This window comes from Metopolophium dirhodum, chromosome 1, assembly GCF_019925205.1.
Source record: "Metopolophium dirhodum isolate CAU chromosome 1, ASM1992520v1, whole genome shotgun sequence".
Classification (NCBI taxonomy): Eukaryota; Metazoa; Arthropoda; class Insecta; order Hemiptera; family Aphididae; genus Metopolophium; species Metopolophium dirhodum.
In genome coordinates, this window is record NC_083560.1 from 11059523 (window position 1) to 11120470 (window position 60948).

General features: G+C 28.9%; 1 protein-coding gene, 2 long non-coding RNA genes and 3 pseudogenes across 3 annotated transcripts; 4 read left to right on the forward strand and 2 right to left on the reverse strand.

Annotated features, from left to right (window-relative positions):
* LOC132952098 (cholesterol 7-desaturase nvd-like) overlaps positions 1 to 1085 on the forward strand; it is an 18853-nt pseudogene extending 17768 nt beyond the window's left edge.
* A 19553-nt stretch (positions 1086 to 20638) lies between these two features.
* On the forward strand, positions 20639 to 21316 carry LOC132937103 (uncharacterized; annotated as a pseudogene).
* A 3189-nt stretch (positions 21317 to 24505) lies between these two features.
* On the forward strand, positions 24506 to 37222 carry LOC132952172 (cholesterol 7-desaturase nvd-like). Its single transcript, XM_061024403.1, has 5 exons — positions 24506 to 24670; positions 25893 to 25980; positions 28531 to 28961; positions 36801 to 36971; positions 37061 to 37222. The coding sequence occupies exons 1-5, from the start codon at positions 24506 to 24508 to the stop codon at positions 37220 to 37222; spliced, it is 1017 nt and encodes a 338-aa protein (XP_060880386.1).
* Positions 37223 to 39041: 1819 nt separating this feature from the next.
* Positions 39042 to 41040, reverse strand: LOC132933478 (uncharacterized). Its single transcript, XR_009662890.1, has 5 exons — positions 40960 to 41040; positions 40707 to 40883; positions 40117 to 40248; positions 39206 to 39442; positions 39042 to 39138 (listed from the first exon to the last, which is right to left on the reverse strand). It is a non-coding gene; the product is annotated as an uncharacterized LOC132933478 (long non-coding RNA).
* A 3068-nt stretch (positions 41041 to 44108) lies between these two features.
* LOC132933644 (uncharacterized) lies at positions 44109 to 45285 on the reverse strand. Its single transcript, XR_009662916.1, has 3 exons — positions 45096 to 45285; positions 44543 to 44722; positions 44109 to 44235 (listed from the first exon to the last, which is right to left on the reverse strand). It is a non-coding gene; the product is annotated as an uncharacterized LOC132933644 (long non-coding RNA).
* A 14404-nt stretch (positions 45286 to 59689) lies between these two features.
* Positions 59690 to 60368, forward strand: LOC132934097 (uncharacterized; annotated as a pseudogene).
* Positions 60369 to 60948: the final 580 nt, after the last annotated feature.

Below are 60948 nucleotides of genomic sequence, written 5' to 3' on the forward strand. Positions count from 1 at the left end.
TGGTTGTATATTCTGTACAAAAATAAAATATTATGATAGTATAATTATTATTGTACACGTCGTATATACCTAACACTATGAATTGTTTATTGCATTGTTATACAATTATATTCATATTTTAATTACATTGTAAAACAATTACATTTAATGCTGAAAATTGCAATGAAAATTTTAAAATAAACTAGTGATAAATTAGTTAAAAAAAGCTATGCACTACATGTAATAAAAGTACATTCCCTATAACTTTAAAGTTCTATTTGGATATAATATAAAAAATTCAACTAATGTAGGTGTCAATAAAATTAGGGCTAATTCAATAAATGGTATATTTTTCCAAGCAATTAATAACCAATTTATATATTGACCATTATGTAGGTAAGTATCTAATTATTAGGTAATCAATAAAAATTATGAATCCTTATATTTTTAAAAATTCATCATAAAGATGGTTAGGGAAAAGTATTTTTCATCCAATGAGCAACTTATTTGCGAGCGTGCCTGACCAGTTATGGTATTATATTAATATGTTTATTACATATGTACATCTATAATACACAACATGTTTATTGTTTATTTATTTCAGTAATACACACATTTGTTTTGCGCTTGAAAAAAAATGTACAATGGCAATACCAAAATATTGAAGTATAAATTGTTATTGCCCTATAGATTGGTCCTGGATTAGTGATTTTAAATTTTAAAACCAGTTTTGGGCCCATGAAATTGGTACAAGTTGTCACACCAGTCCATTAATTCAAAAAGTTGTACATCGTATCTACTGTCCAGTGTATTTGTCACTGTATGCTTCAATAGTTTTATTTATGAAAGCTCCGATGGTTGGTTTAGTCAGTTTAGTGTTAATTACTATTGTTTTATAATTTTCACTAATGAATACTAAATTATTATGTATTTTATGTTGTTACAGTGCGAGACATGTAGTCATTTGGAACCACAAGAGTTACATTGAAAAGCTTTTAGTTTCAGAACAAGAATCAACACTCTTGGCACATAGAAAACGGTACAAACAATTTTATAGTGCCAATAGTATACAATTTAGTAACAGAAAGGAAACAATAGATTGGTAAATTAATATATTAATTTTGATTTAACATAACTGAAAAGTATTACTAAATACATATTATATAATATAGTATTATAGGTATGTAAAATTATAATATTAAATTTCACTTTAAAAATTTTGTCAAAAGAAAAAAAAAATTATTATATAATGGAAATATTCAAATATACATATAATATTTATCACTTGAATGGTTGTGTTACCTTTTTCAGCCGTGTTAATACTCTCATTGTCATCTAATATGTCAATCTAATAAGTATGAAAACTATGACGGTATAACTAATAAAGAATTATTAGAATAAGACACGGACAAAATATGTGTGTAAGCTCTAAAATCATTATAATAATTAAGTATGTGATACAATGTATTTAGTAGGTTTTTTTGGAATAACCATTTAAAATTGGATACTAGACTGATATACTTAAATAAGTGGTATAGATATTATTAAGTTTCTAAGGCTTTACGGATGAATTAAAATCATCAGCTTGTAAGGCCTCAAAATCCTTTATTTGTCTGTTTATTTTCTTCTCATCGTCGGAGAAACACAATATTCTGAAAATGTCAAGTCGTAAAAAATATACAAATACCTAATTCATGAATTATGTTAAATGAGAAAATAATTGTGAAATAATCCGTTGTTCTCAGAGTAGTACCAATGTTTCTGTGAATTACTATAATGGATTTCAATTCTCTAGAAATTAGCTATCTATGCTGCAGCTGAATTAAAATCTGGAAACCGCCTCTATGCACAACAATCAGATCACTAGTGAGGAATTCCAAAATAATTTAAATAACAATTAAACTATAAATACAACAAGTATTAATTTAAAAATAAAGTTTTCTTATAATTATAAATAAGTCTTAGACATATAGTTTTATTCAAAAAAATGATTCAGAGTGCAATTGAAGGTAATTGGTGTTTGCTTAGCCTTCTTCCAAAGAAGTTTGTATTTTCTTGTTGAGAAGTAAATTCCATGAATGGGAACGAGTTTGACGACCAGTAAACCTATAATTTACATATTCAATAAAATTTGAAAGTTAATATTACTATGATCAATAAATGTACATACTTTGTATGTATGCATATGTAGGACACCCCAAATTTATTAACAGCGTATCAGCTACATCTTCAATATAATATATCTTTTCACAGCTCATGCCAACCATTCTGAAAGGTGAAGCCAGGTTTGTCAAAAAATTTTGTACAATAGTTACAATATCACAAATTTAAAAATTGGATACTTGAGTGATAAACTTACATAAGTGTGTGTGAATTAGACATTATTAAGTATCTAAGGCTTGTCTGGGTGAATTAAAATCATCAACTGTAAGGTCTCCATATCCTATATTCGTCTGTTCATTTTCTTCTCACTCATCGTCGGAAAAACACAATATTCTGAAAATGTCAAGTAATAAAAAATATATAAACACAACAGAAATGCATGAATAATGTTAAATTAATTTTACTTCTTAGATAAGATTTACTAGTCGTGCTCAGAGCAGTACTACCAGTGTTGCTGTAGAAATGATTACCACCATTATTTCCTTCTATTTTCGTTTTTTGGAAATCTATATTTGTGAACAAATTAGCAAATTAGACTGACCCTATATTATTAAGAAATATAAACAGTACAACTAAAAATGAAAATGAAAATGAAGGTAATGTGGCAAAGCGATATATTGGATGTTTTACTAAAAAGAATACACTTATGAATATACTCCATGATATAGATCAAATATACTCCATGTTAGCTCTAATATTAGAGTGATAAGACATGATATTATAATCAAACTTAAAAGCAAAATAATTTTTTAAGCATCAGAAAAGTACCAATGACGCTGTAAATTACTAAAATTTATTTTACTACCGTATCCCAGACAAATGGTTAGGATTAAGTTTTGAGAGCATTGTTTACAATCACTTATTGTGAAATAATCCGCAGATTGATGATTTTGTTCTAAGACATATGATTACAACTCTATACGAATGTAGTCTGTATTTCTGTTCAAATTTTAAATATCTAATCAAACGATTCAAAAGTTGGTAAACAATAAAATAATATTATGTTGTTGTGGTTAAGTTAGGTTATCACCACAATACAGGGAGTATATATCTACGGTCCCCTTGCTGCGGTTGGCGATACCAAATTCTAACGAGCAACATGCAAATATGAGTACAGACAGTACAGTAGATCAAATTTTCTTCATGTTAGCTCTAATATTAGAGTGATAAGATATAATATTATAATCAAACTTAAAAGCAAAATTATTTTTTAAGCATAACATCTAAAATTGGATACTTGAGTGATATACTTACCTAAGTGTATGTGAATTAGACATTATTAGATTTCTAAGGATTTTCTGGTTGAATTAAAATCATCAACTGTAAGGTCTCCATATCCTTTATTCGTCTGTTCATTTTCTTCTAACTCATCGTTGAAGAAACACAATTTTCTGAAAATGTCAAGTTGTATTAAATATATAAATACAACTGAAATCATGAATTATGTTAAATTAATTTTAAATCTAATAAATATAATTTATTAGTCGTGCTCAGAGTAGTACCAATGTGTCTGTGAATTACTAAAATGTATTTTACTTCACTAGAAATTAGCCATCTATGCTGCATCTGAAGTAAAATCTGGGGACCGCCTATGCACAAAATCAGTTCACCAGTGAGGAATTCTAAAATATTTTAAATTACAGTTAAACTATAAATACGAAAAATATTAAAACTATGATAGTATAATTAATAAAGATTTTAAATACTTTTTTCTCTTATTATAATATTTAAAAATAAAATTTTCTTATGATTATAAATAAGTCATTGGCAAATAATTTTATTCACAAACATGATTTAGAGTGCAATTGAAGATAATTGGTGTTCACTTAGTCGTGCAAAATATGCAAAATATGTGTGTAAACTCTAAAAACATTATGATAATAAAATATGAGAGACAATGTTAATAGTAGGTATTTGGGAAGTAAATATTTAAATTTTTGAACAGAATATTTTTAATTAAGATTTAATTTTACTATTAACGTTGAAATCTAGTAATAATAATTGCATGAAAACAACTGTTAAGTGTAAGTCATCTGCTAAACAACTAAACATAAACTATAGACCTGAAAGATATAAGTTATAAATAAATGTGATATTATATATAAAATAAACAATTCATATTAACCTGTATCAATAATTAAGGTGTACAACTTATTAGTTTGTATCTATATGAAAGTTTAGATGTTCATAATGTTAACATGATTTTACACTTCAATAGAACTTTATTTTGTAGCAAGTTGCCACTTACTCGCAATGTCGCAAAATACAGATTAATTGTCATAACAATCAGATCAATAGTGACAAGTTCTAAAATAATTTTTTATTTCTAAAAATAAATGCAGTTGATAACTGTATATTATCAACAATCTTATCAATTAGGTATGGAATTTGTTAAAATGACAGTAAACAAAGAAGACTTATATTTTTAATGTGATTCCATTAAAATGTCTTATCCCCTATAGTTAGCTCAAAAGAATAAAATTGTTTTAAAAATTGTATGGTGTATAGAAAATTCTAAAAGAACTGATTTATACCCAATGTATTTGAAAACATCTATGAATTTTCAATTTTTACCTGTCATCCAACTATATATATTTCCTTTATTTCAGAAAAGATACTGAAGTCCAAACTAAATACGTGTTTCTTTGCAATTTAGATATGTTGAGGCCCTCATCTGTGTTATTGAAATTGGGTTCTTGCTCAGCAAAATTGTATTGCCTAAATAATTAAAACTTTGTTAAAAAAATATGTCAGTGCATCATTTGTTTTCTCTCTTTGAATAACGAGCAACATGCAAATGTGAGTACGGTAGATCTAGTTTTGTATTGTTAGTTTTAATATTAGAGGTGATATGACATGATATTATAATCAAACTTAAAGACAAAAATATATTTTAAGGAACCTTATAGAGAAGCACTAAGCACTTATTTGTATTTTATTTTTGAAACAAGTTATGATTATATTAAGATATTAATAAATAATTATTTATTTATCAATTTATTTTGACTAAACAGGCTGAGGCCTTTCTATATCCAAATATATGTCCACTCACACAGTTATTGATAATATACAATGTGTCTCGTGAACTGGTAGGTATGAGAGTTTAAAGCACACTAAAATAGCTTTAAAATAAAAACCTATTAACAATATTCTCACCCTTAAGTTTCATAATTCGCTCCAATATTGTATGGCTTCATCTAAGTCGGTAGAATTATCTTCATGAAAGTCAACGTCTGAAAAATTGTCAGGATATTTGATCGACTTCCTAGTTGCTTGTAAGTGGTACATCGTATATTTCAGTTTGGAAAATATAAGTATAATCCACTGAATGAACTAAAAAAAAAAAACCTCTAAGTAACTTTCGGTTTTGGCAAACATTTAAAATTGGATTTTTGAGTGATATACTTACATAAGTGTATGTGAATAAGACATTATTAAGTTTCTAAGGATTTTCTGGGTAAATTAAATTCATCAACTATAACGTCTCCAAATCCTTTATTCGTCTGTTAATTTTCTTCAACCTCGTCATTGGAGATATACAATATTCTGAAAATGTAAGAAAATATAATCAGTACAACTAAAAATGAAAATGAAGGCAATTGGGCAATGCGATAGTTTGGATGTTATACTAAAAAGAATACACTTATGCATGGTAATTTTTTACTAAAATGTATGAATACAACTCTGTACGACTAAAGTCTGAATTTTTGTTCAAAATTTCAAATAATTATAATTAACTAGTGATTCAAATGTCGGTAAACAAAAAAATAATAATATTATAGTGGTGAGCCATCACCCTGTATACTCTTTTTCGTGACGACTTTCCTGACGAACACACTTACCTGGCCGTCATGCACGTCTCGAGCATTTGTGCAATTTTTTGTCAGCTAACGACCGGCAACATCACGCTCCATCCTCGCCGACATTGTTCATTTCTGGAGACAACAAAAACCTTATAGAGCTCATGTTCATGCCAATCATTCTGACAGGTGAAGCATTAATCAAAAAATCTTTACAATAGTTACGATTTCACCAAAGATATATGTGATAACAGCTGGAGGTTGCTTGTGATCCAATTGTTTAGAATAAGACACAGGCAGAATATGTGTGTAAACTCTAAAATCATTATAATAATAAAATATGTTTTTAGTAGGTAATTTTGAGCAGAATATTTTTAAACTAAGATTTAATTTTATAAATGATTTTGCAATAACCATTGCTTGAAAAAAAATTTAAATTTAAAATTGGATACTTGACTGATATACTTACATAAGTGTGTATAGACATTATTAAGCTTCTAAGGCTTTTCTGGATGAATTAAAATCATCAGCTTGTAAGGCCTCGAAATTATTTATTTGTCTGTTCATTTTCTTCAACCTCATCGTTGGAGATACACAATATTCTGAAAAAGTCAAGTTATAAAAATACATAAACACAACAGAAATTCATGAATTATGTTAAATTAATTTTATCTCTTAGATAAGAATTACTAGTCGTGCTCAGAGTAGTAGCAGTGTTGCTGTAAATTATTGAAATTCTCTATCCCAGACATGTGGTTTGGATTATGTTTTGTGACAGCCTCTGACTATAATATCAACTATTTACTGTGCCTTGTTTATAATCACTGATTGTAAAATGATTACCGCCTATTCTGCTCCAGATAGAAAATTTGTAATCGTTTAGTTCGAAGATTTTAAGCAATTATTTTCTTCTATTTCCATTTTTTGAAAATTTATATTTTTGAAAAAATTAGCAAATTAGACTATATTAGACCCATATTATTAAGAAATATAATCAGTACAACTAAAAATGAAAATGAAGGCAATTGGGCAATGCGATAGTTTGGATGTTATACTAAAAAGAATACACTTATGCATGGTAATTTTTTACTAAAATGTTTGAATACAACTCTGTACGACTGTAGTCTGTATTTTTGTTCAAATTTCAAATAATCATGATTCACTAGTGAATCAAATGTTAGTAAACAAAAAAATAATAATATTATCTGTATACTCTCTCCTGTGAAGACTCTCCTGACGGACACACTTACCTGGCTTTCATGCACGTCTCGAGCATTTGTGCAATTTTTTGTCTGCTAACGACAGGCAACGAGTAGCAACGTCACGCTCCACCCTCGCTGACATTGTTCGGTTCTGGAGACAACATCGTCGTCTACCACTGCAGGGGCACAGCGCAACACGACCGACACCTTCATTCAAAACAGAATTTTCTGAAAATGTCAACTTGGTAAAAAACATATAAATACCTAATTCATGAATTATGTTAAATGATTTTACATAGAAGCTATTAGTCATGCTCAGAGTAGTACCAATGTCACTGTAAATTACTAAAATTTATTTTTCTTCTCTATCCCAGACAAACGGTTTGGATTATGTTTTGAATGCATTGTTTACAATCAGTAATTGTGAAATTATCCGCAGATACTATGTCAGGTAGAAATTGGGATAATCATTTAATTCGAAAATGTTTAGCCATTATTTACTTCTATTTTCATTGTTTGGAATATATAGGTGTGAACAAATTAGCTAATTAGACCGACTGCATATTATTAAGAAATATAATCAGGACAACTGGAAAATAATACTTACAAATTAAAACTAATTTAATGTGGCTAGGCGATACTTCGGATGTTTTACTAAAAACAATACACTTATGCATGGCGATTATGTAAAAATATGTATGAATTGAACTATTAGAACTCTGCACGACTGTGGTCTGTATTTTTTTGTTCGAATTTCAAATAATTGCAATTCGCTAGTGCTTCAAACGTCGGCAAACGAAAAAATAATAATATTATGTTTTTTTTTTATTTGATAACAATTATTACTATCATAGTTCGTGGTACATAGTGATAGGGCACAATGATTATCAATCGGAGGTACTTCTTGCCGGTCGGTGGCGGGCATTACATTTTACCGAAGACCGAAACTTCGTGAACGCAGGTTACTGCCTGCTCCACGACCCGCGATTTAAGAGGTAACACGGGCGTTTTATCGTCTCAGTCTTATATAGCAAATTTACGCTCTGTGTGATACTTTTTTATTTTTTGTGTCTTTGTGCACGATACGTAGTCGAGATAACGCTTCGCTTTTCATCTTTTTCGGAATGATTACGTGAAATCGGTTTTGGTTTTTCGTGTAAGTGACAGTCAGATCCGTACTGAGCCATTTTTTTATCCTGAAGCAGAACTTAAGCAATGCGCCCCCTGAGTTTTGGGATTGACACACTCACAGCTTTTAATATTATTAATACGATTCGGAATAATCTGAAAAGTTGCAATTAGGTTTCGAGGAACAAGAAATAACATTTTTAGCCACAAGTATATAATTTTTAATTATTTAATTACTATCTTCTTATACTATGGTAAACAAATAAATTTGATATTTGCAAATTATTAGAATTATTCAAAATAATAGTTAATATGCTAGCGATGTATGTTTCTATAGAAAGTATGGCCATGCTTGACAATCTCTCCTGAACCATTGTAGATCTTAAGTATGTTTTTATCAATTTAAGTTTACTGAAACTCCTTTCACATGTTACGTCCCAACTGACTTCGATATACAATTTGAAGTACAACGCAGAAATGAAATAAGTGATGTACTAGGTATGATAAATGTTTATTATCGTAGTACAAAATTACAATGTTATAATATATGGTGTAAAAGAGTGGTGTCACGACTCTTTAAGATAGAATTTAAACTGTGAGTGTTGTTACGACCTGACTCTGAATGTCCCTAACCGTCTGAAGAGCTCTTGTCCTGGGCTTCTATATATATATATGATTGTGTCCTTTGGAGTGGGTGGTTGTAGTAGTGGTTAAGCTCAGTCATGAGACAGAGTCCGGCTCTCGAATTTGGTATGCTGGGTGACTCGCAATTGAATATAGTCCACAATTTAATATTTATGGTCCATACATTATTATTTATTTGTATAGATATAATCATATAAAATAAGTAATAATTATTATAATAATATTAATAATAACAAAAAATTCAAATTTTATTTGATCAAACACTTCACAATATTATAGCCAATAGTCATACTATAACACATTATTGTTATGTTTACTTAAGAAACAATATCAATATCTGTAAAAATAATTAACTGACAATCAATAACTTATTTGAAGCTAGACGAACAACAATATACCAATATGTATTTTCCCACATGGCGATAAAATTTAATACATTACATTCTATCTAGTTATCTTTATTACCTATTGGCTATAATAGTGTGGACAGTCCATTTTATTGATTTCAGTACTCGTTCATTACTTACAGAGTTAACATAGAGTAATCTATTACAAATTATAAAAATGGACGTAATTATTTATTATATGTTAAATGAAAAGCGAAATATTCTTTTAGTCCATAATAATTATAAATTTTATAAGAAACACACTGCGACAACAAATATATGGATGTGTGTTAACACTAAGTGCTGTTCTAAATAATACACCGATAATGTATAATTAGTTGAAAATAAAAATACGTGTTTTGTACCCACGAGGAAGAAACTACCTACTCTAAATCAGGAAAAAATAAGTAATTTTTGTAAAAGAAAAGCAGTAGATAGGGTTGTTGAAAAACCATTAAAAATTATCAGACGAGAACTTACACAACATACAAATGCAGGTAACTTTTTAATGTCTGATATGGAGCTAATTTCCAGAAATGTACAAAATGCTATAGCCAGTTGTTATTCCTTAAATATCAAAGTCAAGAAAAGAAGTTCATAATACTTTGAGTTATATTGATGTAAAAACAAATAGAGGTGAACATTTTATTTTTGAAAATTACGATTTAAATGAGATTATTATATTACGATATCACAAATGATATGTGTGATAAAAGCTGGATGTGGCTTTTGATCCAATTGTTTAGAACATGACACATGCAAAATATGTGTGTTAACTCTAAAAACATTATGATAATAAAATATGTTATTAGTAGGTATTTGGAAAGTAAATATTTAAATTTTTGAGCAGAGTATTTTTTATTAAGTTTTAATTTTATTATTAACGTTGAAATGTAGTAATAACAATTGCATGAAAACTACCGTTAAGTGTAAGTCATCTACTAAACAACAACACATAGAATATTGACCTGAGAGATATAAGTAATATGATATTATGTATAAAATAAGCAGTTCATCTTAACCAGTACCAATAATTAAGGTGTAGAACTTATTATTTTGTATCTATATGAAAGTTTAGATGTTCACATGATTGCACACTTCAATAGAACTTTATTTTGTATCAAGTTGCCACTTAATCGCAAAGTCCCAAAACCGTTCAATTACCAGTACAACCTAACCGTATATTATCAACATTATTATCAATTAGGTATGGGATTTGTTAAAATGACGGTAAATAAAGAAAACTTATAATTTTAATGTAATTCCACCAAAATGTCTTAAACTCTATAATTAGTTGAAAAAGAATAAAATTGTTTTAAAAATTGTATGGTGTATAGAAAATGCTAAGAGAACTGTTTTGCCCGATGTATTTGAAAACACCTATGAAGTTTCAATTTTTACCTATCATCCAACTATATTTACGTTCCTTTCAAAAAGATACTGAAGGCCAAAGAAAAGCACTAAGCATTTAATTTTATTTTAGTTTTAAAACAAGTTATGGATATTTTGAAATATTAACATATAATTATTTATTTATCAATTTATTTTGACAAAAACAGGCATTTTTATATTCAAATATATGTTCAATCACACAATTATAGATATTATACAATGTGTCCCGTGAACTGGTGAGTATAAGAGTTAAAAGCACGGTAAAATAGCTTTAAAATAAAAACCTATTAACAATATTCTTACCCTTAAGTTTCATAATTCGCTCCAATATTGTATGGCTTCATCTAAGTTGGCAGAATTACCTTCATGAAAGTCAACATCTGAAAAATTGTCAGGATATTTGATCGACTTCCTAGTTGCTTGTAAGTGGTACATTGTATATTTCAGTTTTGAAAATATAAGTATAATCCACTGAATGAACTAAAAACGATAAACTATTAAGTAACTTTTGGTTTTGGCAGACAGTAATATGTAATATACTTACATAAGTGTATGTGAATTAGGCATTATTAAGTTTTTAAGGATTTTCTGGGTGAATTAAATTAATCAACTGTAACGTCTCCAAATCCTTTATTTGTCTGTTCATTTTCTTCAAACACATCGTTGGAGAAATATAATTTTCTGAAAATGTCAAGTTGTATAAAATATCTAAATACCTAATTCATGAAATATATTAAAAAACCTTACCTCTTAGATGCGATTTACTAGTCGTGCAATTTAAATATGTTGAGGCCCTCTGTGTTATAGAAATTAGATTCTTGCTTAGCAAAATTGTATCGAACTAAAAAATGAAAACTTTGTTAAAAATATGTCAGTGCACCATTTGTTTTCTCTCTTTGAATAACGAGCAACATGCAAATATGAGTACAGACAGTACAGTAGATCAAATTTTCTTCACGTTAGCTCTAATATTAGAGTGATAAGACATAATATTATAATCAAACTTAAAAGCAATATTATTTTTTAAGCATAACATCTAAAATTGGATACTTGAGTGATATACTTACTTAAGTATATGCAAATTAGACATTATTAAGTTTTTAAGGATTTTCTGGTTGAATTAAAATCATAAACTGTAAGATCTCCATATCCTTTATTCGTCTGTTCATTTTCTTCTCACTCATCGTCGGAAAAACACAATATTCTGAAAATGTCAAGTCATAAAAAATATATAAATACAACAGAAATGCATGAATAATGTTATATGAATTTTACTTCTTAGATAAGATCTACTAGTCGTTCTCAGAGTAAAAGCAGTTTGCTGTAAATTATTAAAATTTATTTTATATTTTTACTTTACTTCTATATCCCATACAAGTGGTTTGGATTATGTTTCGTGACAGCCTCTAATAATAATCACCCTGTTGTCTTGTGAATAAGACATTATTAAGTTTTTAAGGATTTTCTGGGTAAATTAAATTCATCAACTATAACGTCTCCAAATCCTTTATTCGTCTGTTCATTTTCTTCAACCTCGTCATTGGAGATATACAATATTCTGAAAATGTAAGAAAATATAATCAGTACAACTAAAAATGAAAATGAAGGCAATTGGGCAATGCGATAGTTTGGATGTTATACTAAAAAGAATACACTTATGCATGGTAATTTTTTACTAAAATGTATGAATACAACTCTGTACGACTAAAGTCTGAATTTTTGTTCAAAATTTCAAATAATTATAATTAACTAGTGATTCAAATGTCGGTAAACAAAAAAATAATAATATTATAGTGGTGAGCCATCACCCTGTATACTCTCTCCCGTAACGAATCTCCTGACTGAAACACTTACCTGGCCGTCATGCATGTCTCGAGCATTTGTGCAATTTTTTGTCTGCTAACGACCGGTAACGAGTAGCAACATCATGCTCCACCCTCGCAGACATTGTTCGGTTCTGGAGACAACACAGTCGTCTACCACCGCAGCGGCACAGCACAGCACGACCGACACCTTCATTCGAAACACAATTTTCTGAAAATGTCAACTTGGTAAAAAACATATAAATACCTAATTCATGAATTATGTTAAATGATTTTACATAGAAGCTATTAGTCATGCTCAGAGTAGTACCAATGTCACTGTACATTACTAAAATTTAGTTTACTTCTCTAATCAGACAAATGGTTTGGATTAAGTTTTAAGCATTGTTTACAATCAGTAATTGTGAAATAATCCGCAGATACTATGCCAGATAGAAATTGGGATAACCATTTAATTTGAAGATGTTTAGCCATTATTTCCTTCTATTTTCATTGTTTGGAATATATAGGTGTGAACAAATTAGCTAATTAGACCGACTGCATATTATTAAGAAATATAATCAGGACAACTATAAAATAATACTTATAAATAAAAACTAACATAATGTGGCTAGGCGATAATTCGGATGTTTTACTAAAAACAATACACTTATGCATGGCGATTATGTAATAATATGTATGAATAGAACTATTAGAACTCTGTACGACTGTGTTCTGTATTTTTGTTCAAATTTCAAATAATCGCAATTCGCGAGTGCTTCAAACGTCGGCAAACGAAAAAATAATAATATTATGTTTTTTTTTTTTATTTGATAACAATTATTACTATCATAGTTCGTGGTACATAGTGATAGGACACAATGATTATCAATTGTTGGTTACTTCTCACCGGTCATTGGCTTCACGACCCACGATTTAAGAGGTAACACGGGCGTTTTATCGTTTCAGTCTTATATAGCAAATTTACGATCTGAGTAATACGTTTTTATTTTTTGTGTCTTAGTGCACGATACGTAGTCGAGATAACGCTTCGCTTTTCATCTTTTCCGGAATTATTACGTAAAATCGGTTTCGGTTTTTTGTGTAAGTGACTGCCACTAACAGAGCCCTAAGCAATGCGCCCCCTGGGTTTTGAGATTTACACACTCATAGCTTTTAATATATTTAATACGATTCGGAAAAATCATAGTTAATAATAATAAAATTAATATACAATAAATTATTATTTACAAATTAATTTTCCTTGCTTTTGTGTCAGCAAATTTGTTAATAACTTCATTATAATCTAATTTACTAGCGGTTTATGTTCCTATAGAAAGTATGGCCATGCTTGACAATCTCTCCTGAACCATTGTACATTTTAAGTATATGTTTTTATCAATTTAAGTTTACTGAAGCTCCTTTCACATGATGCTGTTGTGTTGGGCATTGAGAGAAAAATCCTTATAGCAATTATTTCAATATTTGGATACGATTCTTTTAGTTAATAATCGTGAATCATTTGTAATAAATCCAAAAACGTTACTGATTCGGTACTTGGCAAAATATTGATAAAGCTGCTTGTTTAAAATCTTTCATTTCTTCAACTATTTCCGCAGTATTTATATCTTCATTATATTTTAATCCTAGATCAGCAGCTGCTTTTTGCAAATCGAAAGTACACAAAATGTGTTCACTATTTATAAATAAATGATGTATTGTTCGTACATTACCTGATATGATGTAGATATTAAGCAGGTACCGACCGGGCGAAATGGAAAATAAAGTCATAACTCATAAATATAACATAATAAATACTACCAACACAAATTAGAAAACTATAATAATAATAATAATTCAATAATTGTAATGTAATAAAGGAGAAATGTGTAATCAATGAAGAAATACATTTATATTGAAAATATAATATAACGTTTACGTATCAGTATTATACAAAAATTAATAATTTTTCTTAAATTAATCAATTAATATTATTGCGCCCCCCAGTATCAAGCATCCAAGGCAAGTACCTCGCTCGCCTCACCCTAGTTCGCCTCTGGTGACAGTACTCTTAAATAAATTGCTGTACCTAGATACTTGCAATTTTCGTTGATTGTTTATAAAAGAATTTAAAACCATAACATTTTCAAGAAATTTTGATTCATGTTGAGCTGTTTATATAGGCATATTTTTCTGAATTGTCGATAAAATTTTTTTCGCTCTGAAGAAAAATTGAGGAAAAACGGGAAGTTTTACGCAAAATCTGTTTTCGAGAAAATCGATTTTGGTTTTTGGAGCAACTCATACATGACATTTTAACTGAATGTTTATATTAACATTTTCTATACACCATAACATTTTCCAAATATTTTGATTTTTTTTTATGTGTTTACGGACATTTACAGTTTCCATTTTTTTTAGTTTTTTTTTCTATAAATATCAATAAAATTTTATTTGTTGGGTAAAAAAGCGTGAAATTTTAATATAAGGCTCCTGATATATCGTTCTAATAGCAGTTGAAAAATATTAAAAATACATCGCCACAATTTTTTTTTATAAGCATTAATTTAAAGTTCAAATTTTGACAAATTTTATCAAATTTAAAATTTAAGAATTATTTTGTTGTTAAAAATTTATAAAATGTTCAACTTTTATGGCTAAAGATTGAAAATTTAAAACAAGATTCCACGTAAATAGGTTAAATATAAATTACATTATTCACAATAATATCATCAATAATAATTAGTAAATAATATGCTGTCTGACCAAGCTCAGAATCGTTTTTCTTACACAATGATATTATGAACTTACTAAACACCCATTATACAGTGACCCACTTGTAACCTACTGTACAGCAGAGCGACATCCACTTACCCACCTTTTTTTATTACTATTTCACAATAAATATTATATACAAAATTTAAATGCACAACTCAAGTAAATGCAAAAAACCAATAAAAATTTGATTTATTTAGGTTGTTATCTTGGTTGTTTAATCTGTAATTTCCTCCAAATTTGGGCATAAAATAACATAGAATATATAAAAAGAAACTGATTAATATTTTTTGATTTTTTGGTTAGAGAATAACCTACTTACCTATAACCTTGTTTTAAGTTTTAAATCCATAGCTATAAATTTGAAAATTTTATGCATTTTTAACAACAAAATCATTTTTAATCTTACATTTGATGTATGTCAAAATTCGAACTTTAAATGCTTATATAAGAAAAACTGTGACTATGGATTTTCAATATCTTTCAAATGTTATTGTAACAATACATTAAGATCCTAGTATAAAATTTTTTAGAGATTTTTTACCTAACTAATAACATTTTATCAACATTTATAAAATAAAAACCTAAAAAAACTGGAAACTGAAACTTTTATTCGAAAATTGATTATGTTAATACGATTCCAGAGGTACTACCCTTGACCAAAATAAAATATTTAAGAGGTGTAACTACTGTCATGCATTACTAGTAATCGTGTTTTTAATTTTTTATTAATTAAATTACATTTTTAAATAAATAAAATCCTAAAAAAGTCGTGAAAATTAAAAATAATGAGTGAATTGTCGACAAATACAACCCAAAAGTTTCATAGTTCAAATCATATGGTCATGAAAAATATCTGTGATCACTGGGGGGCATATTATCATACCATGAATATGCGAACGCATAGAAATCCACGCATTAATCACAATAAAATGCAAATAAAAGTGGTAAAACTTAAGTTAAAAAGTTTAAAGCAACATATTGATTACGCATCATAAGATTACGTTTAAAGTTCTGTTATATCCATAGGGCATAGATATAAAAACAAAATGTTCTCATTGTTTTATATGCCTATAGTTATATCTTGTATTATATTCAAATTTATTTGTTCTTACTCACTAAGAATTTCTTATTTAGTATGTACAAAAAAAACTTTCACATAACAATAAATTACAACACATTAGTCATATATTCCTAAATTTTACTTTACAATTTAACTATAAATACGACAAATATGAAAAGTATGATAACCTAACCTGTGATAGAAAATAAATACATTACATTTTTATAGTAAAATTAAAAAATAAAGTTTTCTTATAATGATAAATATGTCATTGACAAAAAATTTTATTCACAAATATGATTCAGAGTGCAATTCCAAGTAATTGGTGTTCACTTAGTCTTCTCTCATAGAAGTTTGTTGTTCCTGGTTGATAAGTAAGTTCAGTGTGTGGGAACGGGTTTGACAACCAGTCAACCTATAATTTACATACTCCAATACATTTAACAGCATATCAGCAATATCTTCAATATTATATATCTTAAAGCTCATGCCAACCATTCTGACAGGTGAAGCATTATACAAAAAATCTTTACAATAGTTACGATTTCACCGTGATACAATGTTTTTAGTAGGTATTTTTGAATAACCATTTAAAATTGGATACTTGATTAATATACTTAAATAAGTGGTATAGACATTATTAAGTTTCTAAGGCTTTTCTGGATGAATTAAAATCATTCCTTTGTTTGTCTGTTCATTTTCTTCTCATCCTTGGAGAAACACAATATTCTGAAAATGTCAAGTCGTAAAAAATATACAAATACCTAATTCATGAATTATGTTAAATGAGAAAATAATTGTGAAATAATCCGTTGTGCTCAGAGTAGTACCAATGTTTCTGTGAATTACTATAATGTATTTCAATTCTCTAGAAATTAACTATCTATGCTGCAGCTGAAAAAAATCTGGAAACCGCCTCTATGCACAACAATCAGATCACTAGTGAGGAATTCCAAAATAATTTAAATAACAATTAAACTATAAATACAACAAGTATTAATTTAAAAATAAAGTTTTCTTATAATTATAAATAAGTCTTAGACATATAGTTTTATTCAAAAAAATGATTCAGAGTGCAATTGAAGGTAATTGGTGTTTGCTTAGCCTTCTTCCAAAGAAGTTTGTATTTTCTTGTTGAGAAGTAAATTCCATGAATGGGAACGGGTTTGACGACCAGTAAACCTATAATTTACATATTCAATAAAATTTGATAGTTAATATTCTATGATCAATAAATGTACATACTTTGTATGTATGCATATGTAGGACACCCCAAATTTATTAACAGCGTATCAGCTACATCTTCAATATAATATTTCTTTTCACAGCTCATGCCAACCATTCTGAAAGGTGAAGCCAGGTTTGTCAAAAAATCTTGTACAATAGTTACAATATCACAAATTTAAAAATTGGATACTTGAGTGATAATCTTACTTAATTGTGTGTGAATTAGACATTATTAAGTATCTAAGGCTTTTCTGGGCGAATGAAAAAATCATCAATTGTAAGGTCTCCATATCCTTTATTCGTCTGTTTATTTTCTTCTAACTCATCATCGGAAAAACACAATATTCTGAAAATGTCAAGTTATAAAAAATATATAAACACAACAGAAATGCACGAATAATGTTAAATTAATTTTACTTCTTAGATAAGATTTACTAGTCGTGCTCAGAGCAGTACCAAAATAATTTAAATAACAATTAATAACTCTAGATAACTCTAGATAACCTTAAAAAAATCTTGTATTACATTTTAAAATCTTAGATTTAAAAATAAAAATTTTTAGAAATTTCATATTCAAAATAATTTGCACATTTTCTTGATTTTTACGCTTTTTGTCAAAATTTAAACTTTAAATGCTTATAAAAGAAAAAGTGTGACTATGGATTTTTAATATCTTTCAAATGTCATTGTAACAATACATTAAGATCCTTGTAATACATTTTTTATTCGACAAATAAAATTTTATCGACATTCATAAAAAAAAAACCAAAAAAAGCTGGAAACTAAGTTATTTTTTATTCGAAAATATATACGATTCTAATTTCCAGTTTTTCTACACTCAACCAAAATAAAATATTTAAGAGCTGTAACTACTGTCATGGATTACTAGGAATGGTGTTATTAATTTTTAATCAATTTAATTACGTTTTTTTTTTTATTACTATTTCGCAATAAGCATATTCAAAATGAAAGTGCCACAACTGAAATAATTGCAGAACACCAATAAAAAATTGATTTATTTAGAATAAGAATAACATGAAACAAATGTATGTATAAAAATTACGTCGACGGCTATGTTGTGTATTGTCCAATGACGAATATTATTTCTTATTGACTTCTGGGATATATTGATATTGATGACATATTGTTTAGTAATATAGTATTTAGATTATAGACTAGTCACTATAGTATTTAATTTTTCAACATGCCCGGGCATCGTTGTATTGTTCCGGCGTGTACTTCGGGATATGACTCTTGCACTTTTTTACTGTCCCTAAAGATACAATCAGACTTGCTCAATGGACAAAAGCTATACCCAGGAAGGAATTTGTAATCAAACCAAAACAATTGGTTTGTGAACTACACTTCAGAGAATCAGACATAATACGTAAAAAATTTATGACGGATAAAAACGGGAAAAGTACTTGCAGAGGTTTGTAAATTTGTAATTAAAAATGATCTTATACTTATTTATTAATTTAACTCTATAACTAAATACTAATGAGTATCAGGATTCAACTTTTGTGATTGATTTAGATCTTTAAATATTCTTATAACCAATCAATTACCTATTGCTTAATATTGTATTAAAAATAACCTAGGATTTTTAATGCATATTATTTATTGCTTGTGGAAATAAATTGTATTGTTAAATTTAACTATTATAAGAGTTTTATTTATTTTAATTTTATTTTAACCTATCTAGGTACCTATTTTAATTTAAAATAAATATTTAATTATTGCAATTTTAATTTGTTGTAGGCTTTGTATCAAATACCTAGATTACAAGAAGGAGCAGTCCCTTCTATATTTCCAAACTTTATTTTAATTTCTACTCAAGTATTTATGGAAGTGGGAAGTTAACTGATAGTTAAAATCTTGAATTTTTTTTCTGTATTAAAACCTATTAAAGCTTGCTTACTGCTTGTAACCACTATTTACTTTTGGATTGTGAGTATTGAATTTACAATGTGTGTTTTTAAAATTTTTAACATTCAGGTCTTACAATTTACTCTGAAGTGGTTGGATGATTGGGAACAACGAGTTGTTGATAAACTCATAAAGCCTGTACACTTTCTAACAAGCAACACAGCTGGAGGATTGAGAATAACTCTGACTTCTTCAATTCAAATTTGCTGTTATTTAAAGGAGAAGTATAATATTGTAATATTCTCGGGAGCTTGGTACCTACTATCGTAGTACTGATAGTAGATAAGTGGCTGCCAAGATATTATAGTTGCAGGTCGCAGACAATTTGTTTGATGTTGTAGTCGTGGTTGATAATAAATAAAAGACAGTTGTTGTTTTATTGTGAATATTATTATATTGTTGATAATTTTTCTAAGTCCAAAATATGCTCCTACAGAGTGGCGTGAAGGTGCTTGCACTAATGGGTGGTAGTACACGTCTGAAAACAGGCCGATTCGGGCTCCTTTTTATATGCAGTTCCCCGTACCCCTTGCCTATAGATACTGTATCTCGGCTCACGGATGTGGTTGGTGTGAACATCGTTCCAGCCCACGCATATTATGACTTCCAGTATAATTCTGTGTATTAAATTTGAAATAATCTTTTTAATATAATTTTAATATTTTTATAATGACTATCGTCGCGTACAGCGTACAGCGTTGTAATCAAAATAATCATATAGTATATATTTTTATATATGAACATCTGCCGTATACAGAGCAAATTATGGTTCAGTGAGTTCCTAATATCTACCGTCTCTTACCCAAGACATTAAAATGTAATATACAGAAAGAACCCTTACCTCCGTTTCTATTATCCGATTTATGCCGAATTACAGTATCTAAATTATAGTATAGTAGAATTATGTACCTGTGTAATTTGTTTTATTGTTAAGTAGTAACTTGCTTACTACAATATGAATTATGTTCTCACTGGCAAAATATACCAAGATTCAGCAGAAGTAAGAATCCCGCTCAGAGAAAACCGCTCAGAATCTAAAATATTTAATTGTTACAATTTATATTTTTAGAGATTCTTTGGTACAGTTCGCCAGGCAGGTGGTGCTAACGATCATCCAGCCACACCAACATTTTTGAAACTGTATAAAATGTTATCAGTGTATAGTGTATTAAAACCTCCAAAAACTGGAAACTGTATTGTTGAGAATAACGAACCTTCCCAAAGTTTAATTAGCTTGGATAGTATCAAAAACATATATAAGAATCCAGAAAAAAAATCAGTGCTGGAAACCATTCGTGTAAAATTAGATTTTGCCATTGAACAAGATGACTGGACTATAGATGATGTAGTTGAAAATAGTGATCATGATAGTTTTTTGGCACCAGTAGTTGACTGTGTAATTTATTATGTAACTGGATATTTATGCAAGCAAGTTTTACGCTACAGTAAATGGCAGTTTGTCGTTCAGCAATAATACAGTCTAATGTTTCATTTGAACCAGTTGCTCGTCTTACAAACATGAAATCTAGAAGATTTTTATTACACCCAAACAAATATTTTTTTAATTTTATTTGTAAAATAGAAAATTTATTTTGTAAATATTGTATGATGGCTGATGTGTGTGAATTTATCTTAGCAGATTTGTTGGAGAATAATACTTTATATTTCCCTTGCTTTGAACACAGCGAACAAATAATTGCATTTAGTATTAGATATTATATTAATATGAGGATGAGGCAGTTTTCTTACAAGCACAACTCGGATGTAAAGAATTAAAGAAAGATAATATGACTAAAAAAAAGTAGCAAAATTTACAAAAACTTAGCAATGTACCATGTTATGATTTTAATGTTGTGTTTATTTTTTTTTTTTTTTATTAATTCGATCAAAATAGTTAATTTTTATTATTTGTTTTAATATTTGTCTTTTCAATCTCAAGGCTCTAACAAATTTAATACTTTATTGATCGCGAGTGTTTGCCACGGAAAAGTACGTGAATATTATACTAATTTCGCGTTCGCACTACTCGCGTGGAACCACGGGCCATAATCGTCAAGCGATTAGCGGAAGATTTGTCCGCCGTCGCCGTTCCTGCGAGGGACCGATATTGGTCGGCACCACGGATCGCCGCAGTCGCCGAGCCACGTAGCCGCCGAGCGGCTGGGGGTCCGCGATACTCATGTTGGGGGTCCACGGCAGCCTTAACACATAACATACGTCAATAAGTGACATGAATGCATTATTACAATATTGTTGGATTATTATTATTTTTTTTTCATAATAAATATAATAATATGTAGATTCTACACCAAATAATTGTATTATTAATGTTTATTAAGTATAATCAGTTTTTCGACGAAATTTATTAATACGAAATTTACATGCGTACAGCACTGTAGTTCCGACAGTCTTATATTTGCTGCCACTAAGTGCAGTTGATCGATCGTACTCAATTATGGTTTTATATTACCCATTTTTATAAAAAAAATAATCGTAATAAAATAATTATAAATGTGCATGTTTTGTTATGTCTACTTATGTAATTTGTTATATAAAATAATTATTATAATTTTGGTTATGATAACAAGAGATGTGTTGTAAAAAAAAGGTATTCGAAAAAAAATTGGTAAGGGGTTCCGCGATTTCTAGAAATCTTTCATCAGGGGTCCGTGATCTACAAAAGATTAAGCTGATCTAGATAAATTTGTCTCTATACAAAAGAATGAAATACACTTTTTACTGTCAATTTATTTATTTTTTTTTGATAATTAATACTTTAAATTGAATTGTCGTCGTCTCATTAAAAAAATCGGATTTCCATAATAATATTATATACCCATTGGTTAGTCGCACCCGCCTGTGTTGTCTCCGTCTTACACACGTACGTTATAGCAAATTTTCGTTCTCTAGTTTCAATAGGGTGCTGTTATTTTTGATTTTAGACTTTTTAGAGTGAATTGACCTAATATAGTTTCTTGAAATCGTGTTATAATTTAAATATATCGCAACGATTTGATGCAAGTTTCTATCTGATCTGCTGGAATAACCAATGGCAACCAATTTTGCAAAATCATTTCTTAGTGTTAGTCTCTACACCATAAAACGAAACTACTAGCCAAATTTCATACTCATAAGCCATAGATTCGGCGATTTGGGCTAGGCGATGATGAGTCAGTCAGTCAGACAAGTCCATTTATATATATATATGGTTAGATATTTAATATTTAAATCTTCTCTACGTGAACTTACCTAAAGAAAGACAAAAAAAAAAAATTAATGTTTCAGATTTACATCTAAAAATCAAAAGTTTAAATTCATACTGTATAGTAAATCATACGATACTATCAAAAATCAATGAATAAGTATTGTAGAAAAACACCATAAACGAAAATATGACAATTTTGATCAAAGTTTATGTGAACTATATCTCGAATATACAATAATGAATTATTAAATATTGTCATTTGTTATGTATAGCTAGTGTATGTGTATAATAATAATTATATTAATGATAATAATAATATAGAAAAAAAGGGGGTAATTGGATGTCGCTCTGCTGTACAGTAGGTTACAAGTGGCTCAATGTATAATGGATTGTATTAAACTTAAATTCAATGATATTATAATATCATTGTATAACAAAAACGATTCTGAGCGGAGACTGTAACGTGACTAGCCGTTGATCACAGATCGCTGGAGTTAATCGACGTTTCGTTGCTTATATATAATTAATATCGGATATTATAGGGTACCAAAACACAAGAAAATACTTTAAACTGATTTTGTGGTATGTATTGTGGGCAAAATATATAATAATAATACATGTATAGTGGGGCGGTCGCGACCAATAGGGGAAGTATGACGAATAGTAGTAATAATAATAATATGTATAAATAATAAGTTACAATAATATAATGGGAATAATAATAATAAACAATAATTGTTATGTGGCTGTCAGCCGACTCACGAAACCATCGGATGTCGTTGGATATGGAGGTCCGTGTTCCGATCTGATTGCCAAAATGGTTCTTGGTTGTAGCTGGTAAAAGATATTCTTATCTGTATAGTTTACACGATTAATATCTAAATTGTGTATATAACGCCGTTACAATAGTAAAAAAGGCGTTATGACACGGTGCGCTTTGAACGGGACCCGTCAGCGGAGTGATATCAGACGGTAGGTTCGCCGATGATTGTGGTTTATATTAATATATGCATAATTACGTAATGTACGTTATCTGTGTCCAACAGAGACGGTTTGTCAGTATAGATTTTTATAATGTTATTATTTAATTAATTAATTATTTTTTATTCGTTGCTGGTTGCTATGGGGATAAACAAAGCGTTAGAAATTAAAATCCCATTTTTAGCGGGTTTTTCGTAATTTTTCGGTAATTTTTCCCGTGGCATTAAATAATTATTGAGAAAATCGAAAAATGACCTCTCTAAAGTACCATCTTGATCTAATTTGATAAAAGATAAGTTGAAACTATATTATGTACTATGTGTTGAAATCGAAGCATTCCTTTTGGCAGAAATTTTGTATACAGGATAAAAAAAAACATAATACATATTTTATTAATAATTTGATAATTTATTGCGCACAAACCAAAATTTTTGGAATTGGTTATACGCATTGACGTTGTGAAAATTGCTGTAAACTTTGGTTTCTGGTGGCATAGCTGTGTTTTGAACAGTTGAACGACTCTGTTTTTCACGAATGGTCTGAATGTACCATTCATTACTCGATTATGAATAATACGTAAAATATTCTCTTACGATAAAATATGTAATCCAATGAAAAACGTTCATGTAAAAAAAAAAAAAAAACAAAAGGTAAGCGTCAAATAACATATTGAGGTACACCTTTTACCTATCTACCAAAACGCATTCATGCCACCCACAACCCCTGCAGCGGCCTCAGTTCGTAAACACAGGTGGTTTACGCGCGTTGTCCGTGGGTTTCGGCGTGATTGACGTTTAAATATTACAACAATATTCTTTATAGGTAATCATGGAAAAATCGATGTTTTTTTTTTTGGCCGTCTGTTTGTTGGTTCAGTTGTCGCACGATTACTGCTGTAGTGACTGCTGCAAGTACGTGATCGCAGGAGTTGGTGCATCATTGGGACTGTGGTACGGTTACCGATTTTTGATCAAACCATTGGACATACAAAGGGTAAACAAATATGGAATGATAATATTACACTGCGTACAGACATTTTCTATAGCATAATATAATATAATTAGTAGGTATATATAAGTATATAACTGCAACCAGCATAGGCGGAACACTGGGCCACTTTTCCCAATGCTAAACCTACGCGAAACGATTTTCTGAAGTTGAGTTTCTCTAATATGTTTTTAACCTTCGCAGTGTTGAATAAGGTTACCCGTTTACTGACTAGAAATATAAAAGTGTCCATATCACACAGATATAATATAGATAAGAAACTGATTATTATCTATATCTGACATCTGTGTCATATTGTGCATAATATATTCTTTATTCAGGTAACGACAGGTTTTTAATTATTAGTATCTATGATTCCAAGTATTATCTCCTGTGGTAAAGTTTTGTCCATGAGCGAAAGGATAAGCTTACAAAATAAAAATACGACTAGAGACTAGACTTAAGACTAGCAGCAACTTTGATAGACCATGAAAATATTTTTTAGATTTTCTTAAAATCAGCGCATTCAGCCTCCTCAGCCCCCCCCCCCTAAATACGCCCCTGTATAGACGTATAGTAGTGCCAGTAGTCCAGTAGGTAGATACCTACTGACTACTCTATATATTATTACGGGGCGTGATTAGACTGGGCCGTAGTTCCACCTATGGCAACCTGCAGTGTCGTAACCTCAACATTTGAGCCCGCGAGTGATATTTTTAACGTCCCACCTCCATCTGGACAAGTATCTGAGATATCTCAAGTGGGTTCCTCCGCTTGCTGAAATTATTTCATACATTGTTTAAATATTATTACACTGTTTATTACTTGTTTTTCTTGAAAACCAAACGAGGTGACAGAAATATAGGTATCATAGCTATGTATGTAATACGTATTATTTTGTGCAAACCCGTCAAAAAAGTAATGGAATTTAACTAATTCAAGTGTCCCAACATTTTTAATGCCATATAAAAAACACGCAAAAATACTTAGGGTTTTTCGTTACAATTTTGTTTATATTATGTAGTGTGTCAGTGTCTATAATCATAAATTTCATACACTCGTTGACCGCCGCCGTAGGTACCTACTTACACCACGCATGAACATTGCGTTAGTAAAACTCATACGTGCTACAACACAATTATAATTGTAGACACAATATGTTCTTAAAATGAAAATGTATGATTTAAATCTTAAAAAAAAAATGTAATACAAAATATATAATTAAAAGAAAAAAAGTGTGCATCCGAATGGATGGTTTGCGCTCCTGGACTCCGATCAACTCATCGTCAATCAAGTCAAGTACGTGACGGCTCTAGGTAAGTTATAATGTTCTATTTTCGGTAACATTAAATTTAAAATGCATCTACACCCTATATATAGATAGTATAGACTAAAGCAGGGTATACCTAGGCAGAAATTGGACAAAAAATTTTCCTGTTATTTTACATACAGTAAATGTTATTAAAAACACCATTTTATACGTCTCTAAAAAACTATATTTTAAATTATTTATTGTTTTTTATTTTAAAATTATTTAAAATTATTCTAAACGAAGCGATGAACGTAATGATTTATTTTACAATGATGTGTGATTTTTTATATGTTTTTATTTTTGTGTGTCATAACGGTTTTGAGCAATAAAACTGCTTCGATTTTCTTCAACAGTATCTTGTGCGATATGGGAAAGTGAATCTAGTTGGTGCATTCGGGAGGTCAAAATTTAAAGTAATAAAATAAAGCCTAATTAAAATTCCTAATAGTTTTCAAAAGCACCGGGAAAAACAGCAATTTATACGCAAATTCGGGTTTTGACAAAATCGATTTTGGTTCTTGGTGTAACTTTTTTAATATTAATTATGTAACATTTAAAAATGCAAGTGATTTCAACTCTTCCACATAAATACCATTTGATATGTAACTAAGTTATTTTTATAACAAATATTGAAATACCTGTATTAATATTTTTAATAGTTTAATTTTACATTTTAATACAATGATACATTGATAACCGTATTGGTGAATGTGGAATGACAATAGAAGGTTTTCTTATCAATTTTTTAAGATGTTTTTTTTTTTACTTGGATTATTTTATTTTTTAAGCGTAAATACAACTTTTTAAATTTCCGAAAATTTGGTTTTTTTTTAATTTTCCGAAAACTTGGGTTTTTTTTTGGAAATTTATTATTTTAATATTCTCTAGGCCAGGGGTTTTCGAGAGCCAGTTAAAACTTAGCATCTAGTTAATAAATAATGTATTTATTTTTGTGATAAAAATACAGTTCAAGCTGTTTTAAGCAAATTATTTAATATAACAGGACATAGGTATAATGTCAGCCAGTTTTTTTTTAATTTGGTACCTGCTCTTGGAGAACAACTAATACGTAGTGTTTTCAAGATGGAGATTGGAGACCAATTAATGTTATATCGTTACCAATTAACGATATTTATTCTTTAAAAACGTCATTTTAAATACTTCATAAAAATAAATAAAAATATCTATTATGTGCAATAAGCCTGCGTTAAAAAAAAATGTTTGGTGGTTCAGTTACTTTCCCTAGGTGGGCCGGATTTGGTCCGCAGGCCGCCTATTGCCGACCCCTGCTCTGGGAAAAAACGGGTTTTTTTCCGAAATTTTCATGAATTTTTTGGTCCCTTTGGATTTGCGATGCTTGTGAAAAACGAAAACGCTTGCCCGTGCATGGTGCAACACGCCTCCTTGGTTATATGAACCAAGTGGCTGTCGATTGTCGATATTATACCTAATCCTGCCCAGTAAATGAGTATATGGTTGGGTAATCTTTCTACACGAACCGGTCTTGAGAACCGGGTTGTTGGACTAATATAAATATAGTTTTCTAAGTTATATTTTACAGGTCCTAGAAACTTATGACCTGCGTTCATAAACTAACACAATCGAATACGACTTAGCAACGTATACAATAATTTATTTATTTATTAAATGTCTAAAATAGTTATGTTATTATACAATGTATTAAACCTGTTGTTGAGGGTAGTTTATTGAAGATCACAGGAGTATCGGAGTATGGGTTGAAGCAATATTGATTTATCATGATTTAACATGACCGCAGACCGATATAGTCTCTACTTCGTGATTCTAACTCGACTGACTGAAAATATGAAAATAATGTATAGGCTCGTACTCTACGTTTCTGTGTTCTGTCTAAGTAGTATACATTTGTATGTTCACAGTCTTTTTTTTTTCACCGCGGTAATTTCACAACGTTCAAAGGGGGATGAACCACGGTCGGATTACTTCGTATACGATAAACTAATAATTAAAAATTATTTGAGATTTTTGAAAATTCATTTTTGAAAAAATTAAATAATTTATAAAACAATTTAATGAAACTTTGAGAAAATAAAGTAAATTAAGACACAACTTTGACTAAATGACGGATCATTAGTAACTGAATATAAAAAAATGATTAGCTTATAACTTAAAAGTATATAAATTAAAAAAAATACGGACATCCATTAATTAGATAAATTACAGTGAATCCAATATAAATGGAAAAAATGTGAATGTAGTAATTATTATTTCAGTTTTTATAATAAGTTTTGTTGGAAAAAATACATTTGGTGTGTACACGGTAAATATTTTTGAGTGAGGGGCAAACAGGTAGATAGCGAGTGTGAAATCTCCCCGTGATTTTTGTTACGGTAAAATCATTGTGTTTAAGTGGGACATCCTCGCTTGAACGTTGTGAAATTACCGCGGTGAAAAAAAAAAGACTGTGAACATACAATTAATGTATACTACTTGTCTATTCTGTAAATTCACCGAGTGTGACGTAAATGACGAGTCAGTAATCTGTGAATCGTTACAACTTACAATGTGTACGCAGCATTGTCGTCGATGGCGGCGTCGGTGAAGAGTTGGCAGTGTTGCGAAGCCAACGGGTTCGTGTTCGTGTGGTACCACGCGGAGAACGATGCGCCATCGTGGCGGCCGGCCAGAGACGTCGAGGCGGTAGGCCGTGGGTGGACGTACCGCGGCCGCAGCGAACACTACGTGAACGCGCACATCCAAGACATCCCGGAAAATGGAGCGGACGTGGCCCATCTGCCGGCGCTGCACGGCCACATGGCGCTCGGTGGCCAGTACGCTGCGCAGGCCGACCGGTCGCTGTGGAGGTGGATCGGCGTCCACGAGTGGACGGCCGCGTGGCGGGCGGATGGCTCCCGCGGCCGGCACGTGGCCACGCTCGATCTTCATCACGGGCTAGTGGTGTTCGGCAAGTTTATCGTTTTCAAAATGGACGTGGAAGCGCAACAGGTAGGTACACGCCACTACCTAGTACCCAAGGCTGGGCATTAACAATTTAAAAAGTTAAAGTTAAGTTTAAAAGTTTATTTTATTTTAACTTTTTAACTTAACTAGTTACTTTTGGCTTTCCATTAACTTAACTGTTGACTTACTAAATTTCTTTTTTAATTAAAGTTAAATTAACGAATTGATTTTTCATTTTAAGAAGTAAGTTAAGTTCATTTATTATATTTCACTAATTCATGTCAAATAATATTTACCGTGAATTGTTTAAATTAAAAAAAATTATATGTATGTATGAATGTAACTTATATGGAAATACTCTATAATGTATACAGTATGGTGGTCTAATTTAGTTTTGGGTTGGAAACAATTTAAGTACGCTAGCGTTGTATAAACAAATTAACTTTTTTTTAACTTAATAAAAAGTTAACAAAAAGTTTGTATTAAATTTTAACTTTGTTATTGGTGCATATCAACTTAACTTAACTGAGTTAAAAAAACTGTTTTACTTGCCGAGCCTTGCTAGTACCTTTATAGCTGGTATTGAGGCAGGTTTTAGAAAATCATATTTTAGAATGCCGAGTTTTAGCATTCCAAGTTTTAGAATCACTGTGTTTTAGAAAATAAAACTTTTAGAATTTCAATTTTTTATTTATATTTTTATTTTTTTTTTACTGTTTACTCGTATATAAAATGTTTTTTAATAATTCTTTAATAAAAAATAATTCTAATACCTAATTCTATAGTAAAAAACTAATATAATTGTCGCCGCCACGACAATAGCAATGTACCCACCGACCGACCACACATAGTTATTATTAAGATTATTAATTATTATATAATATGTAGATTAGACCGCAACCAAGTACTGTCCAGCAAGGGCCAGGCGCGGTTTGTATTATCAGTTTGGTACAACCAGCGCCGTTTATAATTATAATTTATACATTTGTACCGCTGTGGTATTAATATAATATAACATAATATAATATATTATATTATATTGTGTATTATCAATATTATTAAATTAAATTTGTGAATTATACAGCAACGCATTTTACCTAAAACGTGTTACAATTTTCTTTTAATTATATACACATCACATTACACACACATTTACACACCCACCCACACACTAGCACTCTCTGGTCTGGCTCGGCGACCCCGTCCACTTCCTTTGAGTCGCTACACACACATACACATCTATACACAGGTCGGTCGGTGTGTGAGTACAGCGTGCGAAGTAATTAGCGATCGGGCCGTACGGGCTGAATATTGTTTCGTCCTCGGCGCAATCAATAATAATTGTGGATATTTTTAGATTGTTAGCGCAATAGCTCTCATTAATTCATCTAAATAATAATTACTAATTAGAATAATCAACTATGCGTTTACATATTTGCAATAAGTTATTATTCCGTTGTAACAATTATAAATATAAATATGTTACATGACACCTATGTATATAATACGAACTCTACTGTATATACGATTAACTGCCGACCGATATATTATTAATATTAAAACACACACATAATTGTAAGGCCTATGGCCAACGCACACAATGTATTAGTAAGTTAGTTCGCTGTGCACCTTAGACCTCAATACACACTACGATTACCGCACTCCGTATGACTACGATACAGTTACATAGTATAATAGAACATAGTTGATATAGTTGTGAGTATTAATATTTGTAAGTGTTTAGTAGACAATAAAACATAATTATAACTGAAAAGAAATCCTAGTAATTTAAATATATTTAAGATCCTGATAACTACATATCTGCCCCTGGCTACGGTATTTATATCTATAGGACCCTACGATTCTACCTGGATATCTTATATTTAACTGGTCGTTCCCCCGACTACGTTACACCGTGTCGTTAATTCGAATACAGATTGTAATAGTCGCAACTAAACCTCTACAATTTCCATAATTTAAAATGCCTCACAGAGCAGTGGGAGTTAGCCCACTACAATCCCGATTACCAAAATTACATAATTTTACAAGTTATAAATCTATAATAGTCAATAGGTATTTGAAGACTTTTTTAAACATATTTTAACATACTTCATATTATTAAGTATAAAAATTAAATTTATATGTATACCTAAAATACTCTTTTTATAAATATAATATTATGATTTTTCCAATAAAACTTATGGAGATTGGAGAGTTACCTACCAGTTATACATAACCTACCATCTATTTAGAGCTTTTTAATGTGACTGTAACTAGTGTAACTTATTGGTTAAATATTAATCGTAAGCAATCCATTTTTTCATAATATGTATCGTTATGCAAATCATCCATTAATTATAAGAATACGTAATCATTTATAACAAATTAACAATGTTATGTCATGATGACCAAAATAGTTTTGATTTTTTTTTCGGTAAATATTTCGTATTTTAAAAACATAAAATTGATGGTATTTCACTATAATAATGTTAGACCTAAAAAAACAAGGGTTGCTAAATTAGAACTCGGGAGTACTAAAGACTCTTTTGCACCTCCCTAGTTGTGCCAATGCAGATAACAATAAATAGTTTTTCATACCTATACAACCATTATTTACGTACGTACTACGTAGGTACGTGGTAAACGAACAGTATAGACATTATTTATAATCTTATATTTTATAGGCAAATTGTATAAGATTTACGAAGACATGATCGATTCCGCCAGTTTTTAAAATTAGTTAAAAATTTTAAAAACAACTATTGATTCCGCCCATTCGAAATTTTAAGTCTAGTAATTTAAATATATTTAAGATCCTGATATCTACATATCTGCCCCTGGCTACGGTATTTATATCTATAGAATCCTACGATTCTCCCTGGATATCTTATAATTAACTGGTCGTTCCCCCGACCACGTTACACCGTGTTTCATTGTACTTTTTTCTCTTGAAATACTTGAATACTTTATATTTCGGCCAACAATTTATAATAATTGTATGTAACACTACGTAGGTATTTGGTACGATGTACGGCACTGGTCAACTACTTTTTGATATTTCTCGTATTCGATCAGATATAAAATAATCACATATTATATCAATAAAGAACTCTATCGTAATTCTAATTCGATAATAGTTGGCAATATCAATCAAATAGAAACTTGATAACGATTATTGAGTAACAAAGCATTATATTTATAAACATTATGTACCTATTCTGATATTTCCCGTTTCCCAATCAAACATAAATCATTATTTAAAGTGGATTCAAAGACATTCCACGTTTTTGGTAGAAATACAGGTTTAGTTTTTCTTTAATTTATATTCATACCGGCACCAACTCTCTTATACGAACCATTTACATTTTACATAATATGTGATATCGAAGTAATTCATTCGCTACAGGGATAATAGTTTGTTCTAAAAACTAAATTTTCTCGTAAACCCGTTCAAGGGGAAGGAATGCCAGACCATCAGTCATAGAACAAAAATGACTAATTTTGTCATCATTCATATTATACGTTGTTTGTAAACCTAACTCCTGGACCTTACGAAATGTACTCTGGCAAATATGGTGAAAACACCATCTAATAACTAATTCTGAACCAAAAACATTATTAGCCGCTGAAATTACTGCTTTTACAAAATCTAGACTTAATTTAATAATTATTAAATTTGAGACTTTTATTCCGTCGGACTTTTTTTCGCCGGATTTTTGTTCGGGGATTCGTATATATTAATCGTGTAAACTACATTATAAATACGACGTATTCGTAAAAATTATGTATATTACCATTCTAAGTATTTTGATAATTTAAAAAATAAAAATTTGTGATAATAACTAATAGCAATGATTGGAAGGTCTCGACCAACCTTAAAAACAAGTAATATTTTTTGTATAATTTATTTAAGTGGTAAACAGGTGCCAATAACGCTGTAATTTAAAAATGAAATACCTTTGTTATAATTAATCGAACATGGGTGTTTCTACGCATGTTCTAGTTTTTGATATAAATAGGTACCTATCCATATTTGTAATCGCTAAAAGATTTGATAATTAAGTTATTTTCTGATAATAAGATTGAATAGTACCAATAACTATACACTTGACCCCATATACATTCCTTATTTATACACAATTCAATAACAGAAACAATTTAAATAACATTCATAAAGAAAAATGCTAAGAGAACCGCCTTTACCTTAAAAGCCTCAACATCTTGCCCTGACTTAATTACTGAAAACTGGTAAGTTGTTACCTATTAACACTAATAATAGTCTAAACCCATTGGCTATTAATATAATATGCATAGATATTAGATAGGTACATAATATATTAGTACCTATATTTTTATACCTAGGTACTTGTTATGTGGATAATGAATATACATATTTAATACTAAAAATATTATTGTAAAATAATGTAAAAATGTAAGTGTAGTAAAAAATTGTACAATCAAGTGGGTATATAACATGTGTGTGATGTGTTATAAATTATCATTAACTGTACGTGTGTATGGACATAATCAAATCATCAATGCATAATAGACAACAGTAAAGATATAAAGTTATTAAAAACTACATGTTTCGTATTTTCTCGTATAAGTTAGCGGTAAAACCAACAATGCCTACCGATATAATATTATATAATTTAGTTTTTAGTTTTAGTTTTTCTGATTTAAAAAAGGTACATTTATTGATTTTTTTATTAGTTTACCAAAGTAAGCATTGATTCATAAAAATCCTTAAATATGCAAAAAAAAAATTAATGTATATCTATGATTCCATGCCATACAAAATTAATTTTACATTAATATGGGTAGGTATGTTTGATCATTATAATAATATATTGGTGTAGGAAATGAAAGAGCTGATGCACTTGCCAAAGAGGCTACTGTGTCACAAAATGAAACCCCATGCCAAGTTTATTCAATAACCGACATCAAACAAATAATTAAAAAAATAATTCTCAATATCTGGCAAAACCAATGGAAAACTTCTAACGCCAAATTGAATGAAATTAAAAACCACATTCTCCCTTGGCCAAACAACACACTCACCAGAAAAGAAGAAGTAGTTATCAATAGGCTCAGAATAGGCCACACTGGATTAACCCACGCCTTCCTAATGAAGAAAGAAGACCCACCCATGTGCCCGACTTGCAACGATCCCATGACAGTTAAACACATCCTCACCGACTGCAGAAAGTACGAATTACAACGTCAAAAATTCAATCTAACTTACCATCTCGCTGAAAACCTCAACATCGATACCCTAACCAACGTTCTCAAATTCGTAAGGGATACTGAACTTCATAAAGAAATTTAATATATATTATAAGTATAATGTACCTACCATATTTAATGTAACTTATCTATTATTAATATAAATACTAAGTAATTTTTTTTGTAGCCAATGGGCCATTGGCCCATAGTTGCCGAGGCATTTGTCACATTACAAAATAAATAAAAATAATATTGGTGTTGTCGTTGCCGCGACAATGTGAGTACCCACCTACCGACCGCCTCGCACACGCACATACAGTCGTTATTGTTATAATTTGTATTAAATGTTTATTGTAAATTATTGTTATGTAATATGCAGATTATAAAGCTCGTTATCGCATGCCGCCGCGTCGGCTGTTTAATTATGATATTTGATATTTATTATAATATTTTATTTTTATACAGTTTACGGCCCGGGAACAAACAATAATAGGCCGTGGGGCATAATTCTAGTTTAGCTAGAATTATGATTATATTTTTATGATAGTATAATTATTATTGTACACGTCGTATAAACCTAAGAACGATTTATATAAATAGGTAATTTATATAATTATAATTAGGAAATATCATAAAAATGAAAAAAAATTTAAATAAAAGAAAAAGTTCACAAGTTGCTCAAATGTTTTGAAAATTTTACCATTTCTAGGTAAGGCTAATATAAGTAAACAACCCAAGTTTCAAGTTTTTACGAATGTTTTTAACCGAATTACAACAAAAAAAACTCCCAAAATTAAAATGTCTATAAATAGCGCAAAATTTTCCAAACTTTAAACCGTAAGGAACAAAATCCAAAATACAACAAAAAATATCTCTTGTCATTTTTCATTTGAATCAATATTTCTGGTAGAAAACGTCGTCCGTAATTATTTAATATTATAAAATCATGAAATCGTACGTTTTTTTCTATTTACCCGCTTTTATTTCGAGTAGCGTTTCGAAAATCGAAAAATGACCTGTTTAAAGTACCAGCTCAAGAACATTACCTTTCAGAAAAGATGCTATATTTGATACTTTTGAGCAAGTTCAGAGGGAGAAAAATTTTTACAGAATAAAAAAGAAAAAGAAATAAACATCATTGTAAAACCATTACATCCCTCGCTCCGCTCAGATTCTAAAATGTATATTATATTATTATTATAAAATTATTATTCAATGGATCCAAATTCATACCACTGGTATATATATAGTAGGTAAGTTTAATTAAATAGTTTAATTTATTTCTTGAAAAAATACGGGTTAGGGCCTCGGAGGCGATCGCCTCCTAGCCGTCTGGACCAGGTCGACACTGATGAGAATATTAAGGTATTCAGAAAATCAGAACACGTATTCGAATACTATTTGAACACTTTTTTTCACAACTATTTATTGTCAGCTTTTGAATGGTTGGTAATTAACATTTATTAGTTAATAATTAAAAATACATCGTAATCATAAATTATTTATAAATTTTGACCACATATTATGATACGGCCCATACGGGATACAACACATCGATGTTTATAAAAATAATCATATCATTGGCCAATATTATATCTCGTTCAAACAATAAAATTAATGCTCATGATTTATAATATGTCTTGTCACAAATTTAAAACTATTTTTCTGGATCGGAAAAAAGTATTTTATAATGAAAAAAAAAATACAAATAAAAGTATTAAGAATACAAAAAAAGCATTCAAATACTTTTATTCGAATAGGTACTTTACAAGACTGAATCGTATGATAGAATTTATAAATATTAAATTACGTTTTGTGTTATGTTTTGTTTAAAGATTTATATATTTTTTTATTCGTTATGTTTTGTTTTGCGGATTTTATTTATTTTAAACAACGCTTTCCGTTATAATTACGTTCACAAATTTCAATCGTTTTTTGTCAAATATAACGTTATTATAATAATTGTAAAGTTCGTGAAGATCGTGTTTTTCAGAACAAAAATCGGACAATGTAAACTAACTTCAAATTTGTTAAAACCTAAGGTATTTTGATCTAAAATTAACGGCAGTAGCGAGGCCTCTCAACTGTGGTACATTATTGTGGGTAGGTATGTTTGATCCACTCATTATAATAATATATTATTGTATAAACTGTACAAAAATAAAATATTATGATAGTATAATTATTATTGTACACGTCGTATAAACCTAACACTATGAATTGTTTTGTAACTTTAAAGTTCTATTTGGATATAATATAAAAAATTCAACTAATGTAGGTGTCAATAAAATTAGGGCTAATTCAATAAATGGTATATTTTTCCAAATAATTAATAACCAATTTATATATTGACCATTATGTAGGTAAGTATCTAATTATTAGGTAATCAATAAAAATTATGAATCCTTATATTTTTAAAAATTCATCATAAAGATGGTTAGGGAAAAGTATTTTTCATCCAATGAGCAACTTATTTGCGGGCGTGCTTGACCAGTTATGGTATTATATTAATATGTTTATTACATTTGTACATCTATAATACACAACATGTTTATTGTTTATTTATTTCAGTAATACACATATTTGTTTTGCGCTTGAAAAAAAAATGTACAATGGCAATACTAAAATATTGAAGTATAAATTGTTATTGCCTTATAGATTGGTCCTGGATTAGTGATTTTAAATTTTAAAACCAGTTTTGGGCCCATAAAATTGGTACAAGTTGTCACACCAGTCGAGCCATTGATTCAAAAAGTTGTACATCGTATCTACTGTCCAGTGTATTTGTCACTGTATGCTTCAATAGTTTTATTTATGAAAGCTCCGATGGTTGGTTTAGTCAGTTTAGTGTTAATTACTATTGTTTTATAATTTTCACTAATGAATACTAAATTATTATGTATTTTGTGTTGTTACAGTTCGATAGAGATGTAGTCATTTGGAACCACAAGAGTTACATTGAAAAGCCTTTAGTTTCAGAACAAGAATCAACACTCTTGGCACATAGAAAATGGTACAAACAATTTTATAGCGCCAATAGTATACAATTTAGTAACAGAAAGGAAACAATGGATTGGTAAATTAATATATTAATTTTGATTTAACATAACTGAAAAGTATTACTAAATACATATTATATAATATAGTATTATAGGTATAAAATTATAATATTAACTTTCACTTTAAAAATTTTGTCAAATGAAAAAAAAAAATTATTATATAATGGAAATATTTAAATATACATAATATAATATTTATCACTTGAAAGGTTGTCTTACCTTTTTTAGCCATGTTAATACTCTCATTGTCATCTAAATTTTCTAATAATGGTGTCAGAACTTCCAAACACTTAAGATGGTGTTCATTTAAAAGAATCAATCTAATCAGTTTTAAAACAATTAGCTACAATATTACTAGTGCATTACTCCCAAAGTCCTGAAGTCCCGAACACTGTTCTTACTACACACAATTTTAGCCCTGCTGAAGAGTATATAATTTTACTAAACCAATTTGACTAATATTAAATCAATTATTTCAAATTACAATACCAATAAAATTATATTATATTTTATTTTCCTGTCAATTGCTTTTGAACTTGATATTCATTCCATAGTATATTTTAACTAATTTTATTTAATTTCTATGAAAAAAAAAAACTAAAAAGTGGGTAAGCGGATGTCGCTCTGCTGTACAGTAGGTTAAAAGTGGGTCAATGTATAATGGATTGTATTTAACTAGAATTCAATGATAAAATATCATTGTATAAGAAAAACGATTCTGAGCGGTGACGGTTTGTCAGTCTGGATATTTGATATTATTATTATTTATTATAGCCTGTTAGTTAATTAATATTTGTTTTTATTTATATTTTATTTGTTTCTAAGGTGATAAACAAAACGCAAGAAATTAAAATTCCATTTTTAGCGGTCTTTCGTAATTTGTTGATGGTTTTTCTCGTGGCATAATTAATATCACTCAACGTTTGCGAAGATTAACATAGGCAAACATTGTGTTTACAACAATATGACATAATATTTAGAGGCAAGTGCCAACCCTGTAGGAAAAAAATAATATTAAATTAAAAGGTGGGCAAGTGGCTGTCACTCTTCTATACAGTAGATTACAAGTCAGTCACCATAACGAATGGTGTTAAATTTGAATTCAATGATATAATATCATTGTATAAGAATAACAATTCTGAGCGGAGAAAAGTTGGAAACTGAGTATATCTGTAAACAGTTCGAAACAAGTCAACAATAAACATAGGTATTCAAAATTAAAATTCCACAACTGAAACAATTGCATAAAAGCAATAAAAAATTGATTTACAATACAAAAAAATGAGTTAGTTGTCGAAATATGCAGCCCAAAAGTTCAAAGTTCAAATCGTTATGGTCATGAAAAAATTCTGTGCTCACTCAGCATATCATACTATCACCCAGAACAAATATGTAAAAGCATACAAATTTGCGCTCTAATCATAATAAAATGTAAATAAAAAACTTAAAACTTAAGTTAAAAAGTTTAAAGCAACATATTGATCATAAGATTACTTTTAAAGTTTTTTGATATCCATAGATGACTACAGTCATATCTTGTATTATATTCAAATTTATTTCTTCTCACTCACTTAAAATTTCTTATTTAGTATGTACAAAAAACTACTACAAGTATAACAATAAATTACAGCACATTAGTCATATATCTCTAAATTTTGAAATACAATTAAGCTATAAATACGACAAGTATGAAAACTATGATAGTATAATTATTAAAGATTTTAAATACTTTTTTCTCTAATTATAAAATTTAAAAATAAAGTTTTCTTGTAATTAGAAATGAGTCTTTGTCAAATAGTTTTATTCACAAAGATGATTCAGAGTTCAACTGAAGGTAATTGGTGTTCACTTACTCTTCTTCCAAAGAAGTTAGGTTTTGTCTTTCCTTGTTGAAAAGTAAGTTCCATGAATGGGAACAGGTTTGACGACCAGTAAATCTATAATTTACATATTTAATAAAATTTGATATTTCATATTGACATGATCAATAATTAATATTCATACTTTGTATGCATGTAGGACACCTCGATTTTTTTTAAAAGCCACATCTTTATCAGCAACATCTTCTTTATCATATATCATTATATGCTCATGCCAACCACTCTGACAGGTAAAGCCAGGTTTGACAAAAAATCTAGTACAATAGTTACAATATCACAAATGATAGGTGTGATAACAGCTGAATGTGGTTTTTGATACAATTGATTAGAACAAGACACATGCAAAATATGTGTGTAAACTCTAAAAACATTATAATGAAAAAATATGAGACACTGTTATTAGTAGGTATTTGGAAAGTAAATGTTTAAATTTTTGAACAGAGTATTTATTAATTAAGATTTAATTTTACTATTAACATTGAAATCTAGTAATAACCATTGCATGAAAACAACCGTTAAGTGTAAGTCACATCTACTAAACAACAATACATAGACGATGGACCTGAATGATAATAAATGAATGAAATAAACAATTCATATTAACCTGTACCAATAATTAAGGTGTACAACTTAATAGTTTGTATCTATATGAAAGTTTAGATGTTCATATTGTTCACATGATTGCACACTTCAATAGAACTTTATTTTGTATCAAGTTGCCACTTACTGGCAATGTCCCAAAATACGGTTCAATTGTCATAACAAACAGATCAATAGTTACAAGTTCTAAAATAATTTTTTGTTTCTAAAAATAAATGCAGTTGATATATTATCAACATTATTATCAATTAGGTATGGAATTCGTTAAAATGACAGTAAACAAAAAAAACTTATACTTTTAATGAGATTTCATTAAAATGTCTTATCCCCTATAGTTAGCTCAAAAGAATAAAATTGTATGGTGTATAGAAACTGCTAAAAGAACTGTTTTATACCCAATGTATTTAAAAACACCTATGAATTTTCAATTTTTACCTGTCATCCAACTATATATACGTTCCTTACAAAAAAGATCAAACTAGTTACGTGTTTCTTTGCAATTTAGATATGTTGAGGCCCTCATCTGTGTTATTTAAATTGGGTTCTTGCTCAGCAAAATTGTATTGCCTAAAAAATTAAAACTTTGTTAAAAAATATGTCAATGCATCATTTGTTTTCTCTCTTTGAATAACAAGCAACATGAAAATGTGAGTACAGTAGATCCAATTTTGTATTGTTAGTTTTAATATTATAGGTGATATGACATGATATTATAATCAAACTTAAAGACAAAAATATTTTTTAAGGAACCTTATAGAGAACCACTAAGCACTTATTTGTATTTTATTTTTGAAACAAGTTATGAATATATTAAGATATTAATAAATAATTATTTATTTATCAATTTATTTTGACTAAACAGGCTGAGGCTTTTCTATATCCAAATATATGTCCACTCACACAGTTATTGATATTATACAATGTCTATTTTATATAATATCAATTATCTCGTGAACTGGTAGGTATGAGAGTTTAAAGCACACTAAAATAGCTTTAAAATAAAAACCTATTAACAATATTCTTACCCTTAAGTTTCATAATTCGCTCCAATATTGTATGGCTTCATCGAAGTCGGTAGAATTATCTTCATGAAAGTCAACGTCTGAAAAATTGTCAGGATATTTGATCGACTTCCTAGTTGCTTGTATGTGGTGCATCGTATATTTCAGTTTGGAAAATATAAGTATAATCCACTGAATGAACTAAAAACGATTATCTATTAAGTAACTTTCGGTTTTGGCAAACATTTAAAATTGGATACTAGAGTGATATACTTACATAAGTGTATGTGAATTAGACATTATTAAGTTTCTAAGAATTAAATTCATCAACTATATGTCTCCAAATCCTTTATTTGTCTGTTCATTTTCTTCAACCTCATCGTTGGAGATACCCAATATTCTGAAAATGTCGAGTTGTAAAAAATATATAAATACAACAGAAAATCATGAATTATGTTAAATTAATTTTACCTCTTAGATATAATTTACTAGTTGTGCTCAGAGTAGTACCAATGTTTCTGTGAATTACTAAAATGTATTTTACTTCTCTAGAAATTAGCCATCTATGCTGCAGCTGAAGTAAAATCTGGAAACCGCCTCTATACACAACAATCAGATCACCAGTGAGGAATTCCAAAATAATTTAAATAACAATAACTATAAACACAACAAGTATGAATTTAAAAATAAAGTTTTCTTATAATTATAAATAAGTCTTTGACAAATAATTTTATTCACAAATACGATTCAGAGTGCAATTGAAGGTAATTGGTGTTTGCTTAGCCTTCTTCCAAAGAAGTTTGTCTTTTCTTCTTGAGAAGTAAATTCCATGAATGGGAACGTGTTTGACAAAAAGTAAACCTATAATTTACAAATTTAATAAAATTTGATAGTTAATATTACTTTGATCAATAAATGTACATACTTTGTATGTATGCATGTATGTATGTAGGACACCCCATTTTTTTAAAAACAGCCTATCAGGAACATCTTCTTTATAATATATCATTTTATGCTCATGCCAACCATTCTGACAGGTTAAGCCAGTTTTGTCAAAAAATCTTGTACAATAGTTACAATATCACAAATGATAGGTGTGATAACAGCTGAATGTGGCTTTTGATACAATTGTTTAGAACAAGACTCATGCAAAATATGTGTGTAAACTCTAAAAACATTATAATGAAAAAATATGAGACACTGTTATTAGTAGGTATTTGGAAAGTAAATGTTTAAATTTTTGAACAGAGTATTTATTAATTAAGATTTAATTTTACTATTAACATTGAAATCTAGTAATAACCATTGCATGAAAACAACCGTTAAGTGTAAGTCACATCTACTAAACAACAACAGATGGACGATGGACCTGAGAGATATAAGTTATAAATAAATATGATATTATGATATTACATTTACTAAACAATTATATTAACTAAACAAAAATGTGTGTAGATTAGACCTCTGGGAAGAAGATGGGCTAATTTAAAAAGTGTTGAATTTGTTTTTTTTTTATTCATCGGATTTTAGTACGGTTGCGTTAGGCTTTTGTATTAATTGATTAAATTAATCCTTCGTAGGTGGAATTATAGTTTATAAATTATAATTTAGCCTACCTGATAATATACCGCTGCGGACAACAGAAAAGTTAAGATACATTTTGAACACCATACACCATACATCGAATATTAAATAACAAATTGAAAGAAATTTGAGTCATATAGAATAGGTACATTTAACGGGCAACAAATTGCCAGCAGGATCAGCTATTTTTTATAAAATAAACAGTCCAAATATAATATAATTAACCAGTACCAATAATTAAGGTGTACAACTAATTAGTTATATGAAAGTTTAGATGTTCATATTGTTCACATGATTGCACACTTCAATAGAACTTAATTTTGTATCAAGTTGCCACTTACTCACAATGTCCCAAAATACAGTTCAATTGTCATATCAATAAAATTAATAGTGATGAGTTCTAAAACAATTTTTTGTTTCAAAAAATAAATGTAGTTGATAACCGTATATTATCAACATTATTATTGTAACGTACCAACTACTTCAGCTCAATAATGGAAGTATTTTGAAATAATTAAGAAGTTGAATGTATGAGTTATGTATATTTATTTGTATTTTAACGTAAATATTCTAAGTCCAAAATAATTAACTAATAACTTTGGTAAACGAGATGTGACTTAATAATTGACTTAGTGGTTTCTCTGCTGGTGCTCGTCTGATGGACACTTGTCCATCGACGTACTTCGTCGGTTATTCCTAATGGCTCCCTCCTATGGCATTTTAGTATAAAAACGGTATATCTCTGCGTACTCCTGAGGTCACCTTTAGACGTCATTCGTATAATTATTATTTTTATTATTTTAGGAGTATATATTTTGTACAAAGTCATGATCTTTTACGCTTATTAAATTATTCGTTTTTCCTAGAATATGGATAATGCGTGCATATACTTATCACGTGTTGTGCGGTACCGTTGATGTTATTACTATTAGTCCTGTACTCCTATCGATGTAGGCTTTCCGGGATTACTGATATTACTACTATTAGTTTTATCGATGTATCCCGCCCGGAATTACGTGCTCCCTGCAGCATTTATGTCTATTATTGAATATATCATTATTATTATTAAATACGTAGTCACAGCTCGTTACATTATCAATTAGGTATGGGATTTGTGAAAATGACAGTAAACAAAGATAACTTATAATTTTAATGTGATTCCATTAAAATGTCTTATCTCCTATAGTTAGCTCAAAAGAATAAAATTGTTTTAAAAATTGTATGGTGTATAGAAAATGCTAAAAGAACTGTTTTGCCCAATGTATTTGAAAACACCTATAAATTTTAAATTTTTACCTGTCATCCAACTATATTTACGTTCCTTTCAAAAAAGATACTGAAGGCCAAAGAAAAGCACTAAGCATTTATTTTTATTTTAGTTTTAAAACAAGTTATGGATATTTTAAAATATTAACATATAATTATTTATTTATCAATTTATTTTGACAAAAACAGGCATTTCTATATTCAAATATATGTTCAATCACACAATTATAGATATTATACAATGTGTCCCGTGAACTGGTGAGTATAAGAGTTAAAAGCACAGTAAAATAGCTTTAAAATAAAAACCTATTAACAATATTCTTACCCTTAAGTTTCATAATTCGCTCCAATATTGTATGGCTTCATCGAAGTCGGTAGAATTATCTTCATGAAAGTCAACGTCTGAAAAATTGTCAGGATATTTGATCGACTTCCTAGTTGCTTGTATGTGGTACATCGTATATTTCAGTTTGGAAAATATAAGTATAATCCACTGAATGAACTAAAAACGATAAACTATTAAGTAACTTTTGGTTTTGGCAGACAATAATATGTTATATACTTACATAAGTGTATGTGAATTAGGCATTATTAAGTTTCTAAGGCTTTTCTGGTTGAATTAAAATCATCAACTGTAAGGTCTCCATATCCTTTATTCGTCTGTTCATTTTCTTCTCACTCATCGTCGGAAAAACACAATATTCTGAAAATGTCAAGTTATAAAAAATATATAAACACAACAGAAATGCATGAATAATGTTATATGAAATTTACTTCTTAGATAAGATTTACTAGTCGTTCTCAGAGTAATAGCAGTGTTGCTGTAAATTATTAAAATTTATTTTATATTTTTATTTTACTTCTATATCCCAGACAAGTGGTTTGGATTATGTTTCATGACAGCCTCTAACCATAATAACTACTTATAATCACTGATTGTAAAATGATAACGATAACCCATCACCCTGTATACTCTCTCCCATAACGAATCTCCTGACTGAAACACTTACCTGGCCGTCATGCATGTCTTGAGCATTTGTGCAATTTTTTGTCTGCTAACGACCGGTAACGAGTAGCAACATCACGCTCCACCCTCGCAGACATTGTTCGGTTCTGGAGACAACACAGTCGTCTACCACCGCAGCGGCACAGCACAGCACGACCGACACCATAATTCGAAACACAATTTTCTGAAAATGTCAAGTTGTAAAAAACATATAAATACCTAATTCATGAATTATGTTAAATGATTTTACATAGAAGCTATTAGTCATGCTCAGAGTAGTACCAATGTCGCTGTACATTACTAAAATTTAGTTTACTTCTCTAATCAGACAAATGGTTTGGATTTTGAGAGCATTGTTTACAATCAGTAATTGTGAAATAATCCGCAGATACTATGCCAGATAGAAATTGGGATAATCATTTAATTTGAAGATGTTTAGCCATTATTTCCTTCTATTTTCATTGTTTGGAAATTTATAGGTGTGAACAAATTAGCTAATTAGACTGACTGCATATTATTAAGAAATATAATCAGGACAACTAGAAAATAATACTTACAAATTAAAACTAACATAATGTGGCTAGGCGATACTTCGGATGTTTTACTAAAAACAATACACTTATGCATGGCGATTATGTAATAATATTTATGAATAGAACTATTAGAACTCTGCACGACTGTAGTCTGTATTTTTTTGTTCAAATTTCAAATAATTGCAATTCGCGAGTTCTTCAAACGTCGACAAACGAAAAAATAATAATATTATGTTTTTTTTTTATTTGATAACAATTATTACTATCATAGTTCGTGGTACATAGTGATAAGTCACAATGATTATCAATTGGTGGTTACTTCTCGCCGGTCATTGGCGGACATTACATTTTACCAAGGTTACTGCCTGCTCCACGACCCACGATTTAAGAGTTAACACGGGCGTATTATCGTCGCAGTCTTATATAGCAAAATTACGCTCTGTGTAATAGGTTTTTATTTTTTGTGTCTTTGAGCACGATAAGTAGTCGAAATAACTCTTCACTTTTCATCTTTTCCGGAATTATTACGTAAAATCGGTTTCGGTTTTTCGTGTAAGTGGCAGTCAGAGCCGTACTGAGCCATTTTTTTTTATCGTGAGGCAGATTTGAAGCAATGTGCCCCATGGGTTTTGAGATTTACACACTCATAGCTTTTAATATATTTAATACGATTCGGAAAAATCATAGTTAATAATAATTAAATTAAAATACAATAAATTATTATTTACAAATTAATTTTCCTTGCTTTTGTGTCAGCAAATTTGTTAATAACTTCATCATAATCTTCTTTACTAGCGGTTTATGTTTCTATAGAAAGTATGGTCATGCTTGACAATCTCTCCTGAACCATTGTAGATCTTAAGTATGTTTTTATCAATTTAAGTTTACTGAAGCTCCTTTCACATGAAGCTGTTGTGACGGGCATTGAGAGAAAAATCCTTATAGCAATTATTTCAATATTTGGATACGATTCTTTTAGTTTATAATCGTGAATCATTTGTAATAAATCCAAAAACGTTACTGATTCGATACTTGGCAAAATATTGATAAAGCTGCTTGTTTAAAATCTTTAATTTCTTCAACTATTCCCGTAGTATTTATATCTTCATTATATTTTAATCCTCGATCAGCAGCTGCTTTTTGCAAATTGAAAGTACACAAAATTAGTTCACTATTTATAAATAAATGATGTATTGTTCGTACATTACCTGATATGATGTAGATATTAAGCGGGTACCGACCGGGCGAAATGGAAAATAAAGTCATAACTCATAAATATAACATAATAAATACTACCAACACAAATTAGAAAACTATAATAATAATAATAATTCAATAATTGTAATGTAATAAAGGAGAAATGTGTAATCAATGAAGAAATACATTTTATATTGAAAATATAATATAACGTTAACGTATCAGTATTATACAAAAATTAATAATTTTTCTTAAATTAATCAATTAATATTATTGCGCCCCCCAGCACCAGGCACCCAAGGCAAGTACCTCGCTCGCCTCACCCTAGTTCGCCTCTGGTGACAGTACTCTTAGATAAATTGCTGTACCTAGATACTTGCAATTTTCGTTGATTGTTTATAAAAGAATTTAAAACCATAACATTTTCAAGAAATTTTGATTCATGTTGAGCTGTTTATATAGGCATATTTTTCTGAATTGTCGATAAAATTTTTTTTGCTCTGAAGAAAAATTGAGGAAAAACGGGAATTTTTACGCAAAATCTGTTTTCGAGAAAATTGATTTTGGTTTTTGGAGCAACTCAAATACATGACATTTTAACTGAATGTTTATATTAACATTTTCTATACACCATAACATTTTCCAAATATTTTGATTTTTTTTTAGCTGTTTACCAGTGGCGCCGAAGTACAAAATTAAATGTATGGCAAGGATCTCCGACAACCACCCACCCCACCACACATAACCCACTAAGAAAATTTGAAACCCCCTCACAGTCTCACAAACAATTTGCCATCCACTTTTGTTTTATTTTTGATCAGATTTCTCTTCTTTTTTTCAACCAATACGTATGTAATAATATTAAAATAATAATTAATTACCTGCAACGGCTGCAACGATAGTACAAAATACAAAAATATAAACAAAATGCAACCTTTTACATTATATTATAATAGTATACAATACCAATATTGTTATTACTCTCAATGGGCAATATTACTTAATAATTTGTGATCCTATTCCTATAAATTTTCATAATTTTATCCTCCTATAAACCCCCCCCCCCCTATCTAAATGTTTTTATGTATGGCAGCTGCCATACATAAACATGGACTTCGGCGCCACTGCTGTTTACGGACATTTACAGTTTCCATTTTTTTTAGTTTTTTTTTCTATAAATATCAATAAAATTTTATTTGTTGGGTAAAAAAGCGTGACATTTTAATATAAGGCTCCTGATATATCGTTCTAATAGCAGTTGAAGAATATTAAAAATACATCGGCACAATTTTTTTTTATAAGCATTATTTTAAAGTTCAAATTTTGACAAATTTTATCAAATTTAAAATTTAAGAATTATTTTGTTGTTAAAAATTTATAAAATGTTCAACTTTTATGGCTAAATAGGTTAAATATAAAGTAAATTATTCACAATAATATCATCAATAATAATTAGTAAATATGCTGTCTGACCGTTTTCGCTCAGAATCGTTTTTCTTACACAATGATATTATGAACTTACTAAACACCCATTATACAGTGACCCACTTGTAACCTACTGTACAGCAGAGCGACATCCACTTACCCACCTTTTTTTATTTCTATTTCACAATAAATATTATATACAAAATTTAAATGCACAACTCAAGTAAATGCAAAAAACCAATAAAAAATTGATTTATTTAGGTTGTTATCTTGGTTGTTTAATCTGTAATTTCCTCCAAATTTGGGCATAAAATAACATAGAATATATAAAAATACTGATTAATATTTTTTGATTTTTGTTTAGAGACTAACTTACTTACCTATAACCTTGTTTTAAGTTTTAAATCCATAGCTATAAATTTGAAAATTTTATGCATTTTTAACAACAAAATAATTTTTAATCTTAAATTTGATATATGTCAAAATTTGAACTTTAAATGCTTATGTAAGAAAAACTGTGACTATGGATTTTCAATATCTTTCAAATGTTATTGTAACAATACATTAAGATCCTTGTATAACATTTTTTAGAGATTTTTTTACCCAACGAATAAAATTTTATCAACATTTATAAAATAAAAACCTAAAAAAACTGGAAACTGAAACTTTTATTCGAAAATTGAATATATAAATACGACTCCAGAGGTACTACCCTTGACCAAAATAAAATATTTAAGAGCTGTAACTACTGTCATGCATTACTAGTAATCGTGTTTTTAATTTTTTATTAATTAAATTACATTTTTAAATAAATAAAATCTTAAAAAAGTTGTGAAAATTAAAAATAATGAGTGAATTGTCGACAAATACAACCCAAAAGTTTCATAGTTCAAATCATATGGTCATGAAACAAATTCTGTGATCACTGGGGGGCATATTATCATACCATGAATATGCGAACGCATAGAAATCCACGCTCTAATCACAATAAAATTCAAATAAAAGTGGTAAAACTTAAGTTAAAAAGTTTAAAGCCACATATTGATCATAAGATTACGTTTAAAGTTCTGTTATATCCATAGATATAAAAACAAAATGTGCTCATTGTTTTATATGCCTATAGTTATATCTTGTATTATATTCAAATTTATTTGTTCTTACTCACTAAGAATTTCTTATTTAGTATGTACAAAAAAAAACTGTCACATAACAATAAATTACAACACATTAGTCATATATTCATAAATTTTACTTTACAATTTAACTATAAATACGAAGAATATGAAAAGTATGATAACCTAACCTGTGATAGAATATAAATACATTACATTTTTATAATAAAATTAAAAACTAAAGTTTTCTTATAATGATAAATACCTATGTCATTGACAAAAAATTGTATTCACAAATACGATTCAGAGTGCAATTCCAGGTAATTAGTGTTCACTTAGTCTTCTCTCATAGAAGTTTGTTGTTCCTGGTTGAGAAGTAAGTTCAGTGTGTGGGAACGGGTTTGACAACCAGTAAACCTATAATTTACATATTAAATAAAATTTGATAGTTAATATTACTTTGATCAATAAATGTACATACTTTGTATGTATGCATGTATATTTTGCTACTGAACACCTAATTCCACAACAAAATATTTTTAAATAAATAACATAGACCTACTAGTTCACATACCACATATTACTTCATTGCATAATTGTTTTTGCTATTTATTAATAATTAGTTATAATATATACAATCTAAGAAAAGGATAAGTGGATGTGGCTCTGCTGTACAGTAGGTTACAAGTGGATCACTGTAATGGATGGTGTTAAATTTGAATTCAATGATATAATATCATTGTATAAGAAAAACTATTCTGAGCGAAAACGGTCAGTCAGCCTATGATATTACTAAGTATATTTGATATGATATTAAGATGAACAAAGTAATTTATATATGATCAATTTACGTGGAATCTTGTTTTAAATTTTCAACCCTTAGCTATAAAAGTAATTATTAATTTTGATAAAAGTTATCAACATTTGAACGTTAAATGCTTATAAAAAAAATTGTGCCTATATATTTTTAATATTGTTCAACCGCTATGCAAATATGCAATATATCAGGAGCATTGCATTAAATGATTACGCTTTATTACCCAACAAATAAAATTTTATTGATAACTATTGAAAAAAAACTAAAAAAATTGAAAACAAACAATGTCCATAAACAGCTCAAAAAGAGTCGAATTATTATCAACATTTTATGGTGTATAGAAAATAAAAATATAAAAATTCAGTGAAATTTTCAAGTATCTACAGTCATTCGTTTTTTTTACAATAAAATAAGAAAATCGTTACATGAAATCTAGTGAAAATCAAATGTTGTAATAATATGAATTTCAAACGTTCATAAAAATTTAATTTGACTTTCTTGTATACATATTTGTTTGATAAATATCAAAACTTATGAGGAACCTTGTATTACATTTTCAAATCTTAGATTTAAAAAGGAAATTTTTTATAAATTTATAACTGAAAATACGTTTTTTTTTACGAAAAACTGTAACAATGGCTTTTTAATTTTTTTCATCTGCCTTTGAAACAATAACCTAGGAGCCTTCTATAAAATTTTCAAGCTTTTTTACTCAACAGATACAATTTTATTGTTATTTATAGAAAAAAAAAAACTAAAAAAAATGGAAACTGAAAATGTCTGTTAACAGCTCAAAATAAGTCAAAATATTTGGAAAATGTTATGATGTATAGAAAATGCTAATATCAAGATTCAGTCAAAATTGCATATTTGCATGTACCTACTTACAGTCATTTGTTTAAGAGTTGCACTTAAAACGAAAATCGATTTTTTCGAAAACAGATTTTGCGTCCAAATTCCCGTTTTTTCTTAATTTTTCTTTTGTTTTCCATGGCGATTTTGAAAACACCTGGGTAATTTTACTTTTGACATATTTCTTTGTCGGCGCACCGTCAATAATAGCTTAAGAGATGGTACCTAGTATACCTAATATATTTATACTTAAATTATAACGCGATTTCAAGAAACTATATTATCGTAAATAGTATAGGTAGATACAACACACAATGTGTAGTAAGAATTAATGCTAAGCGTGGAATACGAAATTAAAAAGTGTGTACTTAATGGCCTGTATTAACTAGTAACTTTTTTTACAGTTTTTTCTTCATTAATTGAAAAGATATTTGATGTAACATTGGGATATAGATAGAAAAGAATTTTAAATTTACTTATAGATACAATATTTAAAATATTATAAAATAAAAAAAAGGTGGATAAGTGGATGTCGCTCTGCTGTACAGTAGGTTACAAGTGGGTCACTGTAATGGATGGTGTTGAATTTGAATTCAATGATATAATATCATTGTATAAGAAAAACGATTATGAGCAAAAACGGTCAGTCATCCTAAGATGATATTACCAAGTATATTTGATGATATTATTGTGAATAAAGTAATTTATATATAACATATTTACGTGGAGCCTTGTCTTAAATTTTCAATCCTTAGCCATAAAAGATAAACATTTTATACATTTTTAACTACAAAATAATTAATAAATTATAAATTTGATAAATGTTGTCAAAATTTGAACTTTAAATGCTTATAAAAAAAAAATTGTGCCTATGTATTTTTAATATTTTTCAACTGCTATTAGAACGATATATCAGGAGCCTTATATTAAAATTCCACGCTTTTCACCCATCAAATAAAATTTTAATGATATTTATAGAAAAAAAAACTAAAAAAATTGAAAACTGACAATGTCCGTAAACAGCTCAAGAAGTCAAAATATTTGGAAAATGTTATGGTGTATATGAAATGCAATTATAAACATTCAGTCAAAATTTCATGTTCCTACGGTCATTTGTTTTAGAGTTACACCAAAAACCAAAATCGATTTTCTCGAAAACAGATTTTGCGTCCAAATTCCCGTTTTTTCTTAATTTTTCTTTTGTTTTCCATGGCGATTTTGAAAACACCTGGGTAATTTTACTTTTGACCCCCACCCCTCAAAGTACCAACTTAATTCACTTTCCTATCAGAAAAGATACTGTTGAAGAAAATCAAAAGTATTTTTACTGTCCTAAAAGGTAATTGCAAACACAAAAAAAAAAGACCCATCATTGTTGGTGCATTGGGGAGGTCCCAATTCCCAGTATCTAGTTTCCAAAAGAACTCGGAAAAAAAAAAAAGAAATTAAGGAAAAACTGGAATTTTTACGTAAAATTAGATTTTCGACAAAATCAATTATGGTTCTTGAGGTAACTCTAAATCTAAAATAAATTACTTCCGTAACCTAGATACATGAAATTTTAAAACTATTTTGATTCGTGTTGAGGTATTTATTGGCCTATGAAATAGTTGACTATTTTAGAGTTTTCTTAATTTATGTCGATAAAAAATTTTTCGATCCGTCAAATATCTTGAAAATGTAAATACCTACCTACCTACAATACCTTCCTAGTGAGTTTTTGTTAGTGGAAATTAAAAAAAATTCGAGCTTAGTCCACATTAGTTTTTTATAAGCGTCTAAAGTTAGAATTTTGACAAAATTCGTAAAAATCACGAAAATGTGCAAACTATTTTGAATCAGAAATTCATAAAAATGTATATTTTTATTCGAAAAATGAATATATACGATTCCAATTACCAGTTGCTTTACCCTTGACCCTTTTAAAACATTTCAGAAATGTTATATATTACTAGTGTCCAAGCCAACGAATAAAATATTCATAATTATTATATTACCTCGTACCACCACTCCGCCACCGACCGGCTACACACGACATATTAATTTTATTGTCTAATTGAATTATTATATTATTATATTTACCTGCTGTACTAACGCGAAAGCAGCGCAAATTGTTCTTTTTATTATATTATGCGTTGCAGGCGTGAATCGCCTTGTAAGTTGTAAATATCAAATTATATTGTTTCATATATCGTGATCTGGCTCGAACAGCCGGTTATTTTATTATTAGTTTAGATAATATTAAATTAAATTGTTAGCGCCGGCTCTAATGGCCGTTTGCATATTATTATTATTATTATTATTATTATTCATTGTTTTTTTTATATTGTCGGTACAAGAGTGCAGTGTTGTTTATATTCTATATACATATACTATGATTGTGTTGCTGTCCATATTATAATTTTGTTACCAATAATACAACAGGACTTATTTCTCAAAACCGTGTTATTTCTTATTATTATTTTAATTGTAGCACACACACACACACACACACACATACACACACCTATATACACAGATTTACACACCTACCACACTCTAGCACTCACAGGATTTGCTCGGCGACCCTGTCCACTTTCTGTTGAGTGCTATACATAAATACACATCATAGTACAGGTCGGTCGGTGTGTACAGAGTGCGTGGGAAGCATCTGGTGACCGGGCACCACGGACTATTTTTCTACGTACCCGGCCCAATCAACTAGGAATAAATTAATTTCTTATTAATTATATTACATTTTTTTATAGTTATTTCACAATAAACATATTCAAAATTAAAATACCACAACTGAAATTATTGCAAGAAAGGAAGAAAGCAATTAAATATTGATTTATTTAAAATCAGAATGACATGAAAAAAATGTATTCATAGAAATTAGATTTCTTTATCTCATATAGAAAAAAGGTGGGTAAGTTTGGTTAGTGTTGGGTAAGTGGTTTATTTGTTCAAACACTTAACAATATAGCCAATATAGTCATACTGTGTTATTATTTTTATGTTTAGTTAAGAAACAAAATCGATATCTGTGAATCAATCATTTTTCTGAAGCTAGACGTACAAAAATATAACAATATGTATTTTCCCACATGGCGATAAAATTTATTGCATTTCATTCTGTCGAGAATTATCTTTATTACCTATTGGCTATAATATTAGTATGGACAGTCCATTTTATTGATTTCAGTACCCGTCCATTACTAACAGAGTTAACATAGAGTAAACAGTTTACATTACAATTTATAAAAATGGACGTAATTATTTATTACATGTTAAGTGAAAAGGGAAAAATTCTTATAGTCCATAATAATTATAAATGTTATAAGAAACACACCATGACAACAAATACAATTCGCACCCTTGGTACAAGACTGCCACAACTCAAAAAACATAGTTCTGAGAAAATTAAATTGGTTACTTTTAAAGCTTTAGTTTTAATACTTTGCAGTTGTCCATATTACCTGAAGCTTATTATTTTTTATATTAATCTAATTATTTAAATCTCAATCAGACAAAGTAAAATGAGGTTGTGGCAGTTAAGCAATAGGAATTTCGAGTTGTAACGGTATTGTACCGAGGGTGCCATTATTTTTATTATCATAATATGTTTTCGTGTGGGAACTTACGTACGGGTGTAATTTATTTTGTGTGGGGACTTATGTATGTACACCCAGGGATGATTTTTACCTGCCATATCTCGTGTAGGAACTTACATTCGCCCGTATAGTGGAGTGGTATTAAATTTAAACTTATGATATATCATTGTATACGAAAAACGATTCGGAGCGGTGATGGTTTGTCAGCGTGGATATTTTATATATTTTATAAAGTTTCACAATTCAAATCGTTATGGTCATCAAACAAATTCTATGCTCACTCAGCATATCAAACTATAACCCAGAACAAATATGCAAACGCATACAAATTTGCGCTCTAATCGTAATAAAATATAAATAAAAACGTTTGCAAAGTCAGGGATCGGCATGTAAACTTTCTTGATTTTTAATTTTTAGAAATTTATTAACAGATATCACACACAAGCGGTATAACAATTTGAATACAGAAAAATGTCGATTTGAACAGCCCCAAAAAAACCATTTTCATTTTCATTTAGTAAGATAGATCTCCGAAACCAGAGAGCGGATTTCGTTGTTTGGGGTCTTGTTACATTCACATTGGATAGGAGAAGTGAAGTAAGGATTTTCAGAATTTTATCTTTAATAATTAATTCATTAAAGAACAATAATTTTTTTCTTTTTAAATTTAAGATTCCTCATAAGTTAAACAACTTTTCTCAAAAAAAAAATGTCTACAAGAAAGTCAAATTAAATTTTTATGAGCCTTTGAAATTTATATTTTTACAACATTTGATATTCTTTCAACGAGCAACTTGCAAATGTGAGGAGTACAGTTGATCCAATTTTGTATTGTTAGCTTTAATATTACAGTGATATGATATAATATTATAATCAAACTTAAAGAGAAAAATATTTTTTAAAGAACCTTAAAGAGAAGCAGTAATCATTTATTTGTATTTAATTTTTAAAACAAGTTATGGATATTTTAAGATATTAACATATAATTATTTATTTATCAATTTATTTTGACTAAACAGGCTGAGGCCTTTCTATATTCAAATATATGTCCAATCACACAATTATAGATATTATACAATGTGCCCATGAACTGGTGAGTACGAGAGTTGAAAGCACAATAAAATAGCTTTAAAATAAAAACCTATCAACAATATTCTCACACTTAAATATCATTACCTAACCTATGAAACTATTTTTTTTTGTGTCTGTGCACACGATATGTAAGCGAAACAGTTGTTACGTCCCAACCGACGTCGATATATACATCAACGCAGAAATGAAATACGTGATGTACTATGTTTTGATGAATGTTTATTAACCAAGTACAAAATTACAATGTTATAATTTATGGTGTAGAAGAGTGGAGTTACGACTCTATTATAGAATTTAAACTGTGAGTGGTGTTACGGCCTGACTCTGAATGTCCCTAAACCGTCTAATGGTTAGCTCAACCCATACTGTATAACCGAAATTTTATGAAAAATGATTCTGAGCGAAAACGGTCAGTCAGCCTATAATATTAGTATATTACTAAGTATATTTGATATGATATTTAGATGAACAAAGTAATTTATATATGACCAATTTACGTGGAATCTTGTTTTAAAATTTCAATCCTTAGCTATAAAAGTAGGTAATTATTAAATTTGATAAATGTTGTCAACATTTGAACTTTAAATGCTTATAAAAAAAAATTGTGACAATGGATTTTTAATTTTTTTCATCTGTTTTTGAAACAATATAAAAAGTGCATTTTATTAAATATTCAAGCTTTTTTAACAAACAAATACAATTTAATTGATATTTATAGGAAAAAAACTAAAAAAAATTGAAACTGAAAATTTCTGTTAACAGCTCAAAATAAGTCAAAATATTTGGAGAATGTTATGATGTATAGAAAATGCTTATATAAACATTCAGTCAAAATTGCATGTACTTACGGTCATTTGTTTAAGAGTTGCAACTAAAACCAAAATCTTTGCGTAATTTTATTTTTCATGGCGCTTTTGAAAACAACTTACTAGGACATTTTACTTTTGACCCTCCCAAAGTATCAACTAGATTCACTTTCCTATCAAAAAAGACACTGTTGAAGAATATCTAAGTATTTTTACTGTCCTAAAAGGTAATGACCGACACAAAAAAAAAACAAACATCATTGTAAAATCAATACATTCATCGCTCCTCTCAGAATCTAAATCTTCTATAAAAGTCCTTGATGTCTATATATCTATATGACTAAACATTTTAAAATTAACAACGAAATAGCTTGGATCATATAAAATAAAAATTTATAAAAGCCGAAAATAGGTACCGCACACTTCTAAATTTGCTACTGCACACAATTTTAGGCCCTGGGCTGAGCTCGGTCATGAACTCATGAGACATATTTCGGGTCTCGTATTTGGTATGCTGGGCCACTCGCATCCTTTTGTTGGCTTTACAGGAAATATACGTATGACGAAACCTTCTATACTTCAATTTAGTTTAGGTTTTTCTTATTTTATGTCGATAAATAATTTTTGGATCCGTCAAATAACTTGAAAATGTAAATACTTACCTACCTACAATACCTTCCTAGTTAGTTTTTGTTAGTGGAAATTAAAAAAAAGTTGAGCTTAGTCCACAATAGTTTTTTATGAGCGTCTGAAGTTAGGTTAGGTTAGGTTTTTTTCACAATAACAAATAAAATTTTATTGACATTCATAGAAAAAAACATAAAAAAGTTAAAAAAAATTGAGTATATCCGAATTGTAAATTCACCACAGAACATAACATAAAATTAAAACAAATATTATCGGGCATTTTTTGATATTTTTCAGCTTTACAGCTTTGTAATGAACAATCGATTAGAGATAAAGTTCTGAAAATCTTCACTGCAATTCTCCTATCCAATTAGAATCTAAAAAGACCCCAAACAACGAAATCTGTTCTCCAATTTCAGAATTCTACCTATATAATCCCTTTTTAATGAGTTAGCAACCAACATTCTAGCTATTCTCCTCTCATTAATATTTTATATTATAGCTAGATAAATTACCCACCTACTTATCATTACTGAGTAACATATTTATTATTTTCCTGTTTAACACAGATTCTTGACGTTTTAAAAATTCAGACTTTTTTCATTTCAATTACAATACTCATTTGATTAAAAATCAAGAAAGTGAAATGTTGGTAAGGGGTGTCGCTGCATCGTAGGTTTCAAGTGGGTCTTTAGCTGTATAATGGATTGTCTAAAATTTGAATTCAATATCATTTTTTGGTTAGAGAATAATCTACTTACCTGGAACCTTGTTGACATCATTTTAATTTTAAATATAATAAATGTTGTCAAAATCGAAATTTTAATGCTTATGAAAAAAAATTGTAAATGTGTATTATTAATATTTTTCAACTGATATTTAACCAATATATCAGGAGCCTTATTTTAAATTTTTACGCTTTTTGACCCAACCAATAAAATTTTATATATATTTATAGAAAAAAAAACTAATTAATTAAAATTTTAAATTGTCCATTAAAACCCCAAAACAATTCAAAATATTTTGAAATATAGGAATTGATAAAATAAACATATGGCATAAATCTCAAGTGTCTATGGTTATTCGTTTTTGAATTATAACAAAATAAGAAAATCGGTACATGAGAAATCGAGTGAATATATCCAATGTTGTAAAAATTTGAATTTCAAACGCTAATAAAAAAATAATTTGACATTCTTATAAATATTTTTATTTTAATAAATCTAGATAACCTTATAAAAAATCTTGTATTACATTTGAAAATCTTAGATTTAAAAATAAAAATTTTTCGAAATTTCATATTCAAAATAATTTGCACATTTTCTTGATTTTTACACTTTTAGTCAAAATTTGAACTTTAAATGCTTATAAAAGAAAAATTGTGACTTTGGATTTTTAATATCTTTCAAATGTCATTGTAACAATACATTAAGATCCTTGTAATAAATTTTTTATTCGACAAATAAAATTTTATCGACATTCATAAAAAAAAACCCAAAAAAAGCTGGAAACTAAGTTATTTTTTATTCGAAAATATATACGATTCTAATTTCCAGTTTTTCTACACTCAACCCAAATGAAATTTTTGAGAGCTGTAACTACTGTCATGGATTACTAGGAATGGTGTTTTTAATTTTTCATTAATTAAATTACGTTTTTTTTTTTTATTACTATTTCGCAATAAGCATATTCAAAATGAAAGTGCCACAACTGAAATAATTGCAGAACACCAATAAAAAATTGATTTATTTAGAATAAGAATAACATGAAACAAATGTATGTATAAAAATTACGTCGACGGCTATGTTGTGTATTGTCCAATGACGAATATTATTTCGTATTGACTTCTGGAATATATTGATATTGATGACATATTGTTTAGTAATATAGTATTTAGATTATAGACTAGTCATTATAGTATTAAATTTTTCAACATGCCCGGGCATCGTTGTATTGTTCCGGCGTGTACTTCGGGATATGACTCTTGCACTCAAAAACGCCACTTTTTTACTGTCCCTAAAGATACAATCAGACTTGCTCAATGGACAAAAGCTATACCCAGGAAGAAATTTGTAATCAAACCGAAACAATTGGTTTGTGAACTACACTTCAGAGAATCAGACATAATACGTAAAAAAATTATGACGGATAAAAACGGGAAAGTACTTGCAGAGGTTTGTAAATTTGTAATTAAAAATGATCTTATACTTATTTATTAATTTAACTCTATAACTAAATACTAATGAGTATAAAAAAAGGATTCAACTTTTGTGATTGATTTAGATCTTTAAATATTCTTATAACCAATCAATTACCTATTGCTTAATATAGTATTAAAAATAACCTAGGATTTTTAATGCATATTATTTATTGCTTATGGAAATAAATTGTATTTTTAAATTTAACTATTATAAGAGTTGTATTTATTTTTATTTTATTTTAACCTCTAGGTACCTATTTTAATTTAAAATAAATATTTTATTATTGCAATTTTAATTTGTGGTAGGCTTTGTATCAAATACCTAGATTACAAGAAGGAGCAGTACCTTCTATATTTCCAAACTTTATTTTAATTTCTACTCAAGTACTTATAGAAGTGGGAAGTTAACTGATAGTTAAAATCTTGAATTTTTTTTCTGTATTTAAACCTATTAAAGCTTGCTTACTGCTTGTAACCACTATTTACTTTTGGATTGTGAGTATTGAATTTACAATGTGTGTTTTTAAAATTTTTAACATTCAGGTCTTACAGTTTACTCTGAAATGGTTGGATGATTGGGAACAACGAGTTGTTGATAAACTCATAAAGCCTGTACACTTTCTAACAAGCAACACAGCTGGAGGATTGAGAATAACTCTGACTTCTTCAATTCAAATTTGCTGTTATTTAAAGGAGAAGTATAATATGAATTATGTTCTCACTGGCAAAATATACCAAGATTCAGCAGAAGTAAGAATCCCGCTCAGAGAATACCGCTCAGAATCTAAAATATTTAATTGTTACAATTTATATTTTTAGAGATTCTTTGGTACAGTTCGCCAGGCAGGTGGTGCTAACGATCATCCAGCTAAACCAACATTTTTGAAACTGTATAAAATGTTATCAGTGTATAGTGTATTAAAACCTCCAAAAACTGGAAACTGTATTGTTGAGAACAACGAACCTTCCCAAAGTTTAATTAGCTTGGATAGTATCAAAAACATATATAAGAATCCAGAAAAAAATCAGTGTTGGAAACCATTCCTGTAAAATTAGATTTTGCCATTGAACAAGATGACTGGACTATAGATGATGTAGTTGAAAATAGTGATCATGATAGTTTTTTGGCACCAGTAGTTGACTGTGTAATTTATTAGGTAACTGGATATTTATGCAAGCAAGTTTTACGCTACAGTAAATGTGCAGTTTGTCGTTCAGCAATAATACAGTCTAATGTTTCATTTGAACCAGTTGCTCGTCTTACAAACATGAAATCTAGAAGATTTTTATTACACCCAAACTAATATTTTTTTAATTTTATTTGTAAAATAGAAAATTAATTTTGTAAATATTGTATGATGGCTGATGTGTGTGAATTTATCTTAGCAGATTTTTTGGAGAATAATACTTTATATTTCCCTTGCTTTGAACACAGCAAACAAATAATTGCATTTAGTATTAGATATTATATTAATATGAGGATGAGGCAGTTTTCTTACAAGCACAACTCGGATGTAAAGAATTAAAGAAAGATAATATGACTAAAAGAAAAGTAGCAAAATTTACAAAAACTTAGCAATGTACCATGTTATGATTTTGATGTCGTGTTTATTTTTTTTTTTTTTATTAATATGTTTATTATAATTAATTTGATCAAAAAAGTTAATTTTTTATTATTTGTTTTAATATTTTTCTTTTTAATCTCAAGGCTCTAACAAAATTAATACATTATTGTATACAAACCTAATAGTAATAACTAGGGTTCGGATTTGAAGGCAAATGCCTTTCTTTTATTAATCATAATAGAAAAATAATTTTTATACAAAAATGTGTTTCATTTAATTTATTAAACGATGGAACCTTTTTTTTTTGCCTTTTTTTGCCTTTTTACTTATAAATGCCTTTTTGCCTTTTTTTTACCTTTTGTACTTATAAATGCCTATTTTGTGTTTAATTTTTCAGTTGATTTATAATTTTATACACAGCTTGCTTATATCGCTACAAATGGGTTTTATTATTCGCAATATTTATCGATATCGTCTTATCGAGTATTTGGTATTTACTGAAGACAGCCTATCAAAGTACATGGTAGTCAATTTTTTTTTTAATACCAACTAGTTTATTTTGCATGCAGTTTTAATTTTTAATTTGTATTT

Coding starts and splice junctions, on each gene's coding strand:
- LOC132952172 (XM_061024403.1), top strand. CDS start 24,506: ATGGAAAAATCGATGTTTTTTTTTTTGGCCGTCTGTTTGTTGGTTCAG. Junction 25,981..28,530: donor CAAGTACGTGACGGCTCTAG/GTAAGTTATAAT, acceptor ATGTGTACGCAG/CATTGTCGTCGATGGCGGCG. Junction 28,962..36,800: donor TGGACGTGGAAGCGCAACAG/GTAGGTACACGC, acceptor ATTGCCTTATAG/ATTGGTCCTGGATTAGTGAT.